At 45.7% G+C, this 54,281-nt stretch overlaps 1 protein-coding gene across 1 annotated transcript; it reads left to right on the top strand.

Moving 5' to 3' along the window:
• The first annotated feature begins 12,850 nt into the window (after window positions 1–12,850).
• On the top strand, window positions 12,851–44,731 carry LOC144180410 (disintegrin and metalloproteinase domain-containing protein 10 homolog). Its single transcript, XM_077708759.1, has 9 exons — window positions 12,851–13,099; window positions 18,545–18,737; window positions 21,482–21,666; window positions 27,428–27,608; window positions 32,242–32,395; window positions 32,968–33,066; window positions 33,871–34,061; window positions 38,337–38,542; window positions 44,160–44,731. Exons 1-9 carry the CDS (start codon window positions 12,896–12,898, stop codon window positions 44,343–44,345), a joined length of 1,599 nt encoding a protein of 532 aa, XP_077564885.1. The 5' UTR covers window positions 12,851–12,895; the 3' UTR covers window positions 44,346–44,731.
• The last annotated feature ends 9,550 nt before the right edge of the window (window positions 44,732–54,281 follow it).

Below are 54,281 nucleotides of genomic sequence, written 5' to 3' on the forward strand. Positions count from 1 at the left end.
GTTCGATGGAGGTTCACTGAAATTTCGTCTCAGAAAGCCAAAAACATATGCAGCCGTAACTTTTATGGTGTGAACCTGCCTATTTAACCTCTAAACACTCCCTAAATAAACTCCTAGGTATTTATATTCCTCGGCCGTTATCACAGCAGCATAATTTACGGTATACGTATTCAATTGGAATGAAGGTTTTCTTGTAAAGGTGCCGTTAACACACTGTTTAACATTCAAAAACTTTTCTGAATCAGCACACCAGGATGTTATTAAATTCGAATAAAGCTGCAGGTATACGGAATCACGTTCATTCGCTATAGTCCGGTAAACTACACAGTACTTTTGAAGAAAGCTATAGGGCCAATAGTAATAACAATGCAAAAACCGATTCATTCAGTTCATAGGATGAAATGTACCACGCAGAGGGTGATATGCAACACCATCATTTGCTTTTCTGCAGTCCAAGAATATAAAGTCAACCACTTTAAGCTTATCTATTGCAAGAGCCAAATCGTGCGTGAATTCAACAATCTGCGTTGAGCAAGAAAATCCTGACAAAATCCGTGTTTGCTAGGATGCTGGCGATTATGTTTAACCTAATGAGTCATATCCCTAGAGTAGCTAAGCTCACCTTCAAACATCGGAACTAAATTAACAGCTAGGCTTCGTCAGTGACAAGGCTCTGTTGTTATCGCAAATTTAAAATATTTTTTTTTCTAAATAGGCAGTCGTAAAATCCCATGAAGTAACATAGTGCAGGGCATGAAGTTGATCCTACCAATGCACGAGCGAGTCTCTTCTACGTTTATCACCAACGACATAGTGCAACATTGCTTGCCGCAGTTTAATTGTAAGCAGAATAACTTGCGCTTTTGCTCGCACTTGCCTTTCTTTGGTGGGGAGTCCTTGACATGGTGGCGGTTTAGCTCCTGCGTGGTGGCCGCTTGCTCGACGCCCTTGGAGGCCAGTTATTCTGGTGAACCATCTCCATCTCGGATCGGACATCTCTGCCGGGTCGATGTCTCCAATGCTCTCCATTTCTTGAGGGGCGAATTACCTCGAGCTGATGCGTCGACGAAGCCGGCGGCAGAGGCGTGGTAGCGGCGATGACTGGCGAGGCTTAGCTCACCCGTCGGTGTGGCACCGTCTTCTTGTGGCAATAAATGACATTTCGATGGCCTAAAAGGTTCCCTGCTAATGTCCAGTGAGTCCTTGCACTTTGCCCGTTCACCGAGAAAACTCATTACTGTTTGACAAACGATGTTCGTTCATTTAAAACGTAGAAACAGGTAGCGGATGAAAAACGCGTCCCCGTCGTTCGGCTCCCTAACGGCTTTTTCTCCCCCCAGGAAAAAACTGGCCGGTCTCCTTCCAAACACGTCTGTGCATGAATTCTCGGCGCCCAGGCGCGTGCCGTTGTTCGGCTGTATGCCGTTTGCCGCAAAAATGACGTATAACCAGATACCTTACGTAGGCCGGTCTCCTCTTGAACACCGGTTGCCAAATATTCTGTGGCCATTCGCTTGCCGTAATTCGGCCAAGGACAGCTAACAGAATGAAAAACGTATATTCTGGGGCCGTACGTCGGCCGGTATCCTTCATAACACTGGCTGCCCGAAGAAAACGAATATTCTACCGCCGGACGCGCGGTTCACCGTTGAAACAACGAATGCACGGCAGCCGCGCTCCGGCCGGTCTCCTTTCGAACACCAACTGCCGCAAGAATACGCATATTCTGTGGCCGGTCGCTTGCCGTGCTTCGGCCGATTACCGCTTCCCGAAGAAAAAACGGATGCCCTAAGGCCGTACTTCGGCCGTTCTCTTTCTCAACATCGGCAGCCGTAAGAGAACTGAATATCTGGCAGCCGGTTAGCTGCCGTTGTGCGTCCGTACACGGGCGGACGGAAAAATACCGAAGCGCTGGTTGCCGAATGTTGGCAGTTCAACGCATGATCAGTGGCTGCCAGAACCTGGATGCTGGCCGGACATGCCAGAAAGCGGCCATAGACGGGCCGGTCTTGGGGCACACTTTCTGTGTCGCCTGGGACGATCAGAGACACCGTAAAGCGTCTTCAATAAAGATCTCGTGGTAAAACGCCTTTAAAAAAGTTGCTTTTCCGTGTTTGTACTATGGCTCAAGCTTTATGGGTGCATTACAGTGGGTAAAAATTTGGAAACATAGTTTCCTTCCAAGAAGATGTGCCTAAAACATTATCATTTCTTTGGTGTACAAATGCACCTACATTAGGCAAGCTGTCGCGAACACTGAAATACGAAATCACATTTCCAGTCCATCTAAGGATCATTTGAAATTTAATTTTAACTGTAGCACAACAGGCACAAGCGGCCTGATCGTTTTGCGTGCGAAGCATTTTAGGGCCCCGGCTGGTCGTTCCTAGTCCGGGGCCATGGTATCTAGCCACCACCGACTCGCGGCGTCACGCACCCAAAAAGATTACCGCTTCCCCTGGTCCGAATAGAACCTGAGTCTTTCGCCCGACGAAGAAGCCGATGTCCATCCTGATGCGCAACAGAGGCCGCGTTAGTCAGGCAGAGTGTTGGGAGCTATCCTTCCACTGCACCGTTGCCATGGCGGCGGCCGTTGCCGCACCGCAAATGAGTACAGACTTATGAATACAGATTCATGCATTAACACATCAATTCCCGTACTTACTCGCATAATGACCGCACTCGCGTAATGATCGCACCCCTGAAGTTCACCGTCAAAACACGAGTTTTTTTTAAATTCCCGCGCAATGATCGCACCCTGAATCTCCGCAACCATATTTCGGATGTGTCCCAAGTCCAGCTGACGATGGTCGTGCTTACCTATTTTTCCTCCTCTTTCAAAGCGGACATGGCTACGTTATTGCCGCAGACTTCCTGATATTAGCGATATCAGCAAGAATGAGTCAATTATTGGGGCGGGAGAAACTCTCACTAACTGCACATAATGTACTCACAAGACAAAGAAAAAATATGCGCTCTGCTTGCTGAATCGGCAGCCGTGTATGCAGTTTTAATGTGCTGCACTGTGAAAGCAGCAGCTTGTTATTGGTCAACCTGTTCTCACCCCACAGCATACTCGTTCCGGCGCTTACCGTAATTCATGAAAACACTGCATTTGGCGTCACTTTGCAACGCGGCTGACGTGGTCCGTGGAGTTTTTTTATGTTTTTGTTTATTATGTCCATGAGAGCTATCGTAAAAATTCTGACCTGCAACTTGCGTTTTCTACGCCGAAACTGTTTTCGGGAAAAATTTTCCTCGCGTAATGATCGCACCCCTAAATTTGAATCATATTTTTGAGAAAGAAAGCGCGATCATTACGCCAGAAAATACGATACCTTAAATATTGAAAACTCAATCCAGTGCCTCTTCATAAACCGTTTCGCGTGCTGCTGCGTCCTGTCTTTACTGATTTTGTTATCAATGCCAGGCTGATACTGAAACTAGTCAAGAGAGCGCGCCGAAGCCCCTCTAGCGAGCCACTAATGCGCACTTGACAGTTTTTAAGATTAGTGGAACTATTTTAGTTCTTTCCTATTTAATGAACAAGCTTTTTCCAACATGTTCATTGAAGAATTGAAATACTTTCTTCAACCTAGGCGACTGCCTTCTTTCTAACCAGTGCCACGTTGAGCAGGCGTGGGAGGTGGAACGGCTGTTTGTTCGCGCGGGAGAGTGCCGAGGGATGGTAGGCAGGCTTGATTGTCCTGTCCTATACGAGAATTTGTGTCCGTTTCGCCGTAGCATCACTGTCTCAGCGTTTCCCTACAGCCATGGCGCGCTGATCCTGATTGCTTACTGATCCATCAGTTTTGTTGAGCCTTAAATCCCTCGTTAGCGGAAGAGGGTGGTGGGAATGCATCCAGCTGCGCGCTTAGATTTCGTTTGCGCCACGTTATAGCAAATAATGCGGTGAGAAAGATATAGCTGCGGAAGCGTAGCTGCGCTCCAGATATTCGCGTAACGGGCTAGCGAGTGACAGCCGGGAGGTGTGGCGGAAGCATTAGCTCAGCAACGAGCACTTACACATCGCTCAACACTGCACTAACAAAAATTTAAAACTAGCACTCACTATGAACATTTATGAAGCAAAGACCTCTCGGCTCCCTTACTGGAGCCTTGAAACGTCTTTGTTTTATAAACTTTCATGGTCGGTGCTAGTTTAAATTTTTGCAATGTGTTCTCCTGACTAGACGGGATTTCGTCCAACTTTTGATTTCGACAATGCACTAGGCATGCTTCAATAAAAAAAAATTAACCCACACTCGCGATATTCCCGCCATGGTCGCGAACTGCTGTACTGGCGTAACTGTAACTGACTCGGAGTAACAAAAGACCACAGAGAGTTCTTTTCTAATTGCCACAATTAAAACCCGCCATTCGCCACTGAAACTGTAGTAATAAGGTAAGTACGCAGTTATGAAGAAGCCCTGGTTTAGGTGTTCTTGGCAATTCTGTGTCGTCTCGATGTATCTGTTTTTTGTTACGGAACTAACCACACTAACGAGGTCAATAGAGCTATTCTGATCACGGAGCAGAGGGTGCTGAGAATCCCTGGAGCTGGACAGGCCGCCATTGGAACCTGAACCTGGCAACGTTTAACGAGAGAAATTTATCCAGCGAGGCGAGTCTAGAGGTGTTGTTTGAGGAATTGGAGCGCAATGAATGGGATTTCATAGGTCTTACTGAGGTGAGGAGGACAGGTGAAGCCTTTACGGTGCTGAAAAATGGACACGTCCTTAGTTATCATGGTCTAGTGGACAGAAGAGGACTGGGAGTGGGATTTCTAGTTCATAAAAGCATAGCTGGAAACATAGATGAATACTATAGCATTAACGAAAGGGCAGCCGGTCTTGTAATTAGGCTTATATAAGAGGTACAAACTTGAGGTGGTACAGGGCTACGCGCCTACATCCAGCCACGAAGACCAGGCAGTTGAACGCTTCTATGAAGATGTGGAATCGGCAACGGCCAAAGTGAAAACACCGAATACCGTAGTTATGGGAGACTTCAATGCTAAAGTGGGCAAGAATCAGGCTGGTGACAAGGCAGTTAAAGGAGCCATGAAGAGAAAATACAACTTTGTTTAATTTGAAAGAACTAGAATTCAATATCTCACTCAGCTCCATTACAGCCACAAAATATGGTTTTTTAACAAAACAAAATCAAGAAGTATTTAAAAATTTTGAAATTTTGCGCCACGGTGACGTGTTATGAGCAAGAATGACGTCATACGGGGCAACAATAAAACATAATTTTCAGTGCGTAAACTGCACGTTAGCATTCAAGTGATGCGGTCAAATAGAACTAGAGCCCCATGACAGACGTTCAGTCATTTGTCGTCACGACAGCTCAGTTAGACGGCCGCCAATCGCACAAACAAGGTTCCATGACGTCATAGAAAAGTTGCGGGAAATTGGCTAGGGGGTCGCGACTGCTTCACACGTTTTCTTCATTATGTCCCTTATTTGTTCGAAGATTGCGATGATATTGGTGTCATTGTTATCGGGACTAAGCAGTCTTTTTACTAAACCCAACTTGTATTTTGTCTTCATGGCTCCTTTAAGAACTTTGGTATTGGCTGTAGAAATATCAGGGGGGACCTATTAGTCGAGTTCGCACAACCGAATAATCTACGCATCATTAATACCTTCTTCTGCAAACGCAAGAGCCGGAAATGGACGTGGAGGAGCCCGAATGGGGAGCACAAAAATGAAATAGACTTCATATTATGCGATAGCCCTGGCGTCGTGCAGGTTGTGGAAATGCTCGGAAGGGTAAAGTGTAGTGACCACCGCATGATAAGATCTAGAATTAGGCTAGATTTGAGGAGTAACCGTAAAAAGCTAGTACGAAAGAAGCCTGTCAATGAACTAGCGGTAAGACATAAAGTTAAAGAATTCAGGATCGCGCTGTAGAACCGATATTCAGCTCATACCGTGGAAGCAGAGTTTACGACACCGGAAGCCACCGACAATCTTACAGGCATTATCACGGAGTGTGCAGTAGACGTCGGGGGAACTATGGCTAGACAGGACACTGGTAAACATTCCCAGGAGACCAAAAATCTAATAAGGAAGCTGTATAGGATGGCAATCTCCAACCCAGCTGACAGAATAGACCTAGCGGAGCTTTCGAAGTTAATCAATAAGCGTAATACAGCTGACATACGGAAGTATAATATGTGGAGGAAAGAATATGCTGTAAAGATTGGATGGAGTCAGCCTCTTAACAGTGAAAAGGCGTCTAGGCGTGGGGAGAAATCCAATGTATACACGTAAAGCAAGCAAGGCAATGCCATCACAAATAGGGATAAAACAGTCACAGTAACCGAGGAGTTCTATAGAGATCTTTACAGTAGCCGGGACATCCAGGATAATGCCAAAAGAGAAACTGGTTAAGAGGAGATAGACATCCCACCAGTAACGACAGAAGAAGTAAGGAAGGCTTTAAAAAAAACTGAAAGGGGGAAAGCACCTGGTGAAGATGAGATAACAGCAGACATCTTGAAAGATGGCGGGAAAATTGTACTAGAAAAAGTGGCAAACCTATACACGCAATGCCTAATGACCGCGAGTGTACCGAAATCTTGGAAGAACGCAAACATGATCCTAATCCATTAGAAAGCTGACATGAAGGACTTGAAAATTACAGGCCGATCAGCTTACCGTCATTCGTCGACAAGGTACTTAGCAAGGTAATCGCTAACAGAATTTCTGCCACCTTAGATTTCAGTCAACCTAAAGAACAAGCAGGGTCTCGTAAAGGCTATTAAACAATGGACGATATTCACACGATCAATCGGGTGATAGAGAATTGCGCGGAGTATACTGAACCCCTATATAGAGCATTCATAGACTATGAGAAAGCAGTTGAGTCGGCCGGAACCGCAGCAGCCATTAAGACATTACGGAACCAGGGTGTAGACGAGCATTATGTAAGAATACTGAAGGATATTCACAGTGGGTCCACAGCTACCATCATTCTTCATAAGGAGAGCAGTAAAATGCCTATATAGAAGGGCGTCAGACAAGGAAACACATTCTCCCCGAAGAAGTATTGAGAAAATTGGCTTGGGAACAGGTGGCAGTAAGGGTTAACGGAGAATACGTCAGTACCCTCAGATTTGCTGATGACGTGGCCTTGTTAAGTAGCTCAGGGGATGAATTGCAAAGCATGCTTACCACCCTGGACAAGTAGAGTAGAACCGTGTGTCTGAAAATTATTATGTGCAAAACTAAAGAGTCAATAACCTCGATACAGCACAGCGGTTTGAGATAGGTGGCGAGGCAGTGGAAGTGGTAAGGGAATATATCCACTTAGGCCAATTTGTGAACCCGGATCCCAACCATGAGCCAGAGATAATTGGAAGGATAAGAATGGGGTGGAGTGCATTCGGCAGGCATTCTCAGATAATGAATGGCAGCCTACCATTGTCCCTGAAAGAATAAAGTGTATGACAGCTGCATCTTACCGGTACTCACCTACGGGATAAAACCTTCGAGGCTCACTAAGAGGGTTGAAGTTAAATTGAGGATGACTCAGCGCGCAATGGAACGGACGATGATAGGTGTAACATTAAGGGACAAGAAAAGAGCACAGTGAGTCCGGGAACAGACGCGTGTTAAGAACATATAATAGAAATTAAGAAGAAGAAATGGACGTGGACAGGGCATGTAATGCGAAGGCAAGATAACTACTGGTCATTAAGGGTAACAGAGTGGATCGCTAGAGAAGGCAAGCGTGGCAGGGGGCGGTAAAAAGTTAGATGGGCAGATGAGATCAAGAAGTTTGCGGGGAAACATTGGTCGCAGTTAGCACAGGAGCGGGATAATTGGAGAATAATGGGAGAGGCCTTTGCCCTACAGTTGGCGTAGATAGGTTAGTGATGATGATAATGGTGATTATAATGATCACGCCACATTGTGTTTGCATTTTTTATTATTTCTTGCTTGGGGTGGGGGCGGTCGGTTTACATTGAACCTCAAAGAGTAAGTACAGCTCGTCCCAATAAAGAGAGTTGTGGGGGGGCGGCAGTTAATCGTCAGGGCGAAGGCAACTTGCCCATCGACGGCTCACGCAACGCAAATTCTCTTTCAAGCTTGTCCAAGTGACCGCCGTAACGTTAACTGTAAGGACTGTTACTGTTTACATTTCCGAGTTTTAGCAAAAACTTATTATTTTCGCTTCATGCAGGCTTTTCCGGCTGCGTCTGGCACAAGATCGGTCCTCGTTCTCGAACGACTTCGTCATGGTGACCAGTCGTGGTGCCGTCAACGCAAGCCTCGATCATATCTACTCGGGACACGTAGCAGGCGAGCATAGATTTCTAAATAGAGCACAGATTTAGGAAAGGAGTGTTTTAGACTTGCGCCATTCCCTGATGATCTCTTTTCAATGCGAAAATTATTTGGTCCATTGGAGGATAATTCTGGCTTCGGTACCGGAGTCGTCTGGCGTTGTCTGTCGCAGCAAAAGGGCTACTCAATTCCCACTGGCTGCGACTCATCATACTGATCTATAGCGCGTCCCTCAGCAATACAACGCAAAGAAAAAGAACGCGCGCCTCGACGAGGGTAACGCCTGGGTGTGCGCAGAGCTACGTGAAAGAAAAGAGGGTTAAACTGATGTGTTGAGCTGATTAAAAACTTCGGGGAAGCTTGTTTAATTTCAGCCAACGCGAGGGCGAGATTGGCACTCTGGATTTTTTCCATTCTTGCACAGTGGAGCAGATGTCACAAGCGATCCAGAGCGCTGTGGGGTGTTTAATTTTATACTGAAGAGCGTTCAATTAGAGAATAATGCTTTCACGAGAAAAACTCACGAGAAAAACTCGCGGCATCGGTGTTTTTTTTTTGGTAGCATAAATAGGACTACCCTTTAATCTTAATCCGCCCTCCACTCGAGCATCCAGTGGAGGGATAATTGAAAGCGATCTTCGCGTGGAAAGGATTTGCGGTATCTTCTACTCAGCGGAGTCGAGGAAATAAGGAGTGGAGGACAAACTAACACAGCCATGCTCAGAACTTCGTGCAGAGTTGAGAAAGCTAAAAGGGGAATGGGACAGTAGAAGACCGCCTGGAAGCACTTTCCTATGAGGGTGGCCGATTCACTGTCAAGAGCAGTCTTATGATAACCTAATGGTATACGGCCCTACCAAATTTCAGTAGTACTGAATGTCATTACAAAAGCACTGTGTAATGCTATAGAGAAACGGCCCGAAATACGAACGCATTAAGTTCAGGGTCAGCGTCTTGGGAACCAGTGGGGGTACTGCGGCACATCTTCGATTTACCTGAATCGCGCCGCAGTTCTGAGCGTGTAATCTAGATAACTTACTTAGCGCGGTCTTACGAGAGGCTAGAAAGGCCAGAGCATGTGAGAGGACCGCGTGTCTATTCAAAGAGAAGGTTCGCAGTCGACCTGTCTCGAGCATTTTGTCCGGTGTCCTGTCTTTTAGGGCAAGTGTTATGTGCTTATTTTGAATTGGATAAGTGCTTACAATCGTGCACACTCAAGTAGGATCAAAATTACACTCAGTGGAAATTGGGTATTTTATTGCCGAATTATCTTTCGGAAATCCGATGGAGAGCTTCAACAGTGGTAGGTTCCCATGTGTTTCTGACAAATGGTAACGCTACGAAATACTTTTTTTTGTCTTTGTTTGAAACCGACACCTAGATTTGCAAGCTATACTCAAAGATAAGTCGATCCAATCTATTATGGCGGAAATCACACCGTGCTTCATCAGGCTGAAGATTACAGTGTTGCGATTCCGGGTACTAAAGGCAATCAAATGACTGCAGACGTTCCAGGGAGCCGGGTGGTCGGCGCCGTTACAGACGGCGTGTTCGTTGGCCACATCGCCCTGCCTCCCCGCGATGAGTTCCACGTGGAGCGCGCCAGCCGCTACTTCGGCCCACGTCACCGCGGTTTCCACTCCGTCATCTATTCGGCGAAGGACGCTTATGCTCACGACGGTCGTTGTGGCCTGCACGGAGCTACGGAGTCTTTCCTTAATAACCTGCGCCGCCCGCGTGGTCAACGAAAGGTATTACCCTGAAAAAGTCTCAGTCATCCACTTTGGCGCCGCATATTGTGTGGTTGGAAATATTCTCAGTCCAAGTTGCCCTTCGGGCGCACGTAGCCCGCAAGAAACTGCTTAATATGGTGTAAAACCAGAAACAGACATCTCCTCCTATCGCACAAATTCTTGCGTAGCCAATGATGAACCACTCGACTCGAACAGCCTGTGGCTTGGTCCTTTTACAAATAATGCGACTAAAGCATTAGAATGCATCACAGCGATCACTTCTCAAATATTATCTGGGATACTTGGAGCTTTTTTTGAATGTGAAGGCGAAATCTTAAATTTGGTACTTCTTTTGATTCGTTTTTAACTTCTTTTTGATCTTTGCGGCCGTGCCTGTCACCTTAAATAACCAGACATGTGTACAGCACACTCCAAAGCTCATTACGCTCGCTTGCCATCGCCAGAGCTTTCGTGTTCGACCCAGTCGGTGCCTTCATTACTTAAGGAGGCTCGTATTGCACTTGCGACAGAGGGCTCTCTCTCCACGAGTAACCCATCGCAATTCTTAAGAACACTCGGCGCTGTTTTTCCTCCGGTACGCGCGGCGACTGTCGGTATGGTGTTACGCACCACACAACAATTTTCTGCAGCTATTCAAATTTCTGCATTCGTATAAAAACAAGGCTTTCGCCCTTAAACATCGCAGTATTGCAGAGGTTAACTATATTGCGTAGAGGATACCCGCGGCATATTATCGTTTGTATGCCTCCTTTAAAAAAAGGCGAATCTGTAGGGTGTAACCAAGAGCTCATCTCCTCTCGGCCATCCGGGAGCCTTCTCAAACAACGTCCTCGTTTATAACCGCGCAGTTCAGTGCGAAATGATTGTTTTTCATGCGTAAGCGGGTCGAGATAACGTCGGCGTTTATTGCAAGCTAACTAACTACCATGAAACGACCGTCGCTTCAAGCTGTGAGAAGTGTGTGTAACGTAGTTAGTTGCAGAACATTTCGCTCCCCTTATTAAATAATATTTGTGACATAGGGTCATGTAAACTATTTAGAGTACGCGCAGTTTTGTATCAGACCAAGGCAGTTTCCGCTTCTGTTGGGAACACGGCGTCATGGAGGTAAATATTGCAGCGACACTGTCATATGTAGAAAACGGTCCGGAAATACTCACTCCTTTTCAGGGGCTTGTCGAATGACAGCCACTTAGCAGCAGTTATTCTGGATATATAATTGTTGTCACAATGTCTCTCCCAGCCTTAGTGGCAACATCTTCGACCTATAAGTAAAACAAAAAAAATAAAAGTGCATTTTGCAAAGTTTCTAGCACTTTAGAGTTTGAGTAACGTGCAAACTATGCTATTACTAGTCTCACTGGGTGCCATAGTTTATGACTGCAGAGGCAAGACCGAAATTCCTTATACTTTTAAAAACCGATGTCAAAAAAAAGTGACGGAAAGCAACTACAGTACGGTGACTATCAGTTTTTTGGGAATAGGATGCAAATGTTTGGCATATTGTTACGCTCCTTGCCTGACACAAGCGTTTTCCTACCTCTTGAAACGTGTAATTGTACACATAATAAGGAACAATACTCCTCGGCACGTCTAATTAAGCTATGAATGCAGTCTCGGTGGCCCTTTGTGTTAATGCAGCAAACCACAAGTTCCTGGTTTGGTGGTACACTACGGCCACACAAGACAGTGAATACTGAAAGATGAACCCTGCGTTCTTTAATCCGAACCTTTGCTCTTTCTCAGATGGCGATCAAGGAGCCCCAGGGAAGGCGACGAAGGCCGAAGCGTTCCGCTTTGGACTCTCTATCGAAGAGCTATGGCGGACCTGGTCCGGTCTGGGCGTCCAACGTGTCTGAGTTCAAGGTAGGCGTGACTGCTGACTTTACTGAGCTCGAACTGGCATTAAGCGCAGCGTAGTGCGAGCACCGAAGCATTATTGCGGATCTTGGGACATCATCACCAGCCTATCTACGCCCACTGCAGGGCGAAAGCCTTTTCCATTATTCTCCAATTACCCCGGTCCTGTGCTAACTGCGAACAATTTATCCCCGCAAACTTCTTGATGTCATCTGCCCATCTAACTTTCTGCCGTCCTTCTAACGCTTGCCTTCTCTAGAGATCCACTCTGTTACCCTAATGGAACAGACGACCTCTCTAATTCCCTCGTCCCAAACTGTCAAAGCGAAAGCGTTATAGGCTAGATTCCCACGATTTCCGGGGTTGCAAGATCTGCCCATCTAACTTTCTGCCGCCCTTCTAACGCTTGCCTTCTCTAGAGATCCACTCTGTTACCCTGATGGAACAGACGACCTCTCTAATCCCCTCGTCCCAAACTGTCAAAGCGAAAGCGTTATAGGCTAGATTCCCAAGATTTCCGGGGTTGCAAGACATTCCCGCAACCATGCCCGGAACTGGCGTCAACACACCAAAGAGGAAACGACAAGGCTAGAAACTGTCGGGTCTGCGCCGGACGGTAGGACTAACGATACGCTTTGTGCTCGCACGTTGTCAACCGGTGCTCGCAGCTTCGCGCACAACCAGTTCGAAGTTGCTTGGCACGCAGTTATAATTACCGTTAGAACTTGCACACGTTAGTGGCACTAGGCCTAACCAAGGCGATTGGACAAGCGTCTCTGTAATAGCAATGAAGGGGTGGAAGAGAGGCCAATGAAACAATAGAAACAATTGCCGAGTGCAGTGGTTTTTGCAACATTTTTACTGCACATGGTTTACTTTTCTTTAGGTAGTTGTCCCGGCGTTGTTCACTCAACCAAAAGGTATACCCACCAATCGCAGGGCCGTGGAGATGCCCCACAAAAGCGAGGCGGTAACTCCTACATGAAGCGTGTCTGCAACCTTGAAATCCTGGTGGACCACACGCTGTTTCAATCTGTCCTGGAAGATTCAAATGGCGAGGAGGAGAAAGCACGCGAGACCATCACTTCCATTATACATACACACACAGCGTCGGTATCCGAAATCTTCAAAGGGACGAGCTTCAACGGCATAACCGACATCGTCTTTGAGGTGCAGCGCGTACAGGTAAGACAAAGTGACTTCGGGTGCACAGTACAAGGTTGCCCGCCGACTAGTGTGTCCTTATCCTAGAGGCACAAAGAGAATCTTTTTTTGCCTCTTCCTGCGGGGTTTCAGTGAGCTGCTGCTATTGCTGTGGCTGCTGCTGTTGCGGCTTTCTAGCCCCATGCGCCACTAGGTTTTATCCTTACACCAGACAAAGCAGCCGCCATTCGGGTATAGCTCCTCCAGGGGCGAGACACAGCTCGGGAGCGAGGGGGGGGGGTGGTTTGAGGCGATTGAATGCGAGACAAGGCTGGCCTGTCAGGCTTGGCAAGTTACTTGTGGGGGAGCAAAGGGGAGTAAATGGGGAAGCCCCATTTCCTGCGTGGATCACGTTATCAGTGCTTGGAGCTGGTGACCTTTTCACAAGGGAGATAGAAACACTGAATGTTTCTCCTTACCTGTCGTATTAATCGTCGCACTCACCAGAGCCCACAGCTCGGGGAAATCAGCAACTACGCCAAGCACAATTAAAAAAATTCCACACGCCACTTCCTCTCAACTAAGCTACGCCACGCTGAATAGTTCTCGTAACGTTGATTTTCACGTATGTGTTTGATCCGCCTCTTTTTTTTTTTGCAAATTTTCTAGCAGCCCTCACCGCCGCTGTGGATCTGTAGCTAAGGCGTTGTGCTGATGAGCACAAGGACGGGGTTCGATTCTAGGCCCAGGCGGGCCATTTTCTGATGGACGCGAAAAGCAAAAACGCCCGTTGTGTACCAGATTTCGGCGCAAGTTATAGGTCCCCATGTCATAGCCTCCTGTATAACAGAATGCGCCTGCTCTACCGTCCCGAAACCCATTGGAGCATCCCGTTCACTGTGGGGGCGCCAAGTTCCCAGGTTTTTCGATGGCCATGCCGATTCGAACTGGTGTTTCAAGCAGAGGTGAACTGAAGCGCCCCTCGGCGTCGTCCGCTGCGCGAAGGCGTCTTTCAGCTGCAAAAGTCCGCAAAACAGCGAGCTTTGTCTTCATGAGCCAATAGTAAAGACCGAAGCTTTATGCGTGGCGTCGCAGAACTACTAAACGGCGTTCGGTGTACTGTTCCCGTCGGCACGCCCGCCCTTTTGGGTTCACTACGGGAGTTTTACAACAGAATGTGTACATGTCCTCACGGTTGCCACTGCGATAAGAGACAGTTAACTTTTTTCCCGCTTTATAGGAGCTGATAAGTGAAACATAATGAGGCTTGATTCGGGGCTTATTGATAATTGAGTCCTATTAACTAAATTTTGTTTAAACAAGTCCGTACAGTTGAGCTCCCTTCAGCCGCTAATGTTTTTTATGGTCCCCTAAATGGTACACGCCAATTCTTCTTCCCCCCCCCCCTCCCCTATTTCTTCGTCGCCGCTGCTCCACGAAATGGTGCCATCGTGCATGTACTAGATATATTGACGACGCGGTAGTCGGCAATGTCATGCTGCTGCGCAAAGAATGACCACATTTAGCTTTAGCACAAGGCGATACTCAGCCTTTGAGGGCCCCTACATCAGCTCAAGATAAAAATTCAGCCTGCACTTAGCTCGTTTCTCTCTCGACTTCTTCGTGCTACACTCATTCTTCCCTCACTAATCACATACCAAATAACCGATCAATTCCCAGTGGGTCACAAACCCACTAATGAACTCGCCCGTAACATTTCTGGCTGAATCGAGTGAAACGCAAAAAAAAAAAAACCCTTTGCGTTATATTACGTACGTTTGAACAAGGTAGGCCGAGAAGGACCATCTCTTTAGTAATTGCCGCTGTCAAGTTCTAGCCTCACCCCAGCCACTTGCTAGACGGTTTATTTTTGGCCTCGTGAATTTTTATACCTTTTTGTTCAAACGGGAGTTTCCCGCCAGTGCTGGAACGAGCGTCTCCTTTACACAACACGAATTTTTCGTTTGCAAAGGGCCTTGAGAACTTTTTTAAAAACCATCCGTTGTTGCCAGGTGTGAAGACGAATGTTGACCGTGCCTTCGCCAACACTGGAGAACCTGAGATTGGGGCGCCACCAGAGAAAACGACGGAATGTTTGGCACTGAGCAGGCACAGAGGCGTTATACAGTAGGCTATGCCCATGAAGGTCAAAATTAATCCGGAGCCGTCCACTACGGTGCGCAACATCGCCTGCGTTGCGCCGGTCCACGAAACCCTACAGTAAATAAATAAATAAATAAATAAATAAATAAATAAATAAATAAATAAATAAATAAATAAATAAATAAATAAATAAATAAATAAATAAATAAATAAATAAATAAATAAATAAATAAATAAATAAATAAATAAATAAATAAATAAATAAATAAATAAATAAATAAATAAATAAATAAATACATAAATAAATAAATAAATAAATAAATAAATAAATAAATAAATAAATGAATGAATGAATGAATGAATGAATGAATGAATGAATGAATGAATGAATGAATGAATGAATGAATGAATGAATGCTGGCATCCCTCGTTCAGTACATTCAAACACAGGAACAGCAGGAAAGTTCAAGCTATTGGTAGCGTTCAATGTGTAGTTTGTTTCCACAGGCTAGTATCTCCAAAATTCTTCCAGTAATTCTACTTTCATTTTTACGAACAAAAACTCGTTATTTGTATACCCGAAAAAAAATTTATACCCGAAAAAAAAAAAAAAAACGGCCCCTTCACCCTTCTTAAACGTTATTTTTGAATTAGTACCCGCCGCGGTGGTTCAATGGCTATGACGTAGTGCTGATTATTCCAAGGACGCAGGTTCGGTCCCGGCTCTAGTCGCTGCTTTTCTGGTGGAGGCGAAAAGCGAAAACGCGCGTGTGTTGCTATACGGGCGCACGTTAACGACTCTGAGTTGATAATGATGATGATGGTGATGATTATGGTTGGATTATTTTGGCGCAAGACCAGCTGGGTCAGAGAGCGCCAGACAGTTGTTCATAAATAACCTGGAGCACTCCACCAAGGCACGCCACAAAGCCCAAGTGAAGCTACGGCGCGTTAAGACCCACAATAAATCATTATTATGGACTTAGTGTAGGTTCACAAGAGCCATCTCCTTCCCTCTGGTCTATTCGCCACGCACCCTCACTATCGGCTGTGACAGCACAATCACGCGCACGCAGAGCACAATTTAATTGATTGCAAGCTCGCGTATCCCGTAATAGTAACAAAAGTTTAATACAACGATCAGATTAGTTATCTCTAAGAGAAGAATTTTGTGACATCAAACTGCAACCAAAGCTCACGGGACGCCATTTTAGTATTTTGAAAAGTGGCTGTAGTTGGCAAGCGGTATTCTCCTTTGTGGGGAGAATTACATAGAAAACTATGACTCCAGACGGGAGCTTCAAGGCGACATGTTTGGTGGAACGACATAATATGGTGTTTAAACCACATTTAATCACGAATACGAGCTCCTAAATTTCACTTCAGCGTTCCTTCGAAGTACACAAGTCGATCACCGAAGTCAAAACCATTTTCATAAATGTGCCTGTCGATCGGATGTGAGCAAAATAGCGTGAGAGGTTTAACTTGTGTCTCATAGCATACCTGCTAGACATTATCAAGGGGCCAGTGTCAAAGGTCGTTAATGTATTCTTTTTAGAAACAATAATTTCTTCCGGGTTCGTTTATTGTGATTGCACACTTCGAATCTTTCCTTTAGTTTTGCAGAAGGAAAGCGCGTGGTATTCCCTGATTAAATTTTTTCTCAGGATACATAGCAAGTGAACGTGTGAATCGCTGCCTTTAGTGTCTGAACTGCTCAATGGGAGGTGCTACCAGCGCAAAACATAAGAAAGGTTGTCATTAAAGTTGTTTACTTTGACTCAAACGAAGAAACGTTTTAGGGAATAAAACACGAAATGATTCGTAAAGTACTTCCCAATGAGAAATATAATCGCAAAAAATTGATCTCGAATATTTAAATGGAGAGTGCGACTGATGGCCGAAGAGAAAAAAAAATTGAGGGCTCTTCGATTCTGTCAGGTTGGATGACCTGCGGTGAAGTGCACGAAAGAACACACTTTTGTTTGTAATTTGTGATTGAGCATAGATGCTAGCCATTTAGCGTAGGGAAACTTGGGACGACCCGAGCTTTATTCTAGCGAACAAACGTGGGGCTGTCTGCTTCCCTCCCGCGTGGTAGGCATCTTACTGTCTGTATAACCCACAACCAAATCCAGTAAACACATCGGACCGGTCACATTCTGATGTTTGACATCCCAATGTAAGCCTCCCGCCGGCACAAACAACATGTCATTACTGAGGGCATGAAGTCTATAGCTTTGCGCGCACGCCTCCGCCCCCCGCCTTCCTCCCTCCCATCCTCTCCCGTGCACGCATAACCTGGCAACCGCTTCTGTGCGTGTGCTTAAGCGTGAAAGACACCGGAACATCACAGTCGTGAAAGAGGGGTCGGCGGTGGCGAAAAGAAACGCTGAGGTGGCGCCGAGTAAAGCGGCTTCACCGAAATAAAATGTGATTTAAGGGGGGGGGGGGGGGGGGGGGTGGGCAGACATATACTACTTCTCAGTAAAACAGAAAATAAAGCAGCAAGAGCGCGTTATTTACTCAGTGCATAATGAACCTATATTTGGGGCATTACCACTGCTGTGCACGTCAGCGATGTCCGCGATGCAAAGCTAAGGATCTCCTCAATCATCTTTTTCGGCTGGTAGGGTCTTTTATGCGCTTGGGAGGTGGACACGATATTCCCCAAGTTGCGAGTAAGAACGTTTAAACAACGGATGCCAAGTGCTGGCTTGGCCCGGGAATTTATTTCTGGTCACGTCCCTTTCTCTGTGTGAGTCAGTTTGCTTAGAATAAAATCTGGTATTTCTGCTACGGTCGGGCGCAACAGAAGGGAATTTTTAAGCGAAGGCTGTCTTAGTGGGACCGACGACGTCCTGTCAAGAAAACTAAAGGTTTTTGCCATAGACCGGTTGGTCTACCGAAAAGCCCTGATAGACCTCGGGACACACAGCGCGTCTGCGAACCGGGCTTCCATCGTGTTAAAGCGGTTGCATGAAAATCGCAAAAAAGAAACAGTTCTAGATCGATCACTCTAGACCGACAGAACACGAATCGCTCATGAAGGAGTACAATGGTGCACGTTCATCTGATAAACCATTACCACTAGATCGTTCGTAGATGCGTCTACTTAGTGCACAAAAAATCGTCGCATGCGTCCGTTGTACGTTTCCGACATGGGTGTTTGAAGGTTTGACGATCGATTGGATGCACTTTAAATGAACGTTGGACGCACTTTAGCGACGGTTGTGACGCACTTTTGACGCAGATCTGATGTGAGAAAGTTTTCGAGCTTCTTTCAACGTTCTTAGGGAAGAGTTTTTTTTTTTTTTTTTTTGCTTTACTGTCGCCCCAGCAACCATACACAAGCACCTCACACCACTTTCCCCTTTTGTCGCAGGTCAACGACTCGAGCTCGTGTGAGGGCCGCGTTCGGCGCACGAACCCCTTTTGCCGCGACGACCTGGACGCCACACACGCGCTTTTGGAGCTGTCCAAGATTAACCACGAGCACTTCTGTGCGTCGTACTTGTGGACCCATCGGGATTTTCAGGGAGGAACGTTAGGCCTTGCCTTTCTCGCCGAGGCCGGCAGTAAGCAGATCGCAATCCGGAATTAGAACTTCCGTTCGTAGGAAATACAATTCGCTTGCCAGTATTGCACACATTACCATTTCCGGGGAACAATTCTTTTCAAGTTTAGGAACACTGGTAGTGCTCGACGTGGTGTAAGAGGACCAAGACGCTTTCTCCCCTAAGTGGGTGGCACCTTCAGTAACAAACTCTCCCGTACAAAAGACCAATTAGCATCTTGACAAGCTGGCCACAACCATCTGGTAAGGAGCCGCAATTAAATTTCAGCCATTCGGATAACGACTGATGAATTATGACTTGTCAAACTTTCTGGTTCCTACAAGATCGAATGCCACGACTGTCATGCATCGTACATCGAGCAAGCTGGGAGATAACGCGAAAAGCAATGAAGTAGCGTGTAAGAGCATGTTTCTACGGCTGCAACTGCTACATGTGCAAAGATGGAACGGATCAGTGTTTAGAAAGATGGAACTGGTCAAAATGGTGCTTTTAAGGAGAAAGACTGGTGACATATGGTTGTAAACAAAGCCTTTTCTGCAACATCGTGTTTCAGTCTCTTTATTCGCTTTCGTTTTTGTTTCTGTGTATTTTGGTTTCAATTTCTACAAAAGGCTTATTTACTACCTATACTGTGTGCCAGTTCTCCTCTTCCATTTCATTTCTTCTAATTTTGGCTTCAATTTCTTCGAAAGGCTCTTTGACTCCTACATCGTACGCGAGTTACACGAGGCGGTGCCTCAGTGGCTAAGGCGTTGTGCTGCTGAGTACGAGGACGGGGTTTCAATTCGCGGCCGCGGAGGCCGCTTTTCTCTTGGAGGCGAAAACCAAAACCTCCCGCGTGTACGCGATTAATCCGGAGCCCCCCACAACGGCGCGCCTCATCGCCTGCGTTGCGCCGGCGTGTTAAGCCCTACAATCAACCAATCCGTGTGCGAGGTCCTCTCTGCGTTTTCGTTTCTTTGTATTTTGACTTCAAATACTCCGAAAGGCTTCTTTACCCCTACTCTATGTGCGAGTTTTTCTCTTCGTTCTCGCTTCTTCGTCTGACGGCGCGAATTATATTTCCGCGAGCAGACCGGCACACGCAACGGCTTTTTAAGAATCAGGATTGTGGGTGGCTGGTGTGCACTTGTTCCACTCTCCTGACATCACGTTCAGGTGTCACACGGAACGCACTATTCTATAATGCTCGCGTTTACAGTTTATGGTTTATTAATGCGGGCACGTTGAACCCTCCAATATCCCGAATGTTTGGTAATCCCCACAGTGGTTATGTGCCAAAAAGGAGGAATCATAAGAATAGCACCTTTTCCTCCCCAACTGGCAGAGTGCGGATAAGGCAGTAGAGCCGTACTGGACTCCCCCTGTGGAGATCCCGTTTCAGATCCCATGCGAACTCAAATGTGTGCTTTGTTTACTCCTTACAGGGGTGGTCGTTTTCTTAACCGGAAAATATTAACGACATTTTTTTCGAAGACTCAGGCACTTAAGGCTCTCACTCTAAAACTGTGTGGGTATTTTGGTACGTGAACAGCGGCGGCGTTACATAAAATTTCGACGTTTTCCAATCCTTACGCCCGGATAGCAACAGCGACACTAAATCGCGAAGTCTTCGGATATATCTGTTACAGTAAACTCGCGTTAAGACTAACTCAAAGGGACCGTAAAAATTTGTTCGTATTGATGATTGATGATTGACTATTGCCATTGGTTTCCCATTAAACCAATATCAGAAATTCGTTTTAAGCAAATGTTTTTTGCATTGTGGGCGTTACAAGAGAGCAAAAATGCTGTTCGTCTTAACCACAGTATTCGTCTCAGCCGAGTTTGTCTTAACGGGAGTCCACTGTATTTCTTTTACACAAATAAAACTGTCGACAGTGGTTGTAGCCAGATAACTCAAGCTAAAATAATGTATGTTGTTTTTCTTTTCGTTGTTGGAGTCTTTTACGCCATTAGAAACGTTTATTTTACTTTTCTCAAAACAGGTTATTGCCCCGCCACTCGGGACTCGGATTTGGTGACTTTTTTGTGAATGATAGTATTATAGAAATAAAGCTTCGTGCAGTCATTTATCACATGCAGATGCCAGCAAAGAAGAACGGTAAAATTCATTGATGTCACAAATGTTTTACAGCTTATTTTCGAGGTATAGGAGCTCAGAACAGGCAGTGTTTGCTTTCCCTAGGTTTTCTAATATTACTTAATAATATCTATCATATTACATTAATCTCAGTCCATTGCATAAGCAAACAATTGACCAGATAAATGCCAAATCTTTTCTCCATTTAGAATTTCATTATTTTTCATCCTTGACTTAACCTTGCTTGCATGATAAGCAATATTGAAAAACCAGCAGACAAGAATCAACTAGGAAAATGCCACTACACATTTTCCTAATTCAATATGTTTGATTGTTGCCTTTAAATACCGTTTATTGCAGCCGAAAAATTTAATAAAAAAAGAAAGATGGGTGGCATCTTTGTAGTCCGGAAAGCCGCAGGCCGGTGCTGCTGCCCTAAATATAGGTTAAGTAAATATGTTGACCACGAAGAAACATTAACGCAGACCTAGCTTTTTATGTAAGAAATTAAGCTATGGAGTTCCATCTAACCTTTCTTGTTACTCAAAGTAACAAGTGGAACCTCAAAACGCATTATCATGTTGCTGTTATTGGAAGGGCCATATTTTATAAACCGTAGCTTGAAGCCAGACATAAACTTGGAAGGCGTGTATCTGTGCAGGTGACACCGGAGGAATATGCGACCTTCATCACTTCGGGGCGAACGTGGACGTGGCTTCCAAGTACCACGGCGAGCTGAGCCTAAACACGGGAATCGTCACCTTCCTCAACAACAATATCCGGCTCTCCCAGCGAGACACCGAGATAACATTCGCTCACGAGCTCGGGCACAGTTTTGGCTCGCCGGTATGAATGCTGACCAATTCGCGATTGTGCTTATACAGCGTACTTGATTTGTTAAACGCTGGAAATGTCAGCAGCATGGCGTTTCGTTGATGTGCATATGTAGTATTTCTTGTGCAAAAATTTCGAAGCTGGTTAAGAAAAGGCACGAGGGTAACATCAGGTAATACAGCCCGAAATAGTATCTCGTGCCTCACAATATTTGGAAGTAATAAGTTAAGGTGAAGACGCTGTAAATCGGTTGTACGGCAGGGAGAAATTTTGTAATGGTCAGTAACTCGTCAAAATAATGTTTTACTTATGCTGCAGAAAGCGGCCTTCAGACACAAATAAACGCGGTTATGTTGGCGCTGCCCATTGTTTTTTTCTGGTGATGCGGAAACAAAATGACCATCTTCACTTTGTGGTTTCAGTATAATTGATATCTTTTTAACCTAATAATTCAATGTGAGTTAGGCTTCCGTTGAAGTCAATACTGCCGCCATTAGTAAACAACGATCCGACCGCCCTTCCTTTTCGTTGGGGCGTGATTCCTGTGAGGTTCATTTCTGAAGTGGTGACATGTCTGGTATTCCGGCAGATGTTTCTTTGTAGTTTAGTTTATATCAATATTTGCCCAGAAAATGACTGATAATTGCTATTTGCTCAATGAGAACTTTAATATTTATCTTACAAGCAACGGCTGCAGTAGCTATGTCATGTTTTCGTGGCACTAAGAAATCCAAGCCAATAGAGGTTTACGTGTAGTAAATCCGTTCTGTGGAGTTTATCAATTACGCAAATATTGATGTAGCAACACGCATAACTAAGGCATAATCTCAAAAACGGTACTTCTTCTCGCTTATCATCTCCTTGTGTGGGCGATAAAACAGCTTATATGGACAGAAAAAATTCCAAATACTTTAATAAGAGCCACTTCACGAATGCAGAAAACACTTAAGGTACGACAAACCACACTTTTTGAGTCTTTCAAATAGAACCAGTTAAACTAATCTTGTCGCGGAAGGATGGAATTCCCTCCAATGGTATAATTTGGATAGTATTCCAAGCGTAACCGCAATGTACAGAGGTTTATAATACAAATATACATATGCTCCTTTTCAGCGTGGGGGAATGTCAAAAATTTGTTTCGAAAACGCTCATTTTTGTGGTACATTAGACTCGGGTTAAGACGGAACTCGGTTAAGACGAACTGTATGGTTAAGAAGAACAATACTTTTGCTCTCTTTAGCGTCCAGAATGCAAAAACCCACCGCTTAAGACGAATTTGTAATAAGAACAAATTTTTACGGTCCCTTCAAGTTCGTCTAAACGGGAGTCAACTGTATTTACCCGATAGCCGTGTATTATACCAGGAGCGTGAAATAATTTCATTATCTTGATTATTTTTTCAAAAAAGTTGCCAGTCGTGCAACATGTTGTTGCAACTCTAGATTTTAACTCATTGGAGCGGTGTGCCATAATTTTATGGGGCTGAAAATTGCTTGGCGACACGCGTAGTTAAATGCTTAGTTTAGGGTTTTGTAGGATTAACCGCTGGGTCATGGAAGGAACGCGGTTCAAACAAAACGATTATGACTCCACCAGAAAAGTGCCGCTTTCTACAGTTACATAGCTATCCACTCCTAAGCGGGGCCTGAAGAAGGGTTGGTTAATTAGGCGAACTTAATTCCTTTGGCGGAGGTTTGGTCCGCATGCTAAATGCTGGTTTAGTGGTTTCCGTAAAGCGGTAGAGCTTATAATATACCGGGTAATATATTTGACAAAGCTTTCGTTAATTCGAACGTAATTCTTGCAAGATTTCGTGCTCACATTACCTTTATTGGGGTCTGAAATAAAAGTACACAAATGAAAATTACAACCGCAAAATTTAGGGTCTAAAACCGACACCGAATGTAAAACCGGAAGCATACAGTCATTTTTGCCAAAAAGGGACGGGAACCTGAAATGTTAATTTTAACGGCGGAGCTGTTGTAGCTGGCCGTAAATTCGCCGTTGCAAGAAACAATACAAACAAAATGCCTAGCTCTCGTGAGCGCGTACTTCGCGGCGACCGCCGAGAGTCCCCGGCACGCGCAGTGGCTTTAGCAAAAAAAGAACTGGCAAAAACCACCAGGAGTGAGAAAATTGCGAGCGCTCGTAAGCGCGTGCCTCGCGGCAATCGCCGAGTCCCCGGCTCGCGAAGTGGCTTTAGGAAAAAAAAAAACCTCCTGCGCTGTTCTCAAGCGCGACCGCGCGTGTAAAAACAACTCCACCGCTACTACTAAAGCTGACAAGACACTCAGCTTGGGAGAGGTCACCGCGGCGGCCGCATTCTCTAGAAGGCTATATGGATATTTGGAGACATGGCTACGAGTGGGCCGATCCTTCCCTAGACGATTTGCAGATCCCGGCACCGCTGCCTCGAGTCGATGATGAATAGCTGGTGGAAGCGTACAATGCTGAGGATGATTTTGCATCCACCACTCGCCGCGCAGAAGACGACGTCGTCGATGCTTATGACGACGATTATTAGCACCGCAACTATACAAAAAAACAATGATGCTGAAACTTAGGTATGTGTCTGGGAAACGTCACGTACAACAGCTCCGACATTCAAGTCTTGCGCGTGAATGCAAGCTTCCCTGAATTAGTTATTTCCTTCATGGGTTCTGCCCTTCCCAGGCAAAGGCTTAGCGTTGACTGTGCAGGCTCAAACAGGCCACAAGCTTGCGGCACTGAGTATTGGTGGCAGCATTCCTAAATGATTCTATAATGGTTTTAGAACACGAGCAATAATGAAATGCGTTGTGGAACAAAAAACATTTTGTATTTGACGTTTTGTGCTGCTCAGAGTTGCCCTAGAACAGCTCTGTATCTTCTGCCTATATAATTTTGTTTGTGAGAGCAGTTTTGCACTACCCAGGAACTCCTCAAAACTGATCAAGACAGACCGATAAGATAGACCGAAACACAGCCTTGTAGTGACGAACAAGTTTCTAGGTGCTCCCGCTTAGCACAGCACGAGCACTGTTGGGCAGTGCACCTCAGGGGCAGAGTATAAATATGGTTGGATGCCGAAGTTTCAGACACGGGAGTTTTTTCAAGTGGTTACCTCTTATCGGAAAGACCGGAACACGCGTGGTGCGGCGTATTTATTTTAGTTCGTGATCATGCCACTTCATTGCGCTGACAATGCATCGGAGTCTGTTTGGTGCAGAATATTATTTTCCAATTGCAGCAGCATAGTCGTGAGTTCTTTTTATCGACCGCCAGTATCTAATAGTATTGAGCCGTTGCTATGGTTGTCACGATCCCTCACTACTGTATCAGCTGAGGCGATTCTGCTGGGCGGTGATTTTAAAGCCACTTGGCGAGACCACCGTCCGGGTCAAAATAACCGTTCCGGGATCAAAGGTGTTATTTATACAATAGTTGGAACATTCGACCTGTTTCAATTAGTAGACTTTCCTACATGGTCTGGCTGCCCAGGCGATAGTGTACTTTATTTAATATTCAGCAACCGCAAGGACTTACTAAAGTCGATTATAACAACAACTGGGATTAGCGACCACGATGTGGTGGTAGGTGAGTAATATGTAGGGCATAGAAATAAGCAAATCCCGAAAAAGAAAGGTGTTCTCGTTCAATGAAGGTAACTGTGACGCTATTAACAACGAGTTAAGCTCACTTTGTCCACATTTCTTAGATCGCAGGCATGACTTAGACATGGAATGGTAAGGGACGTTCTTCAAATATAAAGTTTTAACCGTAGTAAAGTGATTTATCCCCTCAAAAATGGTTACAGCAAAGGAAAGGAGTGAAAAACGATGGGTTACACGAGAACTGCGTTCATCGATGAAAAGGAAAGCTCGGTTGTATAAAAACGTTCGTAGAACAAATCAGGCATCTTCACTGGCAAAAGTAAAGGTTCTAGGAACACAACTTAAGCCAGAAATGAAACAGGCAAAACACAAGTGCCCAACGTCTCTGGCTGACAGAATCAAAACAAATAAAAAAAAGAAGTATGATACTACATACAAAGCAATAACAAAGACTGTTCGCATTCCACCTGTTTCGCACAACGGTGTAATAATAAAATGGTGATAAGGCTAAAGCTGAATGCTTTAATTCTTACTTTCATTCAATCTTCTAGAAACAAAACCCACTCACGATTTCGACTCCCTTTCCGACACTTACAAATATGAATGACATGAAGATCACTGAGGTAGGGGTAAAATCATTACTGATGATTGCATCATATATTACCCTGTGAAACGGGCCGAAAACGTCCATGTAATACAGACAGACCTTGATGGAATTATCACTTGGTATACAAAATGGTAGATGAAGTAAATATTTCTAAATTCCATCACGTACAATTTACGAATAACAAAAACAAAGTGAACTGTTCATTGTCATTGCAATATTGTAAAATACAGACTGTAGACACAGTAAAATATCTTGGTGTGACACTCTCAGATACATTAGACTGCGTAACGTTTGGCTGACAAACAAGGCGACGATGAACATTTGGCTGGGCCTTGCCAAGACGAAAGACCCCCGGCCATTTATTTGCTCCGGTTAAGTAGCCGTGTTCACAACGGGAAAGGGGAAAAGAATGCCAGGAAGGAAAGTAAAGCAGATGGAAGGGGGGAGAGGAGGGCGAGGCGATATCACCTAGGGCTAATGCCGATAGCAGATAGTCCGGTCTGTTACAGACTGGACCACCCAAAATCGACTCAATAACCACTAAACTATATCGTCTTCTTTATTTCATCCAGAGGAATTTTAGGGATGCCCCTCAAACACCAAAAGAAACGCTCCATTTCACAAACATAAAACCGGTACTTTAATATGTATGCAAAGCATGGGACCCCTCTATTGCAATATTACAAGAAAAACTAGAGAGTTCAAAAGCGCGCTGCTCAATAGGTAACCAGTAACTATAATTTTAATGTCAGGAGCTCACAAATAATAAACAGCCTTGAGTGGAAGTGGTTGCATAAGAGAAGAAAACTACTAAGGTTGCAATTGCTACACAGCATTTACAATGACTGAAACGGAATAGGAAAACATTTGTATATAAAACAGCCACACTATGGATCCGCACGCAGAGAAGATGCATGAAAGATTAGAGAATACAAATGCCGCATTAATGTGTTCAAACATCCATTTTTTCCTAGCACTGTTAGTAACTAGAATAAAGTCCCAAATGAAGTGTTTCTTGCCACGAATTTTGCTGAGGCTATGGAGCCTGCTGTATAATTATTTTTTTTTTCAGATACTTTACTGGCGTATTGCTGTTCAATCAAGTGTCTCTTAGTTATTTGTCTCACACTGACACATTTATGTACTGTATACTATTTAAAATTAACCCCCCTACAATAATGCCCTACGTGTGCTGTAGGAACCTGTAATAAATAAATAAATAAATAAATAAATAAATAAATAAATAAATAAATAAATAAATAAATAAATAAATAAATAAATAAATAAATAAATAAATAAATAAATAAATAAATAAATAAATAAATAAATAAATAAATAAATAAATAAATAAATAAATAAATAAATAAATAAATAAAACTTTCTTGAATATTGAATATTGAATAAATAAATATATAAATAAATAAATAAGTAAATACATAAATAAACATTCCGACAGATGACAGAGCGCTGAAACAAATGTTCGCGCTTTCTCTTCAAAGGTATTACTGTGAAGGGAGAAAATGGCATCTTTCAATGCTTTCGTTTTGCCTCACCTCCCATGCTACGAGAACAGCACGACATGTCCCCGGACTGCACACCAGGTGGCACGGAGGGCAACTTCTTGATGTACCCGAGCGCGCGGCGGGGAATAGAGCCGAACAACCGCAAATTCTCCGAGTGCAGCATCAGGAACATCTCGTCGTTTCTGCACGAGCTTTTGGCGGGCGAGGGCGAGAGCCCCAACTGCTTACAGGGTGAATCTGCGGCGAAGTTTCTCGCCTTAAGAGCGACAAGGTGGAGGATAACCGCAGGCACTGATCAGGCATCCTGCAGCATTTTAGATTCAACACAATTATGTTCCAAGGCTTGCATAATGTGAATCACATCCGGGATCACCCATCAGCGAGTTAAGCGCATCAGAAATAAAACATCACTGGTGACGGCAGTGCGGTTTGAATTCCAGCTATTTAAATGAATAACTTTATTTATTTGCCTTCTATCAGGGCCATTCAGGCGATACAGAGAGGAGAGGGTACACAAATACAAAAAAAAACAATAAGCAAATAATGGGCGAAAATGGCAGTTTCCGGTTACCCAACCAAGAAGTGTGGCTTTGAAATTGGAATGATCTCTGATTGAGATAACTGAGGCCGGAAAGTGGTTCCAGTCGCTGCTGGTTTCGGACGCAAAAGCATCATAAAGAGGTTAATTCTGCATTGGGGTATGCCAAATTTCCAATGGTATATGCCAGATGATAGGTAGCTAGGATGACTGAAAAAAATGTGGTTGATCCCTTTTTCATAGGAATCGGTAAAACACGAAAGTGAGATGTGCCTTTACAGGATCAGTTGAATGTTTATTCTTCATCGATATAAACTTGCACATTGCTATTTATATGTCGTCGATATGGTACCGTCAGACTTATCAACATCATACCCTAGATTGCGCGCGCCGGAGCACTGCGTAAACCCGAATGAAACCACATGCGCTCTCAAAACATGGTAATGAAACCGAAAGGGTTGCCAGCGAATCCTTCAGTGAACTCACGGTCCGCTGCAGCGAAATAGCATTATTTGCGGGGCTGTCTTCTGTGTGCACTTGACCAGCGAAAATCTGCTGGCGCGTCGCTTTAGCAAACGTGCGACCATTGCGTCTCTTCTCCGTGGAGTGTACGGAAGACGGTTGAGTAGCGACATGGAGGAAAGAAAAGGTTAGGAGAGACCCTGACGTCACATTTGTGAGGCCGAGTCCCGCCATGACTTGAGCCCAGTGAGCCCAGCACTCTATCCCATAATCCTTTGCTGTCTCCGGTTTGATTTGACTAACATGGCGTCGCCCTGCCCTCCCGCTTCGAAGCAAAAACAGCTTCGTCGCTAATTCCTCGGTGCGACGTCATGTTCTAAGCTGTTGATTTCGCCTTCAAATTTGTCCATTCTAACCCTCACCCAAAGTTTCAATAGAAAAACGGCCTTCATTTTTGAGATAGAAGGACGATTTTTCAGCTCTTAAGCCTGTCGTCGTCATATCAACAGGCTCGCGGGATGGCGAACGCAGATGACGGGAGCATTGTTTGGGGTGGTACAGTACTGCGCTCTTTGGGCGCTACGTCTGAGCAGCGATAAATTTCACTTTACTTCACAACGAAGAAACACAAAGTGAGCAACGAACGAACTGTGGCTCCCGCCAACGCTGAGCGAAGGGGATTTTCACGGCAGGTCGCCAGCGGCGGCAGCGGCTCGCTCCGGCAATCTCGACACGACGTAAGCGCCGCTGCGGCCGGGGTACGAGTTAAGGCCGCCTCAGTCGGCGGACTTTTCAAACTGGCCGAATCTAAAAACGTTTGTCGTAGCAACTGCGCTGGTTCGCAAGCGTAGCGAGGCAGCCACATACCAAGCGCCTTAAAAATTTGTCCATTCTATTCGCCCAGATTTGGCCGGCGCTGTTGTAAACAAGTAAGCAACATTGTCTATGGGCTCAAGAAAAATGACGTGACTTCCCCCACACTTTTTGCAATGCATTGGGATGCTAGGGGCCTCTTCTGAGTATTGTTTTCTCCATGAGTAGTGACCAGCTCAGCTGGTGCCAACTATTGGCGCTCATTCCCATTGTGATGCACTACTTCGCTTCACCTCTCTTAGATGGCAGCACCATTGAAATAGAGGAGGTTATAGGAAATAGACATGGCGCGTTCATACGGCTGTCAGCTCTTCAGCTAGTAACAGATTCGGTAAAGCACGTGACGCCTCCCGTTACGGCGGCGCAGCAACCGGCTCGAACCCTGGCGCAGCCGCGTTTTTCTGGCAATGTAATTTTCGTGACGGATATGACGGCAGTCAGATCTTGGTGAATCCTGGCATAAAAAAAACTTTCGTGTTAAAAATTTTTGTAGCCTACATTTGTAAGAAAAGTTGATGCAAGAGGGATCTACGAGATATTTGTCTCAGGTTCGAGAGATCAGGAAGATATAAAGATTTAATTTGTGTGGCACCATCCAAACGAGAGTAGTTGGAAAGTATAAGTCGTGCTACGCAACTGTGGAGTAATTCAAGCGTGCAAATGTCTCTGCAGTTGGTGTGTCACCAAACAGTGATGGGTATTGTAGTTATGATAACACTAGCGTTTTGTAAAGCAACACTTGTATTTAGGTAGGCTCAACAGAAAAGTTTCGACAAATAAAACCAAGCATCAGGTTAGCATTATTGAATATGTGCTGAATGGGGGTATGCCAATTTTGTAAGTAATGTAGACGCCAATGTATTTATCACTCTGAACGGAGATAACAGCGAGTCATTTATGAATTAAGCAGTGTCTTGGTGATTAGCCTTTCGTGCAACTCTCATTGATTAGCACTTATGAGTAACACGTTTCATCACCTAGAGGTTACAACATGCAGAGATGTCGTTAAGGTTAGCTTGGAGGCAAGAAACATTGGTAGGGTTAATACTTTTTTGTATATCACTCAATAATCAATCATATGACCGAATTATGTAAGAAGGAACGGACTTAGGAAGGTTAATAATATGTATTATAAAAAGGACAGTTGCTGAGACTGAACCCTGTGGCATACCAGATATCACTGGGTAAAGGTCAGATTCGGAACCATCGATTGACATATTTGGTACTGTTTTGTGGGTGGCATTCAATCTATTTGAGTACATTTGTGTCTAGGTTAAGTTTGCTCATCTTAAAGAGAAGAAGAAGATGGGTCGCCGGTGTCAAAAGCTTCCGCAATATCAATGAAGATATAGTTAACAAGCAACGAATGATCTAACCCGGAAATTAAGTTGCTAGGATTCAGGCTTGTGCAAGTTGGTTCGTGGGTTTGTAAAAGGAAATCAGCGCAAAATTTGACACGTGCGAGAAGAAGGAAACGACAACACGGTGCTGTGTTGCCAGAGCTGTGTTGCATTTCCTGCTTATCGTGCGTGTCCCATTTCGCGCTGTTCCCCTCCTTCAAAGCGGGAAACAAGTGATTTCTAAAGGCTATTAATTTTGTTTCGCAGGAATGATATCCATAAAACGCGTATTGGTGTAGTGAGGAAAAGAAATTAGATTGGAGGAAAATATTTAGGCTAGTATGGATTATGTGCTCGAGGAGTTAGTATGGGACATAAGCTGGACTAATTGGTTCATAATTAGGAGGAGAATAAGCATCACCTTACATGTGCACTGCGACAACCATACCAATGCCCCAGTCGGAAGGAACGGTGTCACTTCGTAATGACTGTAAAAATATATAAAACAAGAAAATGGATGAGTACGCTGCAGTGATTTTTAGAAACTTGTAGTTACGTGTGTCGACACCCGACGAGGATAAGAGATTGGCCTTAGGAATAAAGCTAACAAAACCTTCAGATTGAATTGTAATAGCGTTCATTCGCCCACAGAGAACAGTGAAAGTAGAAAAAAACTTCTGTTGGTGTAGTGTTAGTAAAGAACAGGGAAAATGTGTCATTTAGAATGGCGTAGAATTGGTGATGGAGTACCAGTGTATCATCTGTTAGATTTAATTGCACCGCCACTGGTTAGGCGCATGGTAATAACGTCCCAAAATTTTCGTGGATTACGCTTTAGTTGATAAGGAAGTGTTGCAAAAAACGTGTGATTCACGCTGGAGAGAGCGGGCCTATATTCTGGAGCTGCGGAGAGTTGAGCTGATAGTTTATTGCTCGACATGAAACACTTGTAGCCTGAAAATATGCGATTTTTTGGGGGAAGGCGCTTAAGCGCTGGGTTAAACCATGGGCTGTACCAACTGATGCAGTGGGATATATTTATACGTTATTTTTTTACTGTATCTCTGAATAAGCACCAGTTATCGTCAACGCTACGCTCCAAGAATTGTGGAAAATATGAATCGGCAAAGTTCGCTAGCTGCGATTCAATTGCGTCGAAATTGGCCTTGCTGCAATCTCTAAACATTTTATTGCACTTATGTGCACGGAGTAACCGAGAGGGAATGTTTAAGTGCATAACCGCATGGTCGCTTGGACTGCACAAAACAGCGACGGATGAGGAAGAATCTAGTTCCGTATAAAATGCTATTGTAGTGAGTACTTACCTGTGGATGAATTACGTTTCTAAAGTGAACAGCTCATGCGTACCTTACCTTTCGTTGCGGCCCCTTTAGCTGCACCGCGGTGATACGGTGATAGGGGCACGTGCTTGCATAGGATCTATTTTAAGGGTTTGTAAATTCCGCCGCTTTTTTTAGATGCCCTGCGATGGAAAAATCGAAGAGGCAAAACTTAAAACCTGAAATTTGACGAGATGAATCTTTCGCTCTGTTTCTTATTCATGCCGCATGAAGGCTTGCAACAAATGACGTTTGTCGGGAACATGCAAAAAAGCACACTCATGGTCTAACACCGCAATAACTATTTTCAGAGCCACGCGGACCCTTTTGCGGCAATTCTGTGCGCGAAAAGGGGGAACAATGCGACTGCGGCTACGACAGCACTGATTGCGTCGACCGGTGCTGCTACCCTAGAGCAAGTGGTGACGACAAGGCGTGCAAACTCAGGCCCAATGCACTGTGCAGGTACGTTCGGGCACTTGGATTTAAACAAAATGTGGCTCCCTTTATTTCCTACCGGCGAAGAGGCCCGTGATGAAACAACTAAAAAGTGATGCTAGGAGACGGGAACGTCATATATTTGCAGTTCGAGTAAAGAGATATTTGTACTTGTAAGCCTTATGTTAGAGCTTGAGATGGCAAGCTTCGGGTCGGGTGTTGTCGAGTTAGTGGAAGAGGACGGTCGTAGCTGAAACTTAAGAGTAAAAAACGTTCCCGTCTCTGACCGTATTGTCAGCTATGCATTGACACTATGGGCACATGGTTTCTAAGTTCGTTGGCGTCGCACCTGGCTTTGATTTAAGGTTTTTTTTTTATCAGGGCGGTCTTTTTCAAGGCGATTTTAGCTATTAACGTGAGATTTGACTCCTCTCCTGTCAAATGTGTTCTACCAATCGTTTTCTAGAGACTGCTTTTTTGTGCAGGTGGTCTAGGTACAAATATGGGAATGTAGTGAGCACACTGGGCTGGAAAAATTTTAAAATGAATAGCTTGGAAAGAGGACCTTTTTCCATAAATAATAGTTCCCTTCCTTGCAGCCCTGCCAACGACGCCTGCTGCACTAAGGACTGCGTGTTCCGCGGCAGCACAGCCTCATGCAGGCCCGAAGACGAATGCCGCCTAGAAGCCTTCTGCGAGTATCCTTTGGGTCTTCCGTTAAGCGTTCATTTAGTATGCGATAAGTGCCTGTAATGAACAATGGGTTGCTCTCTTTAACAGAAAGCCTGTAGCGCTGATAATTACAACACATAAGAAGTAGAAGCAGCAGAACTGAGCCCTTATTAACCACTCAAGGGGGCAATGCAATATACTTAATTCATGGCTTCGAAATACCACCGGTGAACATGCCCCATACTTCCGCAGCTCGTGCCTGCTGCATTTTCTGGTTTTAATATATCCACGCGGCATCACATCATACGTGAAGACACGCATGCAAACAAGCAATCACCGAGAAAAACCAGAAGATATATCTATTATTTACTTCCCGTCACAATGAGTCGGATTTGTGGCACAGTTGATTGGATTACCAAATCAAAGCGTCTTCACACCCGCCTGCGAGAACAAATACGCTTACGCAATTCTTTCCTGCGGGTGGCAACGGCGGTCGCTTTGTTTCTAAGGCCATGCTGAAGCAGCTGTATCACAGTTTCTCTAGGTGAACCTGGTGGTTTTATAAAGAAGCAGACTTACAGAAGTTGCCTTTGTACATTTTCTCGACGTCCAGCAATACTGTGGTACTGTATTTGACACTATCCCTATCGATAAACGTTGCACTCGCACCGTTGCTTGCTATAAACTTCCGGCTCCACTGACTGCCACATTCACGAGGATCATGTTATGTGGGTCCTCAGAAGTTCCGCTTCATTTAAAACACAGCAATTCACAGCGGTCGTGCCCAAGCTTTCATAAACGTTTGTCCTTAATGACGCCCGGTGCTGCAGTGGCGCGAGCGCAGACTGTCCGGCCTCGCTGTGGAGGCCCAACGGAACGGAGTGCAACCTAGGGACACAGCTATGTGAGGCCGGCGAGTGCATGCGATCGGTGTGCCACAAGTTCGGCCTCGTCCAGTGCTTCCTCACCGGGCCCGACAAGAGCAGCGAGGAGCGGTGCCTTCTCGCTTGCAGGAAAGACGGTATGGAAGCAATCCAACGCACAGTCTCTTATTTATCGCTAGTCTTTAGCAGTTGGCGGGCAGTTTAGAACTGCTGTAGATATATGAATTCTATGAAAAATACATTTTACTTTGGAGCACTTCTGGGCAGCCCGAACTAACAAATGGAATTGACTAACGTTAAACAGAAGCTCTCTGCCCTATTGCCTCTTCGGCACGCCTATGCTTGGCGGCACGTGTGAGGTCAACTGGCTAATTTGGATGGCTATTTGGGAAACAGTAATACATGAGTTTGAATTAATATAAGTTGTACACTCAGCCATGTAAATACCGTTAGTGTAGAAAGGGCAGCATTTACAAAGAGAGCGACACGCATGGCAGAGATCAGTGCTTGGAAAAGAGTGTGTCAAATGGTACATTTCACATCATTCCAAGTTCTGCCCGTTAAGCGACGTGCTGCCACTACAAGAAAGCACTCACGTTGTTGCCAAGTGTTGTTTATAAGCCAATATGAAAGCATCGCACGCGCTTCTCCCGAAACGTTTCACCCAAATCGGTCCACCATTGTGCCGCCAGATGTACACCTGCCCAATGTTTTGCCAATATCACGGGAGCGTCGACCGGTCGGTCGATCAGGGCCGTGTGATGGAGGGATACGGCAAACTCGGCGAGAGTAGCCGCATGCGCACAGCAAAGACCGCTGCTGCCGTCGTCTGCTAGGCTGTTCCAAGAGCAGATGGCTGCCCCTTATTTTTATTTGCTTACCACACTGCCTGCCATACTCGAAATTTTTCTTCAAGATCAGGCACGTGACGCCAACTGAAAAGAGTTTCAGCATTGCCGAACGAACCTTACGCTGAACGAACTTTGCGTCCGGCGAAGCTGATTACTGTTTTGAGTTAGCGGCACGTGCAAGGTCCTGAAGAAATATTTTCAGTATGGCAGGCAGTGTGCTAAGCGAATAACAAAAATCGGGCGCTCCCGTCTGCTTTTCGAACAGCCTAGCAGATGACGGTAGCGGTGGTCTTTGCTTAGTGCGCATGCGGCTACTCTCGCCGAGTTTGGCGTATCACTCCATCACGCGGCGCTGATCGATCGAACTGTCGACGCTCCGGTGATATTGGTAAAACTTAGGCGGGTGTACGACGGTTCTCTGGCTGTCTGCTTCTCGTGGTCTGTGCAGCGAGTTGGTCTCCTCCTTTCCGCACCTGGGGTATATTGGCTCGAATGCGTTGATGACGTCTCTACGTTTTCTTCACGCAGCCGTTCCTCGTAACTTGTTATACAACGAAGGCTACGCTGCTTGTGGCTTGGCCACTACAGCGCTAGTGGCGCTAGTGGCTGGGTTGGTGCCATGAAGGGTCCTGCAGCATACGGTCGCAGCAGTGGCGTAGCCAGAGATATTTTTCAGGGGCTTTGTACATCACCGCGAAAAAATGGCTCAGGTTTAACTTTTCTACACCTAGTTATGACGAGCGAAAAACGACTATGCACACAGGGTGTCCTGAAATTTTGCCTTCGCTTGTGCCTTCGCAGTCTGCCCTCTAGCTATACTTACTGGATGATTGGATTCATCCCGTCGCTTGCACCGACGGCCACGCACACCATAGGGCCCGAGTGGTGGGGAGGAAGCCGTTACACCCTCTCTTAGTCACGTGTTTGCATTGATGCGCACGCACAGACAGCACAGCCGGCGGGCGAAGCGTAAGGCGCATCATGCGGCCCTGCTGTTGCGACGCGATTAATGGCATTGAAAGATATGCGTACCGCAGCTTGTGCTTGGGCCCTATTCTCGACTGCAAAAATCGCCGGCAATTCAGGCAATTTTCCGGAAGTCTTTTCTGATTGGCTTTAAATTTTGGTCACGTGCTTCCGGTTGACAACGCGGTTGTGTGTGCTGTCGTCATTTTGACGTTTCATGTCGTTTACGGACACCAGTTCTAAAGTTTGCCTTATTTCTCGTTTCTCGTTCTTGGCCGGCAATGAAAAACCAGATTAAATGCAGCGGACATGACAACGTAAGCCTGTCTTTGCTATTCAAGAACAATACTGCTTGTAATACACACCCCCGCTGTGATTGGCTGAGAAGGCGTCACGTAATTTAAACAGTTGGTGGGAACGATTACATCATGCATTGGCAACTTCAGCCTGCGTAAAGTGACGTAATGCTACGTAACAGCTTGAAAATGGGAGCTGTTCTTGTCGCAAAATACAAGTAAAATAGGGCAAAAAATTGCTTCGGCTTACGGCGCCGCGAAATGTGCGGCAATTTGCAGCAGGCGCAGTTTCACATGCGCGCTGTTTAATGCATGTTCCCTACGAAACAAATTATAGTTTCAACTGCTTCCAAGTCAATGATCATGGAACATACAAATAACATACAGTATTTTGCTTCTATGTTTGGCAATAAAATAAAAATTATTTGTTTGGCGTAACCGCAACATAAGAGGGCAGTACAAGCCTCTCCATGACAAAGAGAACCCAACGCATGGCATTTGTCCATGCTTGTCCTAGTAAGCTGTTGGGTCACATGATCGAACTCAAGAGAAGAATAACAAAGAAAAGTGACTATTTGGTTCATTACAGCGCTGATTGCAGTCGAGCTTGACGAATGAGTGAATCGGCGACATCGGTGCGCTCCGCGGTTATCAGGCGTAGCGCTTCGCTGCTATTATGTATCATAGAAGCGATGGCCGCGGCCGTCTTTTTCTGTGATCACGCCATAAACTTGTAACATAGCAGCAGACGATGGCGTGGCGGCGGTTGTGGCAGGGAAGGTGATAACGCAACAAGCCTTGCATTGAAGCAGAGAGCCCAGCTATGTTAATAAAAGCGATTGAAAGAAATAAATAGACACGGTAAAAAAATTGTGTGATGTTCTTTAGCTCGACATCCGCCTTTCGCTCGCTTTTGGATCAACGTTACTCGATCGCCTTGCGGTGTTGGAGCCAAATTTGACCTCCAGAAATGTGTTTTTCTTGAAAGCCTTAGCTACAGTTTTAATTTTTATAGTACATGCCAAGTGTTTTTATATCTTTCTTGCACAATATTTGATACCTTGGTAGAGATCTTTATGAGTGACTCGTCAAATTGCACTGCACGTCGTCATAGCTATAGGTGCAGCACGTCACTGATTGCTTACGTCGTGCTTACGCAAAAAAAAAAAACATGGGCGAAATTCCGGCAATTTGTGTAGTCGAGAATAGGGCCCCTTAAAACCAAATGACAGAGGGCCTGGGACCAAACAATAGTCCTGTCATTTTCTCCTTTATTAAATTAAATACGCACTCTTCTTATCTTTGCAATTATATTTTATAATGCGGTGCTTTAATAGCCTGAATGCAAAAAAGAAGGAAGGGGTGGATAATCACACCTCTTAGGAAATGTCGCGGAGCGATCATCACGACCCCCCTCCCCCCTCCCTTTTGGCCTCGCCCCGAATCTACATTGCATGCTGACAAATTAGCGGTTGGTTCAGGCGCAGTATATATGCGCCGTGACCGTGACTGTACTTCGCGTTGCTCAGAAATTTCGCATCAGGGGGTATAGTACCGTAATCATCAGTGAATTTTTAGTCTCCATTTTGCCGCAAGTCCTTTGTTCGAGGAAAGAAGAGTTTGGGGTATTGAAAATGTAGTTTCTGAAAAACGTGCTGCATGTTTCCCGGCGGTAAAAGCGGGAAACTCGAGATCAGCGTAATCAATTTCCTGTACTTGTTATAATTGCTAAAAACATCCACCATATAAACGCCATATTTGCAGTGGATTTCGCGAATCCACATTTCTTATAGTTATCTGCACTGTGATTCCTTAACTTCTTTGAATCCCTGTTGACGCTTGGAAATATGAAGAGGCGGGGCCAACAATGCGCACGAGAAAGTAGTTCAAAAGCCTGTCGTGTTTGTTCTTCAAACAAATGAAAGTGCAGTACATTGAAGCGAAGGCCGGGAAGGTATCCGTTTTTCATGCATTAGTAACCATTAGAAGCTGGTGCAGCTGGGCTTTACGAATGCTGCACGAAAATCGCGAACCATAAAACCGGCCGCGTACAATTCGCTCTTTTTTTTTGCAAGGCCCTGCTGACAGGCAGTTTTTAGTGGGGTAATCCTCCTCAGACAGTCAGCGCCCATCCCAATATTTGTCTGCCCCTTCGTTATCACCGCACTGTATGACGCCGGGACTAGAAAGGATGCCCAGCCACGCGCAGTGAACAAATAAAGCACCCTTTGCATCATGACGTCTGGTGCCGTCCGTCTCACCTGCCTGGCGCAGTACAAGTTTTTCAACCGCTTCGCAGCCCCAGGAAGTGAGTGCAAGGAGGCGTGCCATTTCGACCAAATGGCCCACTTGTGTCACAAGAAGCTCCAGCCGGGCGCTGCGTGTGACGACCTGCACGGCTACTGTGACGTATTTCATCGGTGCCGCCCTCTGGATGCTGAGGGCCCACTCACTAGGCTGCAGTGGCTGGTGTTCGGTCGCAAGGGCCTTACAAACGTTTTGTTGGTAAGCCTTCTACCTCGTAATCAACGACCTCGTAATTCTGACCATCTGAGGTGTTTTAAAGGCACCCTGCAACACTTTTTCAACTTTTCCTTGCAGTACGTAGTCATTTAACACACCCAGTACTTCAATTAGCCCGTCGCAAAGTCCCTGAGCGAGAAATTACTGTTCTATGCAGCGATGAACGCTTTTTGAAAGCAACTTAAAAAAAAAGCCACAAAAACAAAGCAGAAATGGAAGACGTATCTGGTGAGACGAGCACATCCCTCAGTGCCGCTCCGTGCTGGCAATAACTGTAGCTTACGCAGTGGTTCCGGATGCGAAGCAAATAGTGAAAGTGCTTATAGAAAGTGTTGCGGGGTCCCTTTAAACAGCCCGGGGCTGCCACCAGGCCCTTTTAACACATAGTCCGCATGACAAGATATCGCGCGCCTAAGTGTCGGCGAACATATTGAATGCTTTGAATACATTTACATGACCTGGTTAAAATTTGTCTTGAAAAATGTGCTGGATGAAATTATAATGCCCGAACTATTGAATCGCTGATTCCGCAAAAAACACTAATACTATCGTTTCTTGCAACCGATGTTGGAAAATTAGGCTGCTGGGAGTAACTGCGGCTTCCCCAAGCGCTCAGAAAACACGTTCGAACCTAGTCGTGCGAGCAAAAACATCAACGTAGTGTACTTAATCACGCTAGCTCAAACCATGTTAACTGCCGTACAGTGAGTAGCGAAGAGGAGAGAAAGAGTGCCTATATAAATGACATGAATAGAGTGAAGCCGGAAGGGCAGTATGTGAGTATAGGAATATTTTTCCCTCGTAGCTTATACAATAAAAGTGAATGTATTTCAGCATCTGATAAATGCTCAGGGTTCTTGCGTTTTTAAGGATGTATCTTTGGAGGAAAGTCAGAGCAACAAAAAGAAAAAGCAGTCCGAAATTGTGTCTGGCTACAATTGCACTGAAATAGCTGAGCATAAAGGTGTATTACGCAAGCCCGTGTTGATAATTTAGTTAGCGCGTGCGGGCGAAAGTTAGCACTAAATTTATTAAGCAAAATATATATCCGAAGTAATAGGCATCTACCGTTACGTTTGTTGCAAGCTAGATGCTAGTAATTAGGTGGCGAAGGCTTTCGTGTGGTTTAATACCAAGTTACCAAAAAAAGTCCTGCACTGAACGTGATGCAATACATTCGGTAAAGCTAGCGTACGGAATGTTGTCGAGTAACCGGTAACGCGAAATCTTCTCTTCCTGTGGGTTGCGACACGGCAGCCCAATGTTTGGTCTTCAGACCCAGACAAAAAATTAAGCCTGATGACGAGTGAATACAGATGACTACATGTACTCACTAGTTCGCAATCGCAAGTATACATGTACACATGAGTTTGTGATCACGAGTGCACATATGCCCTTACGAGTTCATTCTTGGGAGCACGTGTACTAGTTTCTACTGGTAGGAACTCACGAGTACATGTACTCGGGCGTACGCACTTGTGGGTGCATATATGAAATTGAGTACCCACGAATACGTAAACATCAGTTCAAATACATCTTCATATTCAAAACCTCCGTGTGGATATCACCTGAATGTGTTTTTTTTTCAGAAAAAATATGGGTAGGTTTAGCACTTACAAACCTAGTTGTCATGACCGGAGCAAAGGTCTGTTTAGCTTGGGATTACAAAAAAAAATGTTTTATGTGTTTCATGAACGTTAGGTGCCATCTGCAGCACTTGCGCTCTCGCGGCCGCCAATTATTCATGGCAAGACTGAGCGACCAAGCGCCGGCGAATGAGCGGTGAAACCCCTACATAGCCACGTCGTATCGGAGCGGCGAGGCTCAGGGCTCGCGCAACTGTGACGCCTTTCCGCAGCACATCACGTGGCGTGACGGCACACATGTACTCTGGAAGCGCAAGGTCATTGCAATGCGATGATTGACCTTTCAGTACATGGCGTAGTGGACACATCGCTCTAAACATAAAAAGATAGCCTTCTGAAAGGGCATTCATACAAACAAAGATTTTGTTCTAAGGCACGATTTCTAGTACAAGTGGCTGCTTAGTAACTTTTTTTTCTTCAAGGTATGCGTGCGTGACAACAAGTGCATAAGCGGGATGGCCTCACTCACGCGCTCCTGATTTTAGTCAGAAGAAAAAATAACAGCCTCCTTCACCTCCCCACCCCTATGTGCACAAAAGGTCTCAATTTCTTCGGTATAGAAGTTCGCCACATTTCCTCCCATTACGGGAAATGTTAGGAGCGCTATGAAACCTAACCGTATTTTGTAAGCCAAGAACACGACACTGCCGGTGTCGACGTTTCGAAGGAACGAAGTCGACGTTTCGGTTCTCCTACGGCAGCCTTGGTCACAATAATAAATTTAAACTCAACTACCTTCTGATCAGCGTCCCTGTCCTTCTTTGTCAAAATGCATACTGACAAGACAGGCTTCTGTCACATGCTTTACTTTAGCAAAGAAATCATGGTACCACTCCCCAGTTCTCGTTACCGCTTCCCTATTGTCACATTTTTCTTGTCTTGCCTTTGTTGTGGCTCTCGCGTTGAATTTCTCTTGCACGTTTTTGCAGGTTTAACACGATGTCTCTCTTGATTTCATTGCTATTCGGTGTAAGGTATGTCATCGATTCACTTTACAGCGTGACGTCAGAGCGTGAAGAAGGCCTATAAACCGACTTCACAGCCTGGTGTGGCAATTATGCGGTTGCTTATTGTCGTATACTTATATATTTTCACGTATCCGAGCATGACGCAGGTTGTTTTTTCAAGGAACAAAAGTTGTTTGGAGTAAACTAGCGCTCCGCAAAGAACTCAGACACTAGCGACGAAGGCACAGCGACCAAAATTATTTGCACGTACGAGTGTGCGGAAACCCAATCCCGCGACGTTTGCCCTTGGAGCATTTATCTGTCCGCGGGATTACTTCTGGGACCACGGAATTGGATCCCTGACTCTGGCGATCAAAGACGGTCATTCTGTCAAATAAGATAGCCTGTGCAGCATACAAAAGGTAGAGAAGGAAACACACCCTTCGCTTCGAAAACGGATAAGACATCCTGGCACGGCGCAACGCTGGCAACAAAACACAGAAGTAAATAAAACAGAGGACATGCTGCACGCCAATATACCAGAGGGAAGTGTAGCGGCTTTATTGTCCAGGTCAGCCGGGCCTTAGTGAGTGTGCCCTCATGTGCCGAGAAGGAGTGTTCCATCGTTATTTGACATGGCTCGCCAATAAGCTCAATCGTTCCCTGTAGCGGCAAATATCGTAACTATTATTCATAAAATACTATATCAGTTTATATCAAGACAAAAGTGTTCATAAATAAAGACGTTTGAGTTAAAATTAAAAAAAAGGCTTTGTGAAATTCGAAAGAGGAAAAATTGTTCCCTGTTGTTAGCTTTGTCGTCATGGGCCGTTCTTTTGGAGCAGTTAGTCTGCGGCATGCATGACGAACCCCTCAACATGGTATCCATGACTGCGGGCACGAAGGTGGGCCACCAAGATATCCTTTTCATATATTTCGTAACCCTCCTTAGGCTACGAGCTCTCTCGTTAATAAAGATAACCAATCACAAACAGACATGGCACAATCCAGGCCAAGCGCTCGAGGAACGCTTACAGTTGCAATGGATGTACTAAGGCGGGGTGCGTGCTGGCGCTGCAACCGTTGGTCACGTCATTGTACGGTAACAAAAACGCATACAAATATTTAGCGTGATACCACAACAAAGGTAAAACGCAAAAAAAATAAGTTAAACTCAGCATGAAAGCTACGGCTGTATGAAATCCGATAGGAGACATTTTGAGCTTGCCGCATGACCAACTGCAGGCATTCCGCCGAGAATTGCCTTGAGCTTCTGTCCCCTGCATGTTTCCAAAAAGAGAGTCGGCCGGCAGAGAAATCCTGCAAATTCGATGCCCCTGTGTATCCTTAGCGCTACGTTCGCGCATGGATGCGAGCCCTCACTTCCTTCGTCATGATGAACGTTATGCAAGTGCGTTGACCTGTTACACCAACCACGTAAATTACCCTATAGTATACCGAACCACTGTCATTAGCAAAAGCAATGCGTATAATTCCTTGAAAATATTTTTGCCGTAACACTTTGATACATACATATTTGATACTGCCGTGTATACACACTAACTACGGCAAACATACGGTGCAATTTTCCGCCATTTCACTCTGTAATTCACTTACCCCTGATATTGATCTTTTAATTCACTACGCGTTTTTAAATCTAAACTAAAATTTATCTTGTTAGGCCCCTCTGTTTCCTTAAATTTTAACGCAGTATTATGTATTTTCGTTAATGTGGCATTCATATCCCAATTTTGAATAGATCGGAGTTGTATTCATTGTTTTTTTAGTGTTCTTGCTTCTTAGTGGAATGTTTTTTCCTTTGGTTTTGTATTCATCATTCTCCGTTTTATGCTGAGTGTTTATTTGCTGACATTGTATTCTAGTGTCGTTTGGTATCTATTCATTTTTTCTTATTATTTTATAATCATCATGGGAGGTCCCACTTGCGGTTCTTACCTTTAGACCTCCCAGTGCCCCTGTACCCCTTCACGGTTCATGTTGACGCTCTGTAAACAAAATTGAGTTCAGTTGACAGTAAAATTATTCGTTACAACGCCCGGGTCTCCTACCCACGCCGTTAGCTTTAGAACTTGCCACTCTTTCTTAGCTCCTCGGAAACCGAACCGCTTTTCCTCTGATGCAGTTGATCCAGAGAATAGCGCGAGTTTTCAAAGTAAACCAATAGATTACGCTACGTGTATGCAGGAAGTAGCGGTCTTGTACCTTTCAGAGAAAGGAACGACCCGTGTCATTTAGCAGACTTGGGAAAGATAAATAAGGCTCAGACGAGTGTGATTATTATCGAATATGCTGGTTCCTACTCCGCAATGTTTCTATAAAGAGTAGCTTGTAGCGATCTGAAATGCCGGCTAACGTTACTGCATAAGGAATCTTTTCTGTCACTTGGAGTTAATAAACCAATATTTGTAGGATAATATCTTTGATTGAGCTTTAGACACCATGTAAAGCGCCGACGTGACCTCAGAAAAATGAAAATGCTGTCTAGCTCATATCGCACGCAATAAAATGCTTCTGGAAAAAGCGTGTATTTCTGCGCTTCATTCGTTGTTGCCATGAATACCGGCTTTTTTCTACTGCCCGGTAAGAAGCATATTAGCTGATGCAAGTGGTGACATAAGACGCGCTTCACATAACTCAAAAAGGAACTGTAACATTCGTCACGTAATGGCTGAAAGTAATTGATAATTATCAGCGCCAAATGGCAAAAACATGAGTTAAGATTATCACTAAACCAGCCGAAACGAAACGTGCAGATGATGTGCTGAAAATAACCAGTCGTGCTCGGAATGAACAATTGGATTGAAATCTTGCACAGCAGATAAAGTTTGGGAAACATTTTCTTATATGTAGAAAAAGCAAAGGGACTCCGGGGGTTTGACACTGTTAAGTGCCATCGTACCTCGAGGTATAACTCCCATCCAATTTTAATGCGAAAGGAACACATTGGTTTTAGCGCTGCATCAGCGTTATTGTATTTTTGTGCAGGTGTACTGGTACTTGACCTTGCTGGGGTTCATCATCGTGGGCGTCTTGACGGTCCTGTTAGTACGCCTCTGCTCTGTATACACTCCCAGCAGCAATCCACAACTCAAACCTAACAAGAAGCTCCTCACCAACGTCATCCGTCACCCACTAGACGATTTACTGGAGCATTTTCGCCGTATCGTATGACTTCAGTAACGGGCTCGGAAGGCTAAAATGGACTATTGGACAGCCCGTTTAGGCCAATGATTTAACGTTTACTTTTACCATAACCCTCGGGTTTTTAACGTTTTTCTTTGAATGATTGAAGTTAAAGATAGAACCATAACACTGCAACCATGCCTTCAAAATATATACCCCGTTAATTCCTTTGCAACGTACTAAATGCAATACAACTTCACTTTTGTACACTTCTAGAAAAAAGTGTCTTTAAAACTCCTTTTGCAAGACTTGCTACAGATCTTACTGTCTGCTCCACTTTTTTTTGTTAAACAAACCTTCTTTCAAATAACTGAGTGCACTTATGAAAAGTATTGTCTTATACCTGAATAATATTCAGTATCGCTTTACCTGTAGAAATGGAGTCCAGTTCTTCCAGGAGTGTTTTCTTATTACTCTTTCTGAACTTCGTGACTCAACCCAGGAAAGACTCTGTGGAGCCCCATCTAGGGACAGTGTTTCCGTGACTCTTCAGAAAGTGTACATGACTCCACATGAAACCAGTGACGAAACACTTGGGCCCGTATTAGGGACAATACTGGCACTCCTTCGAAAGCGTCACTTAATAAGCTTGCTATATGTACCAACCCCTTTATGGCTTGCGCAAACAAAAGGTGCGAAAAGAGTGCAGTATTTTAGGCCGGTCGACCCTTGATGGTGCCGGAGTACCTGCCTGCAGCTGGAGAGAATGCAGACGTACTCAAACTTCAGGGAAGCAAACAAATCGTTTATTATGAAGGCGTGGAACAAACAACCAGGGCGAACGCACCCGCAGAAAACTTTACGCGAGCATAGGCTCTCGTTCGTGCAGGAACATAACACGGAACGCGAGACAGAGATAACACGTACTGCTAACACACTGTCATACGCACACACAAAAAGAAACAGAACACAAACACCTGGTGGGGCTACAAAGGCTCTAAAACAAAATACTGCGCCGCACTGCTCCCCGGGAAGAGCCTGCATTAAACATAGAGTAGGAGCGGACACTTCCAACGCAAACCCCAGGCGTTCCCTTGACACAACACGCTAATGCTGAGCATGGCCTTGTATAACACTGTAATTCTAGACATGGCCTTGACAGTACAGTTCTACACCAACAAATCTCGACGTAGACGAGTCGTCTTTGCCAGGCAGCTCGCATTTGCTTTCACTTTCGGGGCAAGGATATACGCCTCGAGATTCGCGATCGCTGCGCCGCCTGCCGCCGCTTCTCCGCGGCGTTTGTGGGATTAGCGCTGCGTGGCTGATGGGTGGTCATGCAGTGTTTTGGTTCTCTTTCGCTTCCCTTTGCCTTTCCGCGCACTAAACAACTTGTTATGGTGACGTCTGTAAGCTAACTGCACGTTTAGGGCACTTAAAAAAAACAGCTGCGTCTTGGAAGAGCGCTCTAATGCCAACAAGAGCTACCCGGGGAGGCGGTTCTGCGCGCTTCTTGGCCGCTCTTGCGGGCGTCGGCGACGGCAGCAGCATATCACCGCTGTCACCTTCAAACACGTCAGCACAAGTGAATTCTATTTATTGTCGCCTCGTTTAGACCTGATATTGGCACTGTAAGAGGTTGGTTCGTTTTGCAGCACAGACAACAAATGCGGCTTTGCTTCGAATATGTACGTCGTAGAAAAATATGTTTCGGGGATGTGATAACCTAGCTGACAAAAACTTGTGCCTTTTATGGGAATATAAGCCACGCGAAAATGTTAAGTATGCTCAAGGGCTGTGCATTGTCATATATGTGCCCACTCATGCCTTATAGTGCTTATAGTAAGAACCAAGGTATATGTTAATGAAACCACGGGAAAATGAAAGGTCTGCAAGTCGGGAATAAATAGAAAAGTCGTACAGGAATGAAAAAGAAAAAAAAACCGAGTGCAGCTTCTGAAATGCTAAAAACGTTTGTTCGAGCAAGGTAGTATTCACCAGACCAACTAGATGCGAAATGCACCGATATTTCGCTAGACATGGGGGGGGGGGGGGTGAGGAGGAGGACGCTCAACTATCGTTGTTTACAAATGCGGAACGAAATCAACGAATGAACGTTTTAGTAATCACACACACAAGCTGCGTGTTCACTTTTCGTTTGTTTTTCGCCTTCAACGAACGGCTGATCACTCGGCGGACGCATTTTTTGAAGAATACAGGGTAGGCAGTTCACAAGCGATACAAGGTGTCGTTGGAAGAGTTGATTGATTGATTGCAGGACACGCCGACGCAACGGAAACGATGAGGCACGCCGTAGTGGAGGGCTCCGGATTAATTTTGACCACCTGGAGATCCTTAACGTGCGCCGAAATCTTGTACACACGGGCTTGTTGGAAGAGTGTCGTATCTGATAAGGGTCTCTGATTTCGGTTTATGCTAGATCCTGCAGTCTCCCTGTGTCATATGACGATGTTTCGAAGAAGAGTTTGGTCACGGACGCGGATTACTCTATAAGCCCATCTTCGCGCTTCTCGTGGAGGATAAATGTAACAGATGAATCTTTGCGAGCGCTCACCTCGGGACAAGACGACCCAGCATTAAATTTGTCGTCGTGTGCTGACTCCGGAGTGTAATTTTGCATTATCCATCGTACTTCTTTGGTACAATCTTTGTGAAATTTATGCCGCATTGGCGTGTTCATGGTACTGATCAATATCTGATATGTGATATTGGCAGGCGTAACTTGCGTGCTGTCAGGTATGAGTGCTCCGCTGGATTTTGTAAGTGCACAAAGTCGATTTACATCATAGTGTGTATGGCCGCAACATGACCATTGGAGGAAACACTGCTTACGGAGACACTGCCACTAAATTTAAGGGCAGCGGAATTGCAATCAGCTGCATGCGAATGCTGGCTTCGGGACGCAGGCCTGTGACACGCGCCTGGCGCTCGTATAGATATCACTAAGAGCGCGTCGTAAACGTTTATTCTCTCGTGAACACACCACGCTTGCAAACAGAGTGCCTGCTCCACGTTAATCGGTATTTCGAAAGTGGACAAACGGTAAATCGCTGTCTTGAACGAGCCCCAAAAGCAACGGCGACAGGGGGGAGCGGGCCGGGGACTCCCGCTCCTGCTTTCGAAACGGGCCGCTAGGGGGATTTCAGTGGCGCCCCTACAGGCCGCGCTCGAGGCGTATACGGAGTCTGGCTGGGTTTGCGGTTCGCGACGACGAACGAGTTATCCCCGATCCATGAAGCTGGTCGTGCCACCGCAAAACTACTGATTCAATCTTCCTCTAAACAACCTTGGCCCCCGGTCTCCCATCATCCTGGTACAGATCATGCGAATACCTTGCGGCTGCCCCTTTTGGCCTGGACACGTCCTAAAATCCTCGACAACCATGCCGAAAGGCAACGCTACGCGGGCCCTAAATGGCCCTCTACTTGCCTACGTTTTCCGACGATACTCCGCCTCCCCACACCCTCCGAAACAGGTGCGCGCGGCGTGCGGAGCCACAAAGACCCGTATTCGCCTCGAGGACGACGGAAAAAATCTGCTAATGCGTAGCGTTCTGATGCAGATTGCCTAGAGTGGAAGTTCTTACAGCCACATTGTTCTGTGAGTAGGCAAAGGCATTGGGTTCGACTTTTAAATGCAGAGCATTTCTTTAACTCACCGTGCCACCCGGCGTTGGCATGCCTCGGCGTCCGCAACAGCCGTTCCAGGTGAGCCCTCTCCCCCACTCCTCCTCTCCCGCATCACGCTACCCTCCTCGCTCTCAACAACAGGTCCGCACCCCTCCCCCTACACTTTATAAAGAAATAATACTTACCGGCGCCTGGTTTCGATCCCACGACCCTGCGGGCGGAACGCAAGGTACATGGTGCTCTACCCACTGCGCCACAAAGCCGACACAGAATGGAAGGCTATGAACGCGCCTTATATCCTTGACTCATTCAAACCACGTCAAGAAGCTGCTGATACAACGCATTCACTACCTGTGGGCGGAACGCGAGGTACATGGTGCTGTTCCCACTGCGCCACAAAACCGACAGAGAATGAAAGGCTACGAACGCGCCTTATATTCTTGACTCATTCAAACTACGTCAAGAAGCTGCTGATACAACGCATTCACTACCACCAACTCCCCAAACACTAAACGTTAACGCAATACACCCACCCCCTATGCGACGCATTTACTCAAGTCCCCCTCGCGAGGAGATGGGCCCTTTTTTTAAGTGCGAATGCACTTTATAAGCGACCCCAAACCTTCCACCGCCGGCGGCGGCGGCGGCGGCGGCGTCCGCAGTCCTCCTCTCCCTAGCAACGGCGTGGAGTGGAGAGGAGCGTCGGTAGCAACGGCGCGGTGACGTCACTTCACCACGTGACTGCGCTCGCTCCGCCTCCTCGCCGTGGCTGCGCGGGTGCGCGCCGCTCCCCGCACCGCTTCTCGCGCCGTGACGTCATGGTATGACGTCACAGCGCGCCTCCTCTCCCCAGCAGCTGCCACGCGCCTCTCTCTCCACCGTGACGTCACACTCTCTCCTCTCCCCCTCGCTCGGCTGCAGCTGCCGTGCGCCGCTGTCCCTCTCCCCTTGCGCTCGCCTCCTCTCTCAGCCACCTGGCTCGGCGCGCTCGGCGCGGCGTACCCCCCTATATATGCAGCGATAAACTGCCAGACCTCCGTGGGTCGGCTCGCGTGCGCTCACGGGCGAATGCCAACGGATTTTAACTTTACTCCCCCTCATAGCATCACCCCGTGCATTCGCACTTAACCATGTTCACCCTCGGGGAAATGCTTGGGAGTTTTTTTCTTTAAAGGGGCCCAGTGCTTGTACGGCAGCAAACAATGCCTTATTCAGTGAGAGATTACGCAATTTAAGCTGAAATTTCAATTTTCCGGCTAGATCGTATGCTTCGTGACGTCAGCGATTACGTATTCACGGCACGTATTTGAACTGAACATTACGTATGTCGACTAGGGCCGCAGTGGAAGACGACACATCTTCCGTTCCTTCGTTTACTGTCCGTTCTCAAGATGACACCACAATACCGCTCAGGGCCGCTGTACGCGTTCAATGTTTTAGATGCGGAGCATCTTATAGTCTGGGCATGTCCCGCGTCGGCGTCCGCACTCACACTGCGAATGCGGAACTCTCCTCCTTTCCTCTCTCACACAGCTGCGCGATACTCCCGCCACTTCTTCTCTCGTACCAGCTGCGTGCACTTCGCTTTCGCTTCTCTCGCGTTTTCGCTTCTGCTTTCGCGGCGCATGCTCGGCGCTTGCGCATCTCTCCTCCTATAGTCTCCTCTCCTTCAACCTTGAATGTAAATCGGGTAGCGCGCTGCGCACGTTCAGTTCAGCGCTTGCTGCGGTTGACTCCATTTCACTCTGTTCTTCCGATGAAGTGTGATGGAAGCAACAGTCCAGCCAGTTAGTGGGTTGGCGCAAGCAAGCATCAGCACCACCCCACAAACTAACAGCAACGTTACGTCCACTGAAGACTAAGCTCCGCAGCGAAGGGCACGCGACGCTGAGCGCAAACGCTTGAAGCGGGCGGCGGACCCTGAGCTTCGTTGGCGCGAATGCTCGGCGCTTGCGCATCTCGCCTTATTTTCGCCAATGATGTAAATTTATACCATCATAGATATTGCCATTCGTACGCCAATTATGTATTCTTCTCCAGATGCAAGGCGTAGCGCAGGCTGGGTACAATTTAGTCATTTTGTATCCGTATTTCTGATGTTCTTTTCCAGGCATTTTTAGTTTGGCCTTAGTTTTTTGGTGGATATATACACGATGCATATTTTTTATTTGATCACTTTATTATTGCAATTTTTTTTCATATTCTATCTTCATCCAAATTCTGTTTGACCAGTTATATCCGTTTATGGTATTGTACGGAAGAAATGTGTTACTTCTGCCAGTTACGCAGTTTCGCGTACACGCAGTGCATTACACCATTTGCTCGTTTCCCTAGTTTTTATTCGTATTTTGAACGTTTTGGGGTGGATTCTTTCCGATTATTTTTTTTTTAGGGAATGTACATGGCGGCTATTCCTAATTTCGCAGGATCAATTTCGAAAAACTTTATTTTTTTTTCATTAGTCCTGTTTCTAGAAATTTTTTTCCACCAATTATCTCCATTATTGTGTTACTTCCGCCCATTCTACATTTTGTGTGAATGCGGGGCGTTACACGGTCCTTGCAGGGGAACAGGGACGGGTGCTCGCTAAAGAACGCACGCAGTAAATGTTAGCAAAGGCCCAAAGAACCAGGGTACTCACGCGTTAAAGACGCGAAGGAGAAACGCGAAACGGCTGCCAGCGGCGAGGAAGCCGCAATGGCAGACACGAAGAAATAAATTGAGCGCCCTGGCCTTACGTTTGTTACAGTACACCCAGATTTACTCTTGCGCCACTAACAGCAGCGAGGGTCCAGGGCTCCGCACGTTTTAGTTCTACGTAACACATTTTGGGAGCTATGACTATGTTTAAAGACGATAGACTTTCTTGGGCTACTTAAACCCAGAAATTTTGGTCTGTCTGTATGTATGTCTGTGACTCGATTCAGCCTCCCGGCCAAAGCAAAGTAGATATTGCGCAATAGTCTTACATACTCATAGCCAAAGGTAAACGTCTAAGCCCGGTTTATATGTTTATACTTGTCAACTTTGTTAAAAAAGAACAAGAAAGTACGCAAATATAAGACAGGAAATTAGTACACAAGGGATATTTACAGTGTTCCTTTATTAAAAATCAGGATACTTAGTTTTTCTATAGCAAATGATATTCTTCATCTACTGCAGAAAACCGCCGCCTGCTGTTTCCCTCGCCACTTTCAGGTGGCATATGAAAAATCACGCGACAACAGCAACGAAAGATGATGATGATGATGTCCTCAAAGATTTTGGCACGAACCCACGAGGGGGGTTTGGCTAGGGCTAAATCAGTTGTTCGACTAGCTACGTTCCACGTTCTGCTTGGAACGCACGTGGAGAACGGCCCCGCGGTTCTATAAACCTTGAAGTCGGCCGCTTCGATTCACGAGCGTCACCGCCGTACTGCAGCGCTGGCATCCAGGCACCCGGACTGTAGCAGTGGAATGCGGTACATTGAAATCGCCTAGAGAAAACTTTTGGTGTGTTTGACGCAATGGTTCAGGAAAAGCATGAGAGGTGATTGGGAAAGCAAAAGGGGGCACTTCCTTGTCTACAAATGTCTACAAAGACTACCGTCTTTTGACGACATTTGCAACGAAAGGAACAGATACGCGGCCATTTTTTTCTCAAGGTTACTGGACTAAACTGATGGCACAAGTGTATCATTGTTGCAGAATACATGAAATGTGGTGCTGCTTCGAACCTGAATTTATAGCATTTTTTGAATATTTTCTTATCGTAATGTCGCTATCAAGAGGTATCGGACATCATGCATAGTGGAAGAACGAGTGGCACACTGGCTAGATTCTGTATTGTTTGCGGGGCCAACAGGCGCATTGTAGTCGGTTGAGAGAAGTCATTATCCCTCTGTAATGATTTCTATACCGGGGATATGTGCTGCGTGAGAGCCTATAGTGGTGCGTGTTTGTCCATGCGAGAACCCGCCGCGGTGGCTCAGTGGCTAAGGCGTTGCGCTGCTGAGCACGAGGTCGCGGGTTCGATTCTCGGCCGCGGCGGCCGCTTTTCTGACGGAGGCGAAAAGCAAAAACGCAGGTGTGTACGAGATTTCGACGCACGTTAAAGATCCCCAGGTGGTCAAAATTAATCCGGAGCCCTCCACTACGGCGCGCCTCATCGCCTGCGTTGCGTCGGCGCGTTAAACCCCACAATCAATCAATCAATCAATCAATCAATCAATCAATCAATCAATCAATCAATCAATCAATCAATCAATCAATCAATCAATCAATCAATCAATCAATCAATGCATGCGAGATTAGAGTGTGCATGCGCTCGTGCTCAGCTTTATCAGTTGCTTGGCAGGTAAAATATCCAGCTACAAGTTCGCGATCTTGTTGCCTTTAAATACAGTAAAATTTTTGGTGTGATTCCCGTTACCTTAAATTTATCAATAAGGGCACAGATAAAACTATCTCTTCCGCTCTACTTTGCAGTATTGAGTGTTATGAACTACCCGAGACCGACTAAAAAAAGATTGCAATATTTTCGCTTTGTCCGTGTTAGGCTATGTTTAGACTGCCACCGCAAAAGCCATATCGTGATGTATGGACGTAAATAAACGACGTGTCACGTAGCTCGGTTGGGTGAGACGTGAAATGACGTCATAAGTCATTCTTCAAAGGTATTACGACAGTTGCGGCAAATCAGAACCCGGCCTTAGTTGAGAGGGAAGAAATAAACAACTGCCAAAACAAACAACCCGCTTTTACACCGAATGTTCCCGTTGTTGTGGACATCGCCGAAGTTGCCCCAGTCTGTTCCCGAAAATACCTCCTACATGCATAAATTTCTGCGAATATATTCCATGACCGATTTCAAAACGTTTTCTGATTAAATCAAACGTATTCGATATTTGAAAATGTTGTCATAACAAGGAAAAGGAGTGCGGAGTGTCTCATAGCCACCCACCGCCGACGACGACGACGTTAGGGCAGCACGCAGCCTGGCTGGAACAGTTATAGCCGCTTGCACAGAGATGGCCTCATACCCGCCGCGGTGGCTCAGTGGCTAAGGCGTTGCGCTGCTGAGCACGAGGTCGCGGGCTCGATTCCCGGCCGCGGCGGCCGCTTTTCTGATGGAGCGAAAGCAAAAACGCCCGTGTGTTCGAGATTTCGGCGCACGTTAAAGATCCCCAGGTGGTCAAAATTAATCCGGAGCCCTCCAATACGGCACGCCTCATCGCCTGCGTTGCGTCGGCGCGTTAAACCCGACAATCAATCCAATCAGAGATGGCCTCATCTTGTAAATGTATTGCATCGTTCTCAACCACATTTCGTTTATCTGTCCTGCCGCCCAGTAACTATTAATACTCTGATGAAAAGTGCTGCCAGCCTCAAGCACGGTAAGGCTCCCTGCCCGGGCAGACGTAGCCGCAACCAGTTATTCCCCAGTAGCTGGTATGTGCTTGTTGCCAATCCATAATTATCATCAACCTCATCGTGCATCCTACCCTTGGGTTCTGCCATGAAGTAGACGAAAACAGACGCAGCCATTTCGCGAACGCTTCGCTAGTGTCGAGATACCGCCGGCTGCCTGAGGTGTTCCGCCGAGTGCGACAATATATCACAGACTCTGCCCTTGCACCCATAATGCCACCCTCCCGCCCATACCTCACTCCACCTTCGCAAAGTGGATAGAGTGGATGGCCGAATTAAGCACTCTATGCCAGCGACACCTGACGGTACGGGCAGAGTTGGCCCTCAGCTCCCTACCCGATGCCCCGGACTAGGGGCGGTTTCTGTTAATAAAGTTATCTCTCTATCTCCAGAGCGGCCCCCGTTTTTGGCTGAACCTACTCAGCTGAGTAAAAAACATCCTTAAAGTCGATATAAATCACGAGTGTATTGCAGATTTAGTACCTTCTAGAGAATGTGATGATCAAGGATATCTAACAGGTCGCGTAAAATTGGGGTTCATGTAACAGGTAAGTTCATGACCACGTTTTAACTACACCAAACATGCCACATTTATTACAACTGCTAATTAAGCATTGGGAATACTAAGCATTTTAACGTGACCGAATATTTCTAATAGGTTTCTGGCTCATAGTTACAGAACATGTCGTGCGGTACTTTGTACCTTCTGAATAGTGGAGCCTGAATAATTAAAAATGTGCACATGTAGTCAACAACCACAGAAATTAGTGCAGCGCTGATCGGCTGTTTGTAGACAAGGTTCAAGTGCGATTCCGGAAGCAGCGTCGCTCATGGGTATGCTTTCATGATCATCAGCGGCAGCACCAGCAACAGAAGCATATTTGTGCCCACTGCAATCCAAACATCTCTTTTTTGACTTCTCT

This window comes from Haemaphysalis longicornis, unplaced genomic scaffold (genome assembly GCF_048455015.1).
Source record: "Haemaphysalis longicornis isolate Haplotype H1 unplaced genomic scaffold, Haemaphysalis longicornis Haplotype H1 scaffold_4, whole genome shotgun sequence".
Classification (NCBI taxonomy): Eukaryota; Metazoa; Arthropoda; class Arachnida; order Ixodida; family Ixodidae; genus Haemaphysalis; species Haemaphysalis longicornis.

Bases quoted from the DNA above. Each gene is read 5' to 3' on its own strand.
- LOC144180410 (XM_077708759.1), top strand. From the start codon at position 12,896: ATGAAGCGTGTCTGCAACCTTGAAATCCTGGTGGACCACACGCTGTTT. The intron at 18,738-21,481 runs GTAAGCAGATCG...GTATCTGTGCAG, and splicing joins CTTTCTCGCCGAGGCCGGCA to GTGACACCGGAGGAATATGC. The intron at 32,396-32,967 runs GTACGTTCGGGC...CCTTCCTTGCAG, and splicing joins AGGCCCAATGCACTGTGCAG to CCCTGCCAACGACGCCTGCT.